This window comes from Camellia sinensis, chromosome 10 (assembly GCF_055761805.1).
Source record: "Camellia sinensis isolate YWXY chromosome 10, ASM5576180v1, whole genome shotgun sequence".
NCBI classification, from domain to species: domain Eukaryota; kingdom Viridiplantae; phylum Streptophyta; class Magnoliopsida; order Ericales; family Theaceae; genus Camellia; species Camellia sinensis.
Genome location: NC_138970.1, coordinates 71,531,215 through 71,603,303, shown reverse-complemented (window position 1 = coordinate 71,603,303; position 72,089 = coordinate 71,531,215). Strand labels below are relative to the sequence as shown.

The 72,089-nt window shown below is 39.3% G+C and overlaps 1 pseudogene across 1 annotated transcript; it reads left to right on the top strand.

Moving 5' to 3' along the window:
- Positions 1–36,386: 36,386 nt before the first annotated feature.
- LOC114269257 (putative white-brown complex homolog protein 30) lies at positions 36,387–54,724 on the top strand (annotated as a pseudogene). The gene is made up of 11 exons (XR_014341469.1): positions 36,387–36,422; positions 36,776–37,029; positions 37,110–37,186; positions 37,954–38,227; positions 40,316–40,379; positions 40,529–40,675; positions 40,902–40,939; positions 43,194–43,267; positions 45,522–46,065; positions 53,287–53,646; positions 54,433–54,724. The product of XR_014341469.1 is annotated as a putative white-brown complex homolog protein 30 (transcript).
- The last annotated feature ends 17,365 nt before the right edge of the window (positions 54,725–72,089 follow it).

Below are 72,089 nucleotides of genomic sequence, written 5' to 3'. Positions count from 1 at the left end.
TTATATTATTTAAGCAGATAGCCTCATGGCAAGCATGCTATCATGGCAACACTCACACTCATGCAAGATGCTAAAGCATAAAAAGCTTACCTAGTACTCCGAGCCAAAACAATAAACTAGTTAGGAATCATACATGATCCTAGTTCATGTTAAGATGACTAATGCAACACATGCAAAATGCAACTAAAATAGGCTTGGCTATTCTAAGAATGGTATGTGAAATGTGGCAACTCGATACACGTATTCAAGTTGGAACTGAAACACAATGCAGTTAGCATGATGCGCCGAGCCCGGTGCATGCAAGACAAATGAATGAATGCAAACATGCGAACATAAGTATGCTAATTAAAACATGCCCTAAACTAACCATCATAAGCTAGTAAATAAAAGGGAGAAAGGCGTGGGGTTAGAAGACATACATCACACGCACACACACTTATTACAACATTGCCCTCTCGCAGAGGGTCTGAATAAATAATACAAAACAAATAAATAATTAATTACTCTAGCTAATTAAATATTACAAAACCCTAAATTAATTAACAAATTAGTTACAAAGGGAGGCCGCTGCAGCCCGCCTCGGAATGCTTGGATGATGTATGCTCGATTCGCCTCGCTCGGAAACCCGTCGCCATGCCACTGTTGCCTCTATTAGCACTGTTCTGCACCTCTAAGAACTGTGAAAATACTTGTAATGCTTTTGGAACACTCCCATAGCACCGTGGGATATCACTGGCCATAATGCCAGTCCACCGGCCACTGGAATACAGTTATCGACCAAAAGTGGAACCACCGGCTAGACTTTGGTAGCCGGCCGGCACTGAAAGTGGCCGACCGGCCATTACTTCCTGCAGAACACTGGTTTTGTCGTAGCAGAGGACAGACAGTGCATGGCAAGGTATTTTCAAGGCAATGTGTGCATAACCACTTTCCCTATCATGCAATGAACTCAAGGGAGTATGGCTCTCGGTCCTTGGGCCACCAATCACGCATTTCGATGCATGATGGCCAAAGGTGTCAAAGGTGCATATTAATGTAAAATGAATGCAACAAAACATATAAAAGCCTAGAACTCTATCATGCTTGGATCAAGAGCGTCGGCGACTAAGGATTTGAGGGACGTTTCGTCACTTTAAGTACGAACGTCCCTCGCCCCTCGTGTTTGGTTTGACACCCCAAACCAAACATAATGCAATGTGTGTATGCCAAATACAATGCAAAACATATAACCAACACAATGAAACATGGGAATGTAAGACAATATAACATGAGTATGTCAACTACAATGTAATGCAACCTAACATGCAAACATCATGGCAATGCAATGAGTATGCAATATTATAATGTGACCTAAGTATGTGAGTATATCAAGGTATAAACATGTAATAACGACACTAGCCACAAGGATGCGACAACATACAATGCGGTACGCCTACAACGATACACTAATACATGATCCATGGACTTATACTAAGGATGGATAGGCCTCAGCCATGTCCGAAAATAGTGGCCAAAGTGCATGGAAATGATGGACAAAACACCTTCAAACATGCACATGCAAAGATCCAACGCTTAGGCATAAAAAAGAGTCGACTCTTAAACACATTAAGAAGAGGCAAACATGGACAAATCACAAGCATGACAAGCTCTGAAAATGTATGAAGGATGATGCCAGATCAACCTAACCATGCAAGTAAGGCACGCAACAAAGCCTAAATCCCAAAACTAACAAAGGGGTTCGAACCATGGCCGTACCAACCAAGCCTCAAAGGGTCAAAATGACTTAAAACTGTCCCCGGGCAGACCAAAACAAGGCTAGAGCATGCATGGATCATGGCCAAAACATGCTAAGAAAAGAGGCAAAACAAAGGGCATTCTAGGCTGTAAAGAGAGCACTTGAACTACAACTACCCCAACCACACATGGCATGAATTATTCAAAGAAAAAAAGAGCTATAATATGACAAAAGGACCCCCAAAACCCACTGATATGGCAGCCCAAGGACTTAAACAGAGAGGCATGCACTGTCAAACCCCAAACCCGCCCCTAGAAGTTTGGGCATGACCACTTCAAAAACGGACACTTAACCTGTTATATATAATATATGGGGCCTGAACGGAAGCATTAAATATCAAAATTTGACAATAGAGACAAACTCCATTGAGCTACTATTATCATGCCAGGATCACAAACCTTAAACAGACAAATAAAATCTAAAACATACACCTGAATATCGGATATATACGCACATATATACAAGCCCGGCTCTATAATTGGGCATACATCAAAAACGTTTCAGAAGAAAGTATTATACACATTTCAACCTTAGGCCAACAACTAGAGTGCAAAACCAAAGTTTGTCAAAACTTCATGAAAATAAGAGCAGCTTCTCTTAGGCTTGGACATGGAAAGGTTGGCCAAAGAGGACAAGCGTCATGGCTTAGGACTGACCACTTGGTTGGTTACCTACAGAAACAGACATAACATAGGGTGAGCCATGCTCAGTGAATAGTATGATACATAAATGCACAATGTAACATAATACATAACAATGCATAAATAAATGCGAAGATCATGTAGTCAATCTGTTCCTGTTTTCATTTTAAATGGCCTTAGGCCCCAATCGTGAGTCATAATGGTTTTAAGCCCTTAAACTCATTAACATTAAGCTTTTAAACATAATGGCATATAGCCCTTGAACATATGGCATGGAGCCCTTAAACATGGTGGCATATAGCCCTTGTACATATGGCATGAAGCCCTTGTCAGAATGGCATAAAGCCCTTATCAGAATGGCATTACAGCCCTTGAACATATAGATATATGAACTCAAGAGGTGTCTCACACGGATTCTAGAGGTGGCTCACAATGTAGCACTTAGTTCCAAGTAGCACTTTGTTCCATACCAATAATTAGCAGGTCTTACAGACCAAACCATACATAAATTCCATACCATAAACGGAAATAAATTCATACATATGCATTATGCTTGAATCATTAACAGAAATCAGAATTCATACTTACTTATACTTAGCCTTTTAATAGCGCTGGCAAATCAATAAAAAGCATTCTTGGTAGTTCCATAAGGAAATTCCTCAACATTGCGAACTTATAGTATACTTGAACTTGTACATATGTCAGCATGTAACGTAGCTTGTAACATACTTAAGCTTGTATCGTACTTTAACTTGTAACATACTTAAGCTTGTAACGTACTTAAACTTGTTACATACTTGAACTTATAACATGCGTATACTTGTATATACTTGTACTTGTAACCTTACTTAAACTTGTACATATTTGAACTTGTCACATAGATATAAACTTGTAACATTCTTGACTTAGAGCATACGTAAACTTATAACAGACTTAAACTTAGAACATACATAAACTTGTAACTTAATCATTGGAACCACGGTATTATTACCCCTGGGTAAGGGCCTTGTGCTAAAGATGATGTGAATACTTCCACATATATGAATAATCATTCATTAAGTTAATAGAAAACAGAGCATTTCTTGTTATATCATATCATTATCATGCGCTTAACAAAAGAGAATAATTCATATTCTTAGGTGGGTTGCATACTGATGGTAAACCTTTACATTCATATCATAAATTCTAAACGATCTTGGGTCCCTTCGTAACATAATCTTAGATTCACACAAATATCATTCTTCAAGGATGACTATAGGTTCCACTTGTTCTCTAAGAAATAACATAGTATGTTGATAAATAACAATGGCTAATATTCGTCATTAACAGAACATAAGGAAATCCAAAATCATACCGACGTACGCGAATCTCTCAGCGTTCATATAAGTTCACATTGCTTTCCAATTGTCATAAATGTTCGTATAACACTTACAAGGAACAGAGCATTAGTAACAATAATTGTCAACATTAGATAAAATGTACATTTTTGTACTACTCACAGTGCTACAACGGAGTGCTTGTCCCTCCTGGAATGTGCCCTGTATACATACATAACTTAGACATTAGTTCTTTTTCTTTCTTAATTCATTTCCTGCATCATTTCACTTCGAACGAATTAATAGGCATCTTAGGAACTTCAAACATGAATTTCAAAAATACCAGAGGGTTAAGCACGCAAAACAGAGCGAACGAATTTTTGCAGTTTGGGCCGTACGTGCGGCTGTGAGCCCCGCACGTGCGGCAGTGCTTCCCGCACGTGCGGCAAGAAGCCCCGCACGTGCGGCGATTCTGGCAGAAAGCAGTTCGAAAATTCAACAAAAATCCAATTTTTGGTACTCTTCTTCAAGGCTCAAAATAGATCCTTTAATGGTTAGAATATGGTTCAAAAACATGTAAATAGACATCATAACATATATCAATCTCAACATAACTTGGATCTTTGATCTTTAAAACTTATGAACATGACCCAATTCCACCATGTTTCCAATTCCTTACACATACACACATATAAGCAACCCTTATTCATGTAACTCAAGCTTTATAATTGAAGTAATAAAATGAAATTCCTCACTAGATCATTCAATACATCCTTCCAACTCATTTCAACATAAGAAACAACAATTTAATTAACCATTGAACATCATAATATAAGGGGATTCTTTCTCAATTCAAAGAGGAGGATTAATCAATAAGGATTAGACTTACCTTGGGTTAAATTCTCTACCAACCCTCTAAGTTTCTTCAATTCCATCCTTGGAGAACTTCCTTTTCCCCTCCACTCTTTTCTTTCCTCTCTCTCTCAGGAGATTGTTTTTGTATGGCTCTTAAGTCAAAGAAATGAAGCATATAAACATATATGTCTAAAAATGAGTAAAGACAAAATTTAATCAGTTTAATCATCCCTAATCGAATTTCTACAAAAATGCTTATTAATACTTAAAAATTATGCTGATCTCAGATGTAAAATCAATTTCAGGTAATTAAGCCTCTAAAGCTTCCAATTTCTGATCCGAACATCATAATTGTGACAGATATGCTTTCTTATTAAACAGATATGGATCTATAATTATAAGGTTCACTTAATTAAACTTAATTTCTCATGAACTTTCACAATAAACATTTAAAGACACAGAATAAAGGGACTGAAAATATATCAGAACACATGTACGAGGGTCGGGTTATTACATGCACAATGACCCATTTTAAGGCACCAAAGATTAACTCTTCAAAGCATTGCAAGAATGGTAAATGCAAGTATACAAGCATGGATTATGGACTGAAATATGATCTCAAGTGATGCCAAATCATGAGAAAGGTCAAAGTAATGCATGCTAATGACTCACACACCCGAGTCTAACAAACTAGAATGCATGGTGGCTATACAAAGCGATGTAAGCATGACCAAAAGGACACCAAACAGACCTTAAGCATGGAAAAAATAAGCTAAAATGTTCTTGGAACCAAACCAAAATCATGTTAAAACGTCACCTTACAACATGATGCATGTTAGGCCAAAACATGGGATTACAAGACAAGCATATGATGCATGCAAGAGGCCATTAAACCAACTTAAAACAGAGGTATAACATGACAAAATATCACTAAATACCCACTGAGATGGAGCCAAAATCGACTAAGCATGCATGCTACCTTTATGAGCCAAAAAACACAAGCAAAGGAGACACAAAGGGAGAGGGGTGTCCCTCCCCTATACATGACCTCAAAACCACTTCTCCACCATTGAAAATCCTCTAGATTTCAGTGGTGAGAAGGTCGAAATAAAGGGGTCCCAAAGCTCAAAGAGAAAGGCACAAAAAAAAAAAAAGCCAAACAAGGCCTAAGAGGGAGTGGACAACCCCAAATACAAAAGAGACCTTAATGAAACATCTTAAACATGAAAAATTAGAACTTTTACCAGTTATACATAAAGCTCAAAACAGCATGCAAGATAGGTTAAAAGCTTGTACAAAAATGAGGAATATAAAGCAATAGTGCTCACCCTTGAAGAACACTTCAAGAACACCAACCCCAGCCCCTTCCTCTGATCAAAACCAACTTAAAAAACTCTGAAACTAGTCCCTCAACACCTTAGTAACCGAAGTATAGTGTAACACTAGGTGTTTTAGTGCAAAACTAAGAACAAAGCACATTTTGAACATTATTCCACACACAAATGGAGAGAGAGAGGAAGATATAGAGAGGGAGTGATATATATCTCTGATATATATCTTTGATTTGCTCAACCCCTCTAAAGGAGAAGGGAGGCCCTCTTTTATAGAACAAAACAGTGGCCTAAGCTTCTTGGAGATGCTAAGACAAATGGGTCAAACTTCCTCAAGAAGCTAGAACAAAGGTTCAAGCTTCTTGGGGAAGCTAAGACAAAGGTTTAAGCTTCTTGAGGAAGCTTGAACTTGAGAAAGCTAGAGCAAAGGGTTCAAGCTTCCTCAAGAAGCTAGAGCAAAAGGGTGCAAAGGGTGCAAATCCTCCATACACGTGTTTGGAGGACAGGTATGTGTGCTCCAGCTGGCACAGCCGGCATGCACAATGCCTAAAAAAGGCAAAAAAGAAGTCCTGGCCAGAAAATATGGCCGATTGACCAAACAAACGGCAGGCTGACCAAAAACAATGCTGATCGGCCATCACCAATGGCCGGTAGCAACAAAACAGGGCCGGTGAGGTGTGGGGATGACCAACAAGCCATTCTCTGCCCTCAGAAGCAAAAACAAACAAGTTCTTGGTCCACAACCAAGCATAGAACAGGCAAGTTAAGAGATCCTGAGGCAAGGGGCGCGGCCAAGACCTTCGGGAACTCAAAACGAACACGAATATGAATGATCATCGAGTATTCAAACGATGGCGTCCAAGACTTGAGGACGGTCAAAAATGGGGTGTCTACAGTCCCCCACAGCGAACTCCCTCGGTCGGACTCTGCGGTTGTAGTGAGCTCTTATTTTCTATTGGTATGAGGCGCGTCTGACTGCGGTGGTTTTTTAGAGCTCTTCAATTAGGTCAAGGTTTGCCCGACGCAGCTCTTCAATTAGTGCTGGATTGGGATGTAGAACCCTTGGAGTAGGCAGACCGATTTTCATTGGGATGACTGCCTCAGCGCCGTATGTTAAGTAAAAGGGGGTCTCCCCAGTGGGAGTTCGGGCGGTAGTGCGGTAGGCCCAAAGTACATTTGGTAATTCCTCAGCCCAGAGTCCCTTAGCAGCTTCCAGCTTAGTTTTGATGATCTTCAGAAGAGAATGGTTGGTGACCTCAACATGGCCATTGGCTTGGGGATGGCCTGGGGAGGAGAAAAATGGCTGGATTTGAAGCTCGGCACAAAATTTCCTGAACTTGGCATTGTCAAATTGTTTACCGTTGTCGGAGGCAATGGCTTGAGGGATGCCAAATCTGCAGACGATCGACTGCCAGATGAATCTGGTTGTGTTCCGCTCGGTAATTGTGGCAAGGGGTTCTGCTTCCACCAATTTAGTGAAGTAATCGATGGCGACAATGGCGAATTTGGTTTGCCCCTGGCCAGTGGGCAACGAGCCAATCAAGTCGATCCCCCACTTGGCGAATGGGTAAGGGCTGCAGAGTGTGATCAATTTTGTGGGAGGAGCATGGGGGATGTTGGCAAAACATTGGCACTTATCACATTTGACCACGAAGTCTGTAGCATCTTGATTAAGAGTAGGCCAAAAATAACCAGTGTGAAGTATTTTGTGGGCTAGGGAACTGCCACCCAAATGATTGCCATATACACCCTCATGGACTTCTCTCATCATGTAGGTCGCCTGAGGAGGATTAAGGCATCTGAGGTATGGACATGAAAAGCCCCTTTTGTACAAAAGACCATCGATAAGAATGTAATTGGACGACCAGGCCCTGACTTTGGTGGCCTGCTATTTGTCATCTGGCAGTTCCCCCGTTGTCGAAAATAGAAAGATGTCGGACGCCCAAGGGATAGGTTTATTTTGGAGGAAGTAGACTTGCTGCTGGTTTGGGGAAATGGCAGGGTAGGCCAGGTACTCGAGGCGGACACCGTGGCTGAGGTATGACTGGTCTGCTGAAGCCAATTGAGCCATTTCATCTGCCTTGGAGTTTTCCGCTTGAGGGATGTGCTTGATGTGGAAATTATTAAAGAGGCGAGTGAGGGGGATTGCGATATCCCTATAAGCTCGCATGGAATCTTCCTTGGCATCGAATTCCCTCGTGATTTGTCCGACGATGAGCTGGGAATCGCTGAACACCTGGATATGACGGACACCAATGTCTCTGGCGGGGCGAAGACTTGCGATCAATGCCTCATATTCAGCCTCATTATTGCTTGCATCAAATAGGAACCGGAGAGCACACTTGAAATATCCACCGCCGGGGGCGGTGAGGATGAGGCCAGATGATCAGTGGAAAGCTTGCTCTTGACTAGCATGTCGTCGACATATACTTTCATGTTTCGGCCTACTTGGTGATGAAAGACAACATTAACTAACTGTTGGTAGACGGCCCTAGCATTTTTCAACCCGAATGGCATCACACGGTAATGGTAGGTACCTCGGTCGGTGATGAATGAGGTATGTTCCCGATCAGACGGGTGCATCAGAATTTGGTTGTACCTAGAGAAGGCATCCATGAAGCTGAGCATTTGATGACCGGCCGTGGCGTCAACCAGCAGATCTATGCGAGGGAGAGGATAGCTGTCTTTGGGGCAAGCTCGGTTGAGGTCGGAGTAGTCGACATAGAGCCGCCATTTACCATTATTTTCATGAACCAGAACCACATTCGACAGCCATCTGGGGTAGTCCGCATTTGTGATGAACTGTGCTTCAAGGATCTTATCTACTTCAGAAGCAATAAGGTTATTGTGCTCCGGGTGAACGATGCGTTGTTTTTGGCGGATAGGTCGGAAATAGGGCTCAATGCTAAGACGGTGTGTGGTGAAAGAGGGGTCAATACCCGGCATATCGGAGTGGGTCCATGCAAATACATCGTTGTGCTCAATCAGGAGGGCGGTAAGGTCAGCCTTGGCCTGGGGGGATAGTTGGTTGCCGTTCTTGACAGTTTTGGCCGAGTTGGTGGGATCGATGAGGACCTCGGCAAGCTCTTCCACTGGTTCCCCTCTGACCAGCTCCTCCTCGTCTCTGACGTCAAGCCCTTCAATGATCATAGCCTCCCTGAGCTTGACTTCTTTAAGTGAGACGACATAACATTCTCTGGCCATGGGCTGTTCTCCCCTCACTGTGCCGACCCCAAGATCGGTGGGGAACTTGATGGCAAGGTGGAAAGTGGATGTGATAGCTTGGAAAGCATTTAGGGCGGTGCGGCTAAGGATGATGTTGTAGGCAGAGGGGCAGTCGACCACAAGGAAGGTGAGCAACTTGGTGGTTTGTCGAGGGTTCTCGCCGATTATGATGGGAAGATCGATGGAGCCAATGGAGGTCACCCGGTCGCCCGTGAAACTGACCAAAGGGGTTTGGAGAGGGGACAGACTTTCTTCCCCGATCTTGAGCTGGCGGAAGCAATTGAGGAAGATGATGTCTGAAGAACTGCCGTTGTCGACGAGAACCTGTCTGACCTTGTAATTGGAGAGAAGGGCGGAAATGACAAGAGGGTCGTCATGGGGGTAACGGATGCCTATGTAGTCGGCGTCTGTAAAGGTGATAGGCTCGGTCCACTGCTTAGGTTGTTTGGAGGGTCGGTCTAGTGTGGTAACTTCTTTGTCTGAGCCCTGCCTTATTTTTCTGAGTTTTGCTCGCTGGGTCGAGCAGGATGGTCCTCCACAAGCAAGCCCGCTGGAAATAACTCTGATTTCTCCAACAAGTGGGACGGGGTTACCTTGTGCTTGAGGTTGCTGTGGGGGACGGTCATGACCTTGGTTAGGTTGTGCTGGTTGTCAGGGAGGGGTGTGCCGGCGGTTGTTTCTGATTGGTTCAGTCCGTTGTCTTTGCTGAGGGCGAGTTTCCATGAATCGATTGAGATGACCTTGACGAATCAAGCCCTCGACCTGATCTTTAAGGTTAACACACTTTTTGGTGTTATGGTCGTGGTCCTGGTGAAAACGACAGTATTTGGACTGGTCTCTCTGATTGGAAGGAGTCCGTGATGGTTGGGGCCATTTTAGGGGGTAGTCACGCTGGATCTGATTGAGGACTTGTTCCATGGGTGAATTGAGGGGTGTGTACCGCTCGAACCGGCCGGGCGGTCGGGCATGTACTGACCGGTCGGCTCGGGAGGGTTGGTCGGTATAATGAGGTGTTCGGTTATTGTATTGGGTGTTTCTGGTGTCTAAATCCTTTCTCTTCTCCCTGGTGGTGGGGTTTTTGGCTGCAGGGTCTTGGCGAGCAGCTAGGGAATCTTCGACGTTCATGTACTTTTGGGCTTTGGATAGTAGGGCTACCATGGAGGTTGGGGGGTTTTTTGAGAGGGAGAAGAGGAAGTCAGATGACCGCAGACTGGCCATGAAAGCTGTAAGGATGACTTTGTCATGTTTTTTTGTTACCTGCAAGGCTTCAGTGTTGAAGCGGGTAACGAAACTGCGCAGCGACTCCCCCTCGGTCTGACAGATGTTGAGGAGTTGGGTTGCCGGACGTCGCTGGCGCTGAGCTCCAATGAAATGGCTGAGGAAGGAGTCACTGAGGTGCTGGAAGGTGGAGACAGAGTCCGCCTGCAGCTGACTAAACCAAAGTCGAGCTAACCCCTTGAGTGTCATGGGGAAAGCTTGACACATAATCTCGTCAGGAAATGCATGGAGGATCATAAGGGTTCTGTAGGTCTCCAAGTGGTCGACTGGGTCTGTCGTACCATCAAAAGAGTCGATGGTGGGCATTTTGAACTTGGGGGGTAGAGGTTTGTCCCTGATGGAAGCAACGAATGGGGAGTTGGCTGTGGTAGATGGTTTATGCTGTATGTTCTGCATGACCCCTTGGAACTGGAACTTCATGGCTCGGAGTTCTGCGTCCCAGAGAGGGATGTTGTCGCCACCGGAGGGCAGCGGGGACTAGACGCTGCTGGCCTCTCCTTCAGTGGTCGGTGCCGGGATCGATGGCTGTGGGCCTCGAGGTGACAGGTTTATACCTGGGGGAGGGGGTTGTAAGCCTTCCAAGTTGGGTGGATTAGGCTACAGGATAGTGTGGCTCGGGGCTCGCTCTTGGTTTGGGGGAATATCTGGAGGTAGTGGAAGCATATGAAGGTTTCTTTGGAGAAGAGCATTAATCAGGACTTGGTTTTGCTCGGCCAAGCGATTAATGTTGTTGGTGAGCTCGGTGAAATACGGTGGTGGGTTATTTGGATTGAGGGGGTCGGCTTGATGATCAGGAACATTGGGGTGAGAAGCCATGGATCTAGTCATGACCATACACCTTGGCAGATGGTAGGAAAGGGGTTATTGGGGAAGGGCCTCCGGCGACAATGAGCACAACTGGCGCGTGAAGTAAGAGGTTCCCACAGACGGCGCCAACTGATGATACTACAAGAGACTTGGACGGGTCGGACTGATCCACGCTTCTCCAACCGGTATCCGAGTGATCAAGCCCACCAGAGAACCTGCACAAGAGTTCAACGGGGAACGGGGAGTCCCCCAGCGAACCCTCCGACGAGCAAGTTAGAAAGAGAAGTGGATTGTAGAGATAGATTAGAGAAAGAAAAGCTTAACCTTCTTCTTGTCTTCAACGTCTGCTTGTATCCTCTAGTAATCATTTCGTTGTCCCTTCCGGCCTGTCACTTTGGCCGAAAGTCTATGTTGTAGCTTCCCTTGTTCAGGGTGAGGGCGTGCCGTCCCGACGGAGAGGGGTTATCGCAATAAATCCTGTAAGGGGGCCTCATTGATGGCGATGTGCCGTGGCAAAAGCTTTGCAGATCTTTGTCTGCTGATGTGGCTTGCCCTTCTCTTGCCATGTGTCTTGATGTTATTGATTCTTATTGTTTTATGGGGCTTTAGCAGTGCTGGGCTCTAGTATTTGAGATGTGTATTGGGCCCTAAATGGTGGGCTATAATCTTTATGGGCTTACCCATGTCAATAATAATAATAATAATAAAACAAAAAGACAAGGCCTGCATTTGGTTCTCTTTTGCAATTATCATTTCAATCAAAAAAATTTAAAATATATAACCAAACACACAACTCAAAACTATTCAAAACTCAATTCAAAAATTATTTTCAAAAGTCATAACCAAATACACAACTCAAAACTCACTCTTTTCAAAACTCAAAGCTAAACTCTTTTCAAAACTCTATTTAAAAAAACATTCAAAAAAATATTTTTTCATTTTGTTTTTTAAAATTATTTATAGAATCATGATTTGAGTGTGGAGCCGTGTTTTGAGTTGGGTTTTGAAAATAAAAAATTTCTTTGATTATGAGTTTTGAAATGAGTTTTGAGTTATATTTTGAGTTTTGAGTTGTATTTTGAATTTTTTTGGATTTATTTTTTTAAAATATTTGAAAATTTTCTTAATTTTATTTTTTTAGGATAAATATTTATTTATTTATTTAAATGTGTACTATATTTCATACATTTATGTGCTGTATTTTAAAAAAATATTTTTTAAATGTTAAAATTTTAAAAAATTATATTTTTACTTTAAATATTTTATTTTATTTTATGTTATAAATATATTTTTAAATATTTTAATTTTTTTTTGTCATGTGTTTGGTTATAATTTGAGTGTAGAGTTTTAAAAGTAGCGTGGAGTTTCGAATTATATGTTTGATTATGAGTTTTGAAAATAATTTTTGAATTGAGTTTTGAGTTATATATTTGGTTACGATTTGAGTGTGGAGTTGTGTTTTGAGTTTAAAGTATCAAAATTAAAAAAAATTAAAAAATTTGTAATTAAAATAAAATATTAAAATAAAAATTAAATATTTAAAATAAAAAAATAAAATTTTCTTAAATATTTTTTAATATTTAAAAAAATAAATCAAAAAAAATTCAAAATACAACTCAAAATTTAAAAACGTAAAACTCAAAATATAAAACTTTTTTCAAAATTAAAAAATTCTTTTCAAATCTCATAACAAAACAAATTTTTTCTTGTCAAAACTCAACTCACAATTCCACACTTAAATCACAACTTCACACTCAAATCTTAATTTCAAAACTAAACCAAATTCAAAAACTCTTTTTAAAATTTATAACCAAACAATTTTTTTTTGTTTAAAATTAGCTCATAATTCCACAGTCAAATCACAATTCCACAGTCAAATCATAATTTCAAAACTAAACCAAACAGAGCCACGAGGATTGAATATAAATAACCATAAGGATCATGAAACATTTGTCTTAGAAAAAGATAAGGGCAAAATTCAGTTTACCCCTATAATTTAAGTTTGGAACACTTTACCCCTTGTAGTTTAAAAATAAGCAGAAAACCCTCATATGATTTTAGACTAAATTACAACTCTAACTCTGTTAATTATAGACATAAAATGACCGTAATATCCCTATCGTATGTTACCTCATTTTTTGCTTTTCTTATTTTCTTTTTTTTGCTTTTCCTATTTTCTTTCTCTCTATTTTATTCTACCTTAAACAACATAATTTCCATCAATTTTTTTTTTTAATTAAATCACAAATTATCATTAACTCCCTTATTATTTATTCAATTCCTAACTTTTCAATCTAATTTAAATTTAATTATATTTTCACACCCCAAAAAATATATTTTTTTACACACACACACATATATTCATATACATATACATCAATGGAAAAATGATGAAGTGTGTATCATATATATCTTATAACTAAACAAAAATGACATAATTTCATACTTTCTAAGTCATAATTAAAAATAAAAATAAAAGTTATAACCAAACGAAACATGAGATATAATCAAAAATCTCATGAGTCATAACTAAAATAAGGTTATAACTAAAGAAGAAAATTGATTATAACTAAATAAAGGTCCTGTTTGGTATAGCTGTTAAAACAGATTATAGATTATAACTTAACAGATTATAGATTATGATTTTAATCAAAAGTTGTTAATCTGTTTGATATAACTATTGGATTATAGATTTAAGTTGCTGAGTAGTATTTGTTAAATAAGCTGTGAAGTAGCTTTTTCAATTAACTTTAATTTTTTATTATTCACTATTTGTCTACATTTCTCATAAAAAATAATAATAATATTTTATAGTCCATTTGGGTCTTTTTCTATTTTTAAAAAAATAAAAAATAAAAAAATCTAAGAGTATAACCGTGAATTAACATGTCCACAGCAGAAGCTGATAATCAGAAGTAAGGGGTGGGCAACTTTTCAGAATCAGCTTTTTTGAATTAAAATAAGTTGTCAGAATCAGAAGCTGTTTGAAATAAATTTAACCAAACAGTCCAAAATAACTTTTTAAAAGCCAGAAGCCATAAGTTGACTGAAAAAAGCCCCACCAAATACCCCCAAAAGAATGACATGACTTAACAGTGTATATAGTAAATGGTGTGTATAGTAAAATTTCCCTACGTCAATATATATTTGTACATTGGGTTGTTTTGAGAAGTTGGTTAAAAGTTGATTTTTTGACTTTTTAAACTTTTTTTGAAAAAATATGTAAAAAAGTAGAGAGATAATTTGATCTAAAAAAACTAAAAAAACTAAAAAATTGACTTTCAACTAACTTACCAAAATAGGCCATTATATACAGTGGGGCTGTTTGGAAAGTGAGATTTTAACCTAATTTAGACTAAAATTCACAAAAAAAAAACAAAATATGCTAAAATAACTAACAGTTCTGTTTGGTAGCTCGAAAACGAGCTACCCCTAATGGCTCAAATGCCATAACGGCATCGTTTGGCACTTTTTTTTTTTTTTTTTGTTCCCCCTTTCTAAAATTGGTTTGAGAGAATGAAAGAGAAACAAAGAGGTGAGAGAAAGAGAGAAGAAGAAGGAAGAGAAGAGAATTCTTTCACGCATTCCATCAAACACCATACTGGCATCTTCCAAAGACCCACATTTAGCATACATACTAACCAATTTAGTCTCAGTAAATGGATCAATCTCGCTTAACAAACCAATATGCTTATGCAATTTATGGCCTAAATGGATTGAATTTGCATCTCTTTTTGAAACCAAACTTAGAATCTTCGTCTTCTTCCTCTGTTATTTTCTGTTTGGTATTTTTAGTGATTTCAAAATCAAAATCAAAACCCAAAACTCAAAATCAAAGCCAAACCCAAAATCAAATCCCAAAATCAAAACCAAATCTATAAAATCAAAATTGAAACAAAATCAAAATCAAAACCAAACCCAACCCAAAATCAAAATCAAAATCAAACCCAAAATCAAGATCTAGCTTCAGCTTACCTTGGACCCAAAATCAAGCGTCCGTTTTTGCAGAGAAAGTTCAAATGTGCTTCTATGACTCTTGAATCAATTTTTATGGAGATTACTGGGTTGAAAGCTTCGGCGTATGTGTTGGGTTCGAGTGGGTCGAGCATAGTGTACAAGGCGGTGATGGAAGATGGAAGTGCGGTGGCAGTGAGGAAGATAGGGGATGGAGGAAGTGAGAGAAAGAGGAGAAAGATAGAGGTTTAACAGAGATGAGAGGGATCTAGGATGAGAGGGATATGAGGGAATAGAGACGAAGATAAGAGGAGAGAGATAGAGAGGAGAGAGAAAAATTGTACCAATTCGGGCCATTCAAGCTCAGTAACTTCGAGCTAAGAATCATTTTTCAATAACCAATAAGACAAACTGTCACATCAAATCCATAATCATTTCTCACAAACGTCACATCCAACTACAAAAAAATCCAACCATCTTTCCAAACACAAAAATTTTAACCTACTAAAATAACCAAAAATTAAAATAACCTATTAAAATAATAACTTCCCAAACACCCAAACATAATGGAATCATTGAATTAGTATCGATATTCATCAAACATGAATCCAAATTTACAGTAAGGACGGAGGAGAGGTGGAGCCTAGAAGCCATGAATGAACAAATTAATCAAACATGGAGCCCAATGAAGTCATGTATGAACAAATTTACCATAATCAAACATGAATCCATCAAATTTACAGTAAGGATAGAGCCCAGAAAAAAGAAAAAAAAAAGGAACAAATTGAATAGGAACAAACAGAATCACTGAATCATATTTCTAGGTAATAAAATGGTCTACTAAAGTTGTATTTATGGGTAACGGACAGGGTCTGAAGCTTAGGGTTTGGTGAGTGGTTAGGGTTTGCATGACGGTTAGGGAAGAACCAAAGTTTCAGATTTTAGGAAGAACCAGTCATCAAACCCTAATTACATGGTTTTTTTTTTTTTTGAACTACAATGGAATAAAGTGCTCTGAGGGTAATTCTATTTCCACACACTAATTTCACTCAGTTTGCATACTTAATAAAAAAATTTATTAATATAATTTTGTCTTAGAATAAAAATACCATAATACCATCATCTTCTTCTACTCAAACTTTATTTCTAAAACGCCACAACTATCCTCTATCACAAGCACCACCTCTCTCATCCGTAATTTTCTTCCGTTTTCTCGTTTCTTATCCGCTTGCAATCACTTCCCGCCATGAACCATGCACTCCCACAAGTCTCTTACCATGAATCACTTAATGTTGACTATAAAGGTCTAGGATGGAGAGGGATGAGCTAGACGTAGCGATAGTGGTGGCGATGGAGGATTGAAAGTGATGCCAACGACAGTAAAGATGAATCGACGAATGGAAAAAATAAAATAAAAATTAAACTCTGTTTGGTATAGTTTTAGAATATATTTTCAAAAATAAATTAAAAAAACTTCTTATTTCAATGTGGTTTCATCTTTTTAGGGACAAAGAAATTTAAAAATTTAAAAATATTTTTTTGGTATTTTTTTTTTCAAATTAATTTACATTTTTCTCATAAAAATTTCAAAAAATTGATTCAAAAATTGAAACTAAACATAGCCTTAGGGTTTTAAAATTGAAAATGAGGGTAATATTGGAATATAGAAATGTGTACTGAGAATTTATATTTTTATAATGTGTGTATTGAGAAAGTGTTCGTTAAGTATGTGTACTAAGAGGAATTAGTGTGTGGAAATAAAATTACCGTGCTCCGAGTCTAAACCATAAGAGATATACTGAAATTTGCCCAAAAGATAAATTAAAAATATATGCTTTAAAATTTATAAATATATCTTTTAAAATTTATCTAAAATACAAATTGCCTTTTAGCTTCCGAGAAATCCATTCCACCCTTTTAGGTTTCAAATCACATAATAAAAATCCACCGTTAGGTCAACTGATTGATTTGATTTTGTTGATGCCAACAATTTTATTTCTTAAATATTTTACCATCAATACTAAGAAGAAAAAAAAAATTCCAATTACACCATAACCCACATCCTCATTCCTCTCCTCTCTCCCTTGACTATTTTTTGATCGACAAAAAAACTTTTATTGATGAACAATAAAACATTACATCAGAACGCCCCACTTTTTTTTATTTCTTGGAACCATTACTAGATTCATTAATTTAATTCAATTTCAGAGATAACATGCGGAAAACTCTTTGCATCAACGAGTAAGAATAAATAAAGATTCTCTCATCCGAATGCAAATTAAATACAACATGAGCATAACTAAATAAATTGCCCGTAGGCTTACATCTTTAAAAGTAAAGAAAAGGGTTTAACCCTTTTACATCTATGGCATTCCGCCCACAAATAAAAGGCCCCATGGCCAACAGGTAAAAAAGATCCATGACCTTGAAACACTTCTCGATGTTCACCTGAAAAAGGATTAGCAACGTGGGATGAACATAAAGTCCAGTAGGGATCTCAAGATGATCCTAAACAATAACAACTTACAGATAGCTATGATCATGAATGCTTAGTCTCATACTGTATAAATAATGTGATGGTTTATACATAAATATATGTATATAAGAACTTTTCTCAAAGTCGTTCATTTCATTCAATAACATAAACAATTCACTTTTCTTTCTTCTTCTTACCTTTTTCCAAAATTCATATGACTGACGAATTTCTGAAGAAAACAATTTCACCAAGCCCATTACGTTTTTTCACCATCACAACACAATACTTACGTTCGTTTCCAACACATACATAACTATTCAAGTATGCCTTTAATACAAAAGGAAAACAACAAGCAATTAATAACTATCTGCTTCAACAATTGAGGCAACACGGCCTTCTAGAACAATAACCATCATAACCCATGATATACCAGATACACTGAAACAATAATGATAAATGAATTCTGCTCTACCTGCCTTAAGCACGGTAAGTCAATGATACACCTTTCCATAACAAAATGCCAAGTCAAGGATACACTTTTCCATACTAAAATCCCAATTTACCAGACACCGGCTGGAAGGTAATGGTACCTCTGCCAAGTTCCCCAGGCGCTAGTTGGAAGGTACTGGTGTCTCTCATTCGAAGCGCAAGCACATTCCCAACCATCTTAACATACAAGAATGCATGATAACACAAGTGTAATACATACATAATGTATGTAAACACAGTCATATTCAATGACAATCAATGAAGGATTGGTTTTAATTCACCTAGTCCACATGCAATTTCTACAACAGTCATAACTATCCTCCACCGATAGCCCAAAACAAATATTTCTAAACATATATACAATCTCCAAAATAGATAAGTTATCCATATTTTCATAGGTGAGAAATTACAAATAACCAACTCCACCATTTACATTCATATCTATCCATTTTTGCATCTAATACGAAAGGAAAACAAAAATCCAATTCTCGCAAGACTTTCAGTCCAATAACAATGATAATGTGTAAAGGTTCCAAGATCCGACCTCAAGTTCATTATTCGTTTACAAAGGGTGATGATTTCATTTTCTTTCAAAAAGACCACTTTTCTTTATTTTTCCAATCCACACAACTCCAACCATTTTCTAAGAATTCATTGTCTTCATTTTACAAAATCAAAACCAAACCCATCCTCTTTATTTTACAAAACCAATTCCATTAGTATCAAAACCATAACTCAAGTCAACTTCACGTGATTAATCTAAAACAAAACTAACACCGTGGTTACTTCTCATTTTATTTTCTTTTTATATAAACACAATCATACAACCCATATTAGCAAAATATATAAGGATTATTCAACTTCCTTCCTTTTAAATCCATTATATCAATAATATTAAATTAGGGCTTTCCTCCCTCTCTTTACAAACATAATAAATCATTTCCCAAATAACCCAACAACAAACAACTCAACAACTCCAATCACAAATATCAAACCCTAGATCCCCTTTCATGACTTTCAAGAAAACCCATAGTGAATATGGTTTTTATGCAATAAAATCTATCACATGTTTATCTATAAACAAAGTATTGGAAAGGAGCAAAGAAATCCCTATCTCTTGAAGCGAAGAGAAAACAACCCAAAAACCACCAGCGATGAAACCACGAACCACTTGGATCAATAGAAAGCCCTTGACAAGATCTACAACCTTTCCCAAAGGACCAAGGTGAAAAGATGGCTCTACGTGAGTAGATCTGAAGATCTACGTGCGAAAAGTTAAGTTTTAGAGAGAGATGAGAGAAATCACGGGTTGAGAGGAAAATAGGAGAAAAAGTAATGAGAGAAAAGTGGTTTGGGTTTATTTATACTAGTAGCAAATAATCCCAAGGTCAAATAAAACAATAGGCCTAAAAACCCCCCAAGGGTAGGGCCCATTCGAACCCCAAAAATCTGAAAAAAACACGCAGGAGTCGACCCTTAGACAAGAGGGGGTCGACCCTGTCTTCCAGCAACCAACACACAGACATAAGAGGGTCGACCTTCTCCCAGTCTGGTGTCTATCCTATCTCCCAGTAACTAACACATAGACATAAGAGGGTCGACCCTCTTACAGTCTGGTGTCTACCCTATCTTCCAGCAACTAACACACAGACATAAGAGGGTCGACCCTCTCCCAGTCTGGTGTCTACCCTATTTTCTAGCAACATACTCAGAAACTTCACCAACAGGTCAGGGTCGACCCTTAGGAAGGCTGGTGTCGACCCTAGAATAAAATCTCTAAGTCTCCAAGGAACTTTTGACAAGAATAAGTGCGAACAACCAAACCCCAACAAGTTTAAATCGGATTGTACTCCTCCAAAACCAACCCATAACAACACCAAAGATCCCCAAAATAAAATAAAGGGTTCAAATACACTTCTCAAAAGTTTTAAAAGGGTACAAGTGCTACAGGAAACAGATGGGTGCAAACGCATCGTAGCGAACGTACCAATCCCAACTAGGTTAGCACCAATATAACTGCCTAATCCCTTGCAAGCACACCACCACAATTGGTGAGCAATCAACCAGAAGAAAAACAAAATAAAAAGCAATAGACAACACAAAAACCACCACAGTCACCAACAGCTAACATCCAGCAAAAGCCTTTGTTTGCAAAGCCTCCACTACTTGAGCAACACCTGATGGAGAACTCTATAGCACAAAACCAGTTCAGTAGTAGCACAAAATTGTGCAGCCAAAAACAACCACTATACCAGCAGCTGCCCCATTACCCTGAGTATTATAAAACCAACACTCCATTCACTAACTCAATCAACTTCCAGTATCAGACCAGCTAATAAAGCAAAAGCAAAATTACAGTTATTGCAGAGAGCAACCATTGGCAACCAGCTTCCACCATAATCATCAAGATTCATCTACAGTTTCATAAACCCCACTTCTTGAGCCCAAGCTTCCCACAAATACTATAGCAGCCATAAGCAAACCATTACAGCATCTCAGACTAAGACATCTCCACTTCTTCACCCACACAGCAAACCAGTGCAAAAAGTAGCTCCAAATCATTGAGGTTCCAACAACAGCAGCTCTAATCAAGCAAACATTTTGTTTTGCATTTTTGTGTTGACACAATACTAATAAAGCATTTAGACCATAATTCTACAACCTGAAAACTTCTACGACCTTCAGTTAGCTAGCATCGATGAAGCAGATAACAGAATCAGCAGAGCACAACCAGAACAGATCAACAAGATCAGAGCAGAGCAGATCAGCATTCAATATTCAGCTCTAATCAAAACCAGAAGCAGGTAACATATCAGATCAGAGAAGATTAGCATTCAGAGCAACATAACAGAGCCACCAACTTAACATAATAGAGCCACCATATCAGATCAAAGCAGATCAGCCAAGAAGCAAAAGCAAACTCACCAAAACAACATAGCTACCATATCAAACAAAACAGACTAAAATGGACCAACATAACAGAACACTACCTAAGCAGAACAAAATGAACAAAATAGACCAAAATGGACAGTCATAGAACAAAACAGACCAAAAATAGACTAACACAGAGCACACCATCATAACTAACACAGCAGCTACCATGCTCAGTCCACCCTCAGCCATCTACCCAGTTTCTAGTGAACACTGCTCCCTGTAGCTCGACTTTTCCGCGCCCCCTTTCGGAGAGCTCGAATTGGTCCTATAGTTCAGACTCCTGTCACGGTTCTGAATCTAATCTCACAAAGTGCAATGTGAAACTGATAAACACCAAAGAGTCCAATCTAACAAATCATTTTGGAAAATCAATTTGAATCAAATAATGCCAAAATTAGACTGCTTTGTCAGATTACAGAGTCGCCACCTAAATATTTTGGTTTTGAGAAATTTAGGAAACCCTGACTCGTGCCAAAGGCCATGTGTCCGTCATCACCAAAGTTGACTCGGCTCGAGAACTTGGGTACGAGAGAGGAAGGTCCTGAAATGAGCACCCCTGCTCGCCCGATCAAAGATCGGCCTCTACTAATCATGATATATTCTTTTATAAACCTCATATGTTCTTATTCCGGTTATTTAGCTAATTTTACTATGTGACGCACACAAGCAAGTATAGACTAAGTCGCAAGACTCGAAACGAATTCAACTCATGTTTATTTTCGAAAATGGTTTGAATTTGCCACCCTCAAGTGGGCTAAAACGCAGATTTTTCATCAAACATGATGGGCTTAAAACATGATTTTCCACTTCGCAAAGTGGGCTTAAAACTCATACTCGTTGAATTGTTCCAATTCAAATAATCAAGCCTTCATCCACAGGCATTCATGTAGTTAATTATTTAAGCAAATAGCCTCATGGCAAGCATGCTATCATGGCAACATGGCAATCACACTCATGGAAGTATGCTAAAGCATAAAACTTACCGAGTATTCCCAGTCAAAATAAAAACTAGTTAGAAAGATGTATGATCCTAATTATGTTAAGTGTCTAATGCAACACATACAATAATGCGATTAATAGGCTCGGCTACTAATATGGCATATGATACAATTTGATAACATGCTTTGAAACACGTATTCAAATTATTGAATTGACAATGCAGTTTGAATGATGCGCCAAGCCTCGGTGCATACGAAACAAATGAATGGATGCAAACATGCAAGCATAAGGTATGCTAATTGAAAATATCCCTAATCTAACCATCAAAAGTAATTAAATAAAAGGGAGAAAGACGCGGGGTTGGAAGACATACACATACGCACGCACACTTATTACAATATTGCGCCCTCACGAAGGAGGGTTTGAATGAATAATTAGCTAAGCTAATCTAAGCTAAGCTAATCAAACTAATCTAATTAAACTAATTAGATTAATTATTATAAATCAAATGAATAACTAGCAAACTACTAATTATTACAACACTTAACTAATTAGCAACTAATCAATTAAAACAAATTCATGTTAACTAATTATGCAAAGCATTAAATTATGTTGTTACTGCTCCGCCTCGAGAAGTGGAAGATGCATGCGCTCGGTTTTCGCCCCGAAAAGCCACCGTTTTGCTCTTGAGAGGCTCTGTTTGCAGGTTGACCACACTCTAGGATCTTTCTGGTCAAACTTACCGAAAACTTGCTGAGGATTGCACCAGTGGCTTGCCGGCCATGGTAAGTTGCTGTCGGCCCCCTGTCGGCCAAAAATGTGCCTTACCGGCCAAGAGTGAGCCACTGTCTGCCACCAATGAGCCATTGCCGGCCACTGATGCTCTGAGTTACCACACTGCAACAGAGCACAAACAGAGAAAAATGAAGAATTTTCCAAGGTTTATTTGTACTGTGCCCCTCCTTATCATCTCAAAACCTCAAAGGAATGGCACTCTTGGATCCAAAACCACCAATTAAGGAATCTCATTGCATGATAGCCAAAGATCCAAGTTGCACAATTTCAATAAATGCACAAACAAGACTCAAGACCATCACCTCATCATGTGTGATCAAAGGCAATGGAGACAAAGGAGATTGACTCATTTCATCACTTTGAGTATGAAATGCTCCAATCTTCCTTGTGTTTAATATAACGTTTGATTGAACACATGCAATGCAACATAACATGCTTATTTCGCCTATTTTATTTTGTCGTTTTTATTTACTCATTTTAGTTACCGATCCATTCTTTAACCGGTTAAGTCTAAGGTGAGTGTCCTCTAATGGAAAGAGGGCTTAAACAACAAGTACCTTGAGTATGAAAGAGGCCTCATGCTGTTGGTAATGAACTCCCGAAGGAATTAAACCATTAGGCATTAGGGTCTCAATTTCACACTCAAGGCAACAAGAGGCTCAAAGCCACTTTCAAAACAAATGGAAAAGTGAAGAGTAGAGGGAGATTGCAAAGATTTCAGTGCTGAAATGGCATGCAAAATGGTACTACAACATGCAAGCAACTCATGCAAATCATGTTTAAAAACCAAAAACACCAAACTAGTGAAGATCAATACACTATAGGTGTGCAATACAAAGCTCCAAAGGTATAAACACTTCAAAATAGTCCTAAAACAGCCCAAAAGGAGTCCTAAAACATGCTTGAAGTAAACTAAAAATAGCTAAAATAAAAGGCCAAAACATAATACAAGCTAAACTATTAAGCACAATTGCACTACAAGCATACAAAGCAAGCCTCAAGGGACCAAACCAGCTCAAAACAGAGCTTAAACGTGCCAAAATAATAGCAAAAACATGCTGAGATTAAGATACAAAATGCTAGAAAATCATGCTCACATGTTACGCTATCTAGGCTTGCAATCAAGACACAAAGAGGGGAGGCTAACCCCTCCCATTTTGGACCTCAAAACATGGTTTTTACCACTGAAAATCCTCTGAGATGCAGTGGTCAAAAAGGCCAAAAAAGTTGATTTGAAAGCTTTGAAAGATAGCACAACAACTTAATAATCAAGCAACAAGAATGGTGGACTACCCCTAACTCTAATCAAACCTCAAACCACTATTTTAAACCATGAAAACAAAGATTTTCAGAGGTTAAAACCAGCCTCAAAACAGTATGTAAAGATGGCAAAACAAGTATTTAAATTAAGCTTAAAACACAAGTATTTTACCTCTTGAATACAAAATGCAATTTAGGCAACAAAAGCAAGTCAAACCAAGCCAATATCCTCTCCTAAAGCTCAAAGAGGGCCTCAAGTAGCCTCAACTCAATGGTGATCAAGTTTGATCAAGGGTTCATATGCAGGAGCGTAGAGAATTTAGGCTTTAAGGCACAAAATATCAAGAGAGAGAATTCTAGAGAGAAAGAGAGATTTTTTTGTCTTCAAAATTTTCTAACCCCCACACATACAAGAGGGGGCTTCTATGTATAGAGAATGAAAAATCCCCTCAAAGAGATCAAATCATACACATGCAAGAAGATGGCTCAATCTGTGCAAACAGCTGGCACAAAATATCAGAAAATATCTACTGATACATTGGTGGCCGGCCGACCATCAGTGATGGCCGATAGAGGCTTATTGATGGCCGACATGGCACATCAATGGCCGGCAGTGCCCAAGGATGGCCGGCAGGCCATCAACAACATCATGTTGAAAGGACCTAAACATGGTCCAAAAATGAGACAAAGTTGATGTAGGGTTTGGGAAACTCAAACCTGTGGTGTTCCACCGCGGATTTTGAACGCTCGACGAGCAATCAAACTCATCACTAGATATACCTGCAAGAACATCCAAGTCTTGAGGACGGTAAAAAATGGAGTGTCTACACTCCCATATGAAGAATTCAGCTAATTAAACAAACTGACATATGCATATCTCAGCTCCCATTCCTAATGCAATATTGAACCTGTTGCAAATTAAATACTATATCAATAACAGAGAACTCTAAATTAGCTGGAGATGATTTGGCCCATAAAGCTATTCTTGCTTTGACAACCTCACATAGTTCCTCAAAGTTTGGCTGAGAACCATTAAAAACACAATCATTTCTATGTTTCCATGTGGACTAAAAGACAACCAAATGCACAACCTTCCACAGTAACTTCTCAATCTTTTTCATTCTACAAAACGACCACCATTGTAATAGCCCTTCCACTGTGTTTGGCATAGCCCACTAAAAACCCTACCATTTCAGAATATGAAACCACAACAGCCAGACAAATGGACAAACGAGCAATATATGATTGACAGATTCCACCTCATTTTGACAAAAGACACAACCCACAGTGGCAGATGCATCTAAAATCCCAATTCTCTACAGGAAACTAGAGGTTTTCACCTTGCCTTACCAAGCCAACCACCTAAAAAATTTGACTTTAGGTGGAGCACAATTATTCCAAACTACCACTGCCATTTTCAAGTAACCAAACCATTATGCTCTTGAAATTTGGCAAGGCTTGTCCAAGTAACCAAACCACCATTCTTGTTTCTTCAGCACATTCTTGTTTTTTAATAATTTTTTGACTTTTTGGTTAAAATATGATGTAAAAAAAACTTATATGTTTGGGATGACTTTTTAGTTTTTTTTACGAAAAGATGTACAAAAAGTAAAGAGAAAATGAAATCTTTGAATTTTTGGTATAGGTTGTTGACTTTTTAATTTTTTTAGTGACTTTTTAACTTTTTGACTAAAAAAATCACTTGTCAAACGAGACCTTCGGCCAAAGAAGAGCACTATAGACCTTGCGATGATGTATTTCTTAAACTTTGATGTTAACACTGTTGAATGTCAAACTTTGAAAATAGAGTATTTATAATTTCTCAAAAAGAAAATTATCATAAAAATAATATACAGTCTATTTTTAAAATTATAATTATCATTCACTCTTTAAAAAACAAATATAACATTATCATATAGTTACTAAAATCTTATAAATTTAAATTTTTTATGAATAATTTAATCAACAACCTCTACAAAATAAACTATATAAATCATTAAAATGAATTCCGAAACGAGTCAATTTAGACCTAACAACAACCCACTCCAGTAGGATTGCCAACTGATGAGAATCCATCTCCGTATAAAAAGGTTTCATCATTACATTTACATCCACTTCTTTTGATCTCTCAATCAAGGCTAAAAAAAAAAAAAAAAAAAAAATCTTATTTTCCAAAATTATTTTGATTGTGAAAATTAAGGATATTATACGATGAATTTTAAATAAAACTTATAGTAGCAAAAAAATTGTAGTGTAAAAAATTATAAATGACTCCAATTAAAATTTTCAAAGCTTGAGCCATTTTTGTTTGTTTTAGCACAACAAATTATTGACCATTTCTTTTTATCCAAATATTAAATATTGTTACATTAAAATACGAGTGAAATTTTGAGAATTTAATTATTACAAATAAAAGGTAATGAATTAATTGTTACAAATAAACCTTAGCCCCTTTCTCCGTAAGAAATCCTAGCCCCTCCCATTTTCTCTGCTCTTGGGAGAGAGATGGTGGTGCTTCTACCTGTCCGCTCCCATTCATTTATTTCTTCACGATTTATCCTATTTTCTTTTTCTTGTTCACCATCATGTTAGTTACTATAGCTCCTCTCGTCTTCATCATCCACTTGCCACTAAGAAAATTTTTATATTTTAACTCAAATATGATTTTTGACCGATATTTGATACTGTTAAATGTATTCTTATATGCTAGGCAACTACCTCATATCCACAATGTTTTATTTTGTAATGTAGATGCGGCGATTAAGGTACCACAACAATGAACATACTGTGAAGGTGATGGTAATGTTTATTTGATGGTGATTGTCTAGATTTTTATTTTATTTTGCTTTATTTTTGTTACAATAATGCCTCTCTATATAAAAGTTTCCTCTTTTAATAGAGATGTTCTTCTCCCTACGTGGATATTTATTTTTCTCCTAATGTGAAGACTCATAACCTCCTTTCATTGAGGTTCTCTTTATCCCTTTTGTAATTTATTTTGTACTCCAATATACTTTAATTGACCACTTGTTATCCGATGTGTAATATATAAAGTCTTATACTTTTTCATAAAAAAAAAGAAGTAAAAAAAAGATAAAAATTGAAGAATGAAAAGTATGATTGGCACACGCGATGTGTGTGTAATTCAAATAAATAAAAGTAAAACAAAACTTTCACTATATGTGTGTGATGCAAATGATAAAAGTCTTGTTTAGTGGACCTTAGATTCAAGATTCATGTCTCACTATTCCATCTCTGGCATAAAAAGAAACATCTCTCTTGGCTCGTATAGAAGGCATCCAAAAATCCCAAACCCACACCTATTCCCATAATCTTTTCCTGCTTGAACATGATCTTATTAAACAATATAGTTCAACCCTTTTTGAGGAAGAACTTATTTGGTTAAAAAAATCTAGAGTCAAATGGATCACCTTGGGCGATCAAAATACCAAATTTTTCCACATATCTACCCTTAACAAGCGCAGGAAATTGAAAATTAATTTGCTTAAGAATGATAATGGTAGCTGGTTTTCTAATTTAGATGACATCAAAAACCATATCATCCATCATTTTAGGGAGTTATTTAACCCAGGAGAGAGTCTTATTCTAGATAATTGGAGGAACATCAATAACACCTGGTTACTAGAGAGGACAATAAGAACCTGCAAGCTCCCATTACCAATCATGAGATTTGGCTAGCCATTAGAAACATAAAAGCCTTCAAAGCACTTGGGACTGATGGTTTACAAGCTATTTTCTATCACCAAAACTGGAACATAGTGGCACCCTCTATCTGTAATTTTGTCAAACATTGTTTTTCTACCAACACCATTCCCAAAGAGGTTAATGAAACTCTAATTGTTCTGATTCCAAAACTAGACAATCCTGAAAACATTAAGCAATTTAGGCCCATAAGCCTATGCAATGTGACTTACAAGACCATCACCAAACTCATTGTCAACAGAATTAGATATTTGCTTCCTGATCTCATTAGCCCTAACCAGAGTAGCTTCATCTCTGGTAGAACTACCACTGAAAATATTATTGTAACTTAGGAAATTATTCACACCCTCAGGAATAAGAAAGGCAAATCTGGTGGTATGGTTCTCAAGATTTTCCTTGAGAAAGCCTATTAATCGTATATCCTGGGATTTTATTCACTACACACTTAAGGAATTTAACTTGAACCCCGATTGGATTAATCTCATCATGAATTGTGTTACTTTTGTTAATTCCTCTATCCTTTGGAATGATGAGTGTCTTCCTAGCATTAATATTGGGAGAGGTCTCAGACAAGGAGACCCCTTATCCCCTTACTTGTTTGTGCTTTGCATGAAGAACCTTTCTAACATTATTAGACTCCAAACCCAGAGTGGAGCTTGGAAACGTCTTAAGGCTGCCAACCATAGTACCCTTATGTCACGACCCAAACCCGGCCCTATGGGTTTAGCACCGTAACCGGCCAGTAATCCGAGATTACCGAAGGCCTGCTGAACAGTAATACAGTGAAACAGAGTACAGGGCCTGGCGGAAGCCAATACAGTAAATAAATAGTGTCCATTGAGCTGTGACAGTCTGTATGCAAAAAGGCTTTTCATACATTATACAAAAACAGTACAGAACAGTATACACAATATTCACATCCACTTAACTAGGGACTCAACCCCACATAACAGTACAGAAAACATTCCGTCTGTACAACACAGTATACAAAATTAACAGTCACACAGTACAGGGACCTAATCCCTGTATAACAGTACAGTAAACAGTCAGTCTATACAAAACAGTGAAACAGTACAAAAAGGGGGAAATTCTAAAACACCCCTAAGCCTTAACAGTAGGCTCGGAACCTCGCAGTGAGGCACAAAGGCTGGCTTGACAAAACTGGAGTAACCCTGACGCCTCTAGCTGCGGTCTGGTGCCTGTACACCTACATATATATATGAGCAGTGAGCTAAAGCCCAGTGAATAACATAAAGCGTAAAGGGGTTTAGAATGAATGTCCTTACAGTAATGAAAACAGTTCATTTCAATCAGTAATTCAGTTGCTCAGTACAGTAAACAGTCATATGTGGTACATCCATTAGCATAACAGTAACAGTAGGTCTTAAAAGACCGAACAGTAATGATGGCCATCAGTCAGTAAACAGTAGTGGTTCCACAAGGAAACCGACAGAGATCTCTGTGACAGTAACAGTAACAGTAAACCGTAGATACTAAGGATGCCACAGTACAGTTCAGAAATAAAGGACATACATTCATTCAGTAAATAATACCAGTTCAGTAAACAGTTCAGTTCAGTATTCAGAAGATAATCAGTTGAACATATCTTTACACAATTGTTACTCACAGAGTTCTGGGCTACAGTATGCTAGAGCGTGTCTCCCCAGTTGCCAACCCTACACAGTTCACAGGTTGAACACACTAAGCTACACAGTTGGGAAATCTCATAACTTAATCCCTAATTTGCCTTGGTGTGTTCTACAATGATATCCTCATCAAGGTGCCTTAAACTAGGCCTAAGAATGCCTAGGATGGGATGAGGATGCAAAAATACACTTAGAAAACATTTCGCAAAGTTTGCTGAAAATAGGAGCCTCGCTCGAGCGAGACTTTCTACGCTCGAGCGTAAGTCCAAAATCAAAGGCTTCGCTCGAGCGAGGAATCCTTCGCTCGAGCGGTCTGCAAAACAGTAAAAGTACTGGATGCTGAAATTTTACGCGCGATGGTCGCTCGATGGTCACTCGAGCGGAGCCCTGGACAAAGGTGCTCGGTCGAGCGGGGAATCCTTCGCTCGAGCGAGGAAGCCAAATCTGGAATTTCCAGATTTGCCTCTCAAGCTCAAACCAAGCATTCAACCACTCCAAACTCGACCTCTTGGGCCCAAATTCTGGAAAACATCATTAAATTCAATGTATAACAAGTTTCAAAGCTCAATTTATGAATTCAAGCCCCAAAGGTGAGTCAATTAGAACCATATTCAAACCCATTTTCAAGAATATGAAGAACATGCAAACATGCAAGGATTTAAACCAAATCAAAGCTTCAAAGCTTGTTCAAATGAGCTCATTCTTTTCAAAACAAGATGAAAACATGGTCTACTCTTACAACATGGACATGCATGTAACCATTTACCATGAATTCAACTCAAAACTCATTAATTCAACCATGCATGCAAGAAATGAGCTTCAATTCACCATTAATGACCCAAAACATGACTTAGTTCTACAATGAAGCATGAACCATGCAAGAACTAGTTCAATAGCATCAATAAGAAGATAAGATCCTTACCTAGAGCTTGAATTAGAAGACTAGGAGCTCAAATATGCAATCTATACTTCAATTCCTTCAATTCTCCAAGCAAAACCCAAGGTAGAATTCAATTCCTCTCACTCTCTCTCCTCTCTTCCCTCTTGGTCGGCAATGAGAAGGAAAATGGCTGAGGAAATGTTGTTCTTGGCTCAAGTATGTGTGTGAGATAGTGGCCCACTCAATGGCAAAACGGTAATTAAGTCCAACTCTTCAATTGGCTTATTTTAATCTAATTTAATCATACCTAATCAATTTTCAGTTACTTATACCATAAAATCATATTAAATATGAGGGTCACGTAACATCAATCGGTTTCTAGTTCGGCCGCCGATAAGGCCTTCAATTAGCAGTTTAAACATATAAACATGAACAGATAATCAGACAATCAAACAGATAGAATGCAATTAGCTAACATACACTCAGTCAATTCAGTTTCAACTTCAGTCAGTCGGTTCAGTATTTCATTCAGTTCGATTATCAGTTAGTTATCAGTCATTATCAGCTTCGTTTAACAGTAATCGGTGATTAACGGTAATCAATCGGTCATAAATCAGTAAACAGTACGAGGGTTGTTACAGTCTCCCCTCCTTATAAAGAGTTTAGTCCTCTAAACTCGAGTTACCTTCATTCTGGAAGAAAACAGGATTCAGTGGAAACAGTTCAGGATATCGTTTAGCCATGTCATCTTCCCTTTCCCAAGTGGCATACACGCCACCATGGTTCTGCCAGTCAACTTTCACTAACGGGATCTCTTTGTTCCTCAGTTTCTTGATCCGTCGGTTTACAATCTGTATAGGCCGTTCCTCGTAAGTGTAGTCATCACTCAACACTACGTGGGTAGGCTCTATTACATGGAAGGGATCCCGGAGATAGTCTCTCAACATAGAAATGTGGAAGACGTTATGCATGTGTTCCATTTCAGGAGGGAGCGCAACTTGATACGCCACCGGATTAATTTTCTCAATAATCTCATAAGGTCCGACGTATCTCGGTGCTAACTTGCCTTTGACTCCAAAACGAGTCTGGCCTTTCATCGGTGTCACTTTCACAAAAACGTGATCACCCACTTCATACTCTCTGTCCCGTCTTCTGACATCTGCATAACTTTTCTGTCTACTCTGTGCAGTTTTCAATCTTTGCTGTATCAGTTTCACTTTTTCAGTTGTTTCATATACAATCTCGGGCCCAAGCAAAGGCCCATCTCCAACTTCTGCCCAGCAAATTGGAGATCTACATTTTCTGCCATACAATGCCTCAAAAGGCGCCATACCAATACTCGAATGGTAACTGTTGTTGTAGGCGAATTCAGCTAAGGGCAAATGGCTTTCCCAGTCTCCCTGAAAATCAAGGACACACATTCTCAGTAGATCCTCCAGAGTTTGGATGGTCCTTTCAGATTGGCCATCTGTCTGAGGATGATAGGCACTACTCAGCCTCAATTCAGTACCCAATGCAGTCTGTAGGCTTTTCCAAAACCTCGATGTAAACTTCGAATCCCTGTCAGAAACAATAGACACAGGCACTCCATGCAGTCTAACGATTTCATCAATATAGATAACAGCCAATTTGTCCGCATTATAAATCGTCTTGACAGGTAAGAAGTGAGCAGATTTGGTTAGTCTATCAACAATAACCCAAATTGAATCCATACCTTTTCTGGAGCGAGGTAATCCAACGATAAAATCCATCGTGATATGCTCCCATTTCCACTCTGGTATGGGTAAGGGTTGCAATAATCCGACAGGTCGTTGATGTTCAGCTTTGACCTGTTGGCAATGAAGACATTTGGATACAAAATCAGCAATTTCTTTCTTCATTCCCGGCCACCAGAAATTCTGTTTCAGATCTTGGTATATTTTCGTATTCCCCGGATGGATAGACAATTTCGAATTGTGGCCTTCTTGCAGAACTCTTCTTTTCAGTTCAGTATCATTTGGTACACACAGTCTTTCTTGAAATTTCAGTACGTTGTTCTCAAATTTGAATCCCGGTCTCGGTTTGGATTCTCTTTGCTCGATGATCTTCTTCAAGAAATCATCCAGTTGCTGTTTCTCTTTAATTTCCTCAATCAGTGCCGGTTGAGCAGAAATAGCAGCTAAGGTTCCACCTTGTTCTCTCAAAACAATTTCGATTTCAGATTTTTCAAGGTCACAAAGCAACTCTTTCTGTCCTGTAAGCAAATAGGCTAAGTTTCCAATCGATTTCCGGCTCAATGCATCGGCAACGGTATTGGCTTTTCCCGGATGGTACAATATCTGTAGGTCGTAATCCTTTATCAGTTCTAGCCATCTCCGCTGTCTCATATTCAGTTCTTTCTGTGTGAAGAAATACTTCAAGCTCTTGTGGTCGGTATATACTTCACATGTTACCCCGTACAGGTAGTGACGCCAAATTTTCAGTGCAAATACTACTGCAGCAAGTTCCAGATCATGGGTCGGGTAATTCTTTTCATGTGGTCTCAGTTGTCGGGAAGCATAAGCTATAACCTTCCCATTCTGCATTAAAACACATCCCAAACCCTTATGAGAAGCATCACTAAATACAGTATAACCATCCGTACCTGAGGGTAAAGTCAAAACTGGTGCAGTCACAAGTCGAGTTTTCAACTCCTGGAAAGCAGATTCTCTTTGGTCGGTCCAGTCAAATGATGTCCCCTTTTGAGTTAACTGAGTCAATGGTAGGGCAATTTTGGAGAAATCTTTGACAAATCTTCTGTAATATCCAGCCAATCCCAAAAAGCTTCGGACTTCAGTCACATTTGTTGGTCTAGGCCAGTTCACCACAGCTTCAATTTTCTGCGGATCAACAGAAATTCCATCTTTGCCAACAACATGCCCCAAAAACATAACATGGTCAAGCCAAAATTCACATTTAGACAGTTTAGCATACAGTTTCTGTTCCCTTAAGGTTTGTAGGGCAAGTCTCAGATGATGTTCATGCTGTTCTATACTTTTGGAGTAAATCAATATGTCATCGATAAATACAACAATAAAGTCATCAAGGTACGGTTTAAAAACTCTGTTCATGAGGTCCATAAAAGCAGCTGGTGCGTTCGTGACTCCAAAAGGCATAACTAGAAATTCATAATGTCCATACCTTGTTCTAAAAGCAGTTTTATCAATGTCTTCCGGTTTAACCTTCAACTGATGGTATCCGGATCTGAGATCAATCTTGGAAAATACTTTAGCACCCTGTAACTGATCAAACAGGTCATCAATACGCGGTAATGGGTATTTGTTCTTTACAGTTACCTTATTCAGTTCACGGTAGTCAATGCACAGTCTCAGTGAGCCATCTTTCTTCTTTACAAACAAAACTGGTGCACCCCATGGTGAGGTACTGGGTCTGATGAACTTTTTATCTAACAGTTCTTGCAATTGCACTTTCAGTTCCTTCAGTTCAGTTGGAGCCATTCTGTAAGGAGCTTTCGAAACTGGCTGTGTTCCGGGAATCACATCCACGGTGAATTCAATCTCCCTGTCAATCAAATCTCCTGGAAGATTATCTGGAAAAACATCTGGAAATTCCCTGACTATAGGAATACAATTCACATCAGTTTTAATACTATCATCAGTAGACACAGTCAGTACAGAACACAGATATCCTTTACATCCCTTTCTAATTAGTTTAACAGCCTTCACAGATGAAATCAAATACGGAGGAGGTACTACTCCACTCCCATTAAACACAAATTCAGGCAAACCAGGTGGACGGAAAACAACTTGCTTGGTCACACAGTCAATAGTGGCATGATATTTTTGTAACCAATCCATCCCCAATATTACGTCAAAATGATCAATGTTCAATGGCAGTAAATCAATAAACAGGTGCATATCCCCAACAATAATTTCACATGCGGGGTACATATAAGCACATGTCATGGATCCCCCTACGGGTGATGATACGGCTAGCAGATAGTTCATGGGTTCTAAGGGTCTATCCAATTTCCGTGAAAAAGCATATGATACATAAGAATGCGTAGACCCCGAATCAATCAGTACATATGCATTTTGAGTACAGATAGAGAGAATACCTGACACAACGGTCTCGGTATTCTGCACATCTCCCGGTACTAGTGCGAACACTCGGCCTTGCCTCATAGGCTCTTTCCCGGTAACTTTAGGGTTAGGCTTTGGTGGAGCATTTGATACTGCTGCGCTTGGTGCAGCTTTACCACTGGCTTGTGGAGCAGAGGGGCAGTCTTTAACCATGTGGCCCACCTTGCCACACCTGTAATAGGCTCCAGATATTCTGTAGCAAACCCCTTTGTGCTTCTTGCCACATTCAGAACAGGGTGGTATGAAACCACTCCCTTGGCTGGGGCTAGTTGTCAACCCCGTATTCTGTTTCTTGTTGGCTGGGTTGTGCTTGCCTTTCTTAAATTTGAAACTCTGCCTTTTTCCATGCCATTCAGTCGTTGGTGTTTCAGATTGTTTCACTGCTGCAATGTTCGACTCGGCCATCAATGCCCGGTCGAGAACACCCACAAAAGTCGGTAATTTCAAAACATTTATCCGGTCAAGTATTGCCACATTAAGGCCACCTTCAAATTTTCTGGCCTTCTTATATTCAGTATCCACCATGTGCGGTGCATAACGGGAAAGTTCAGTAAATTTCGTCTCGTATTCTGCAACGGACATTGTGCCCTGCTTCAGTTGTTCAAACTCAGTTACTTTCCTATCCCTAACACACTGAGGGAAGTACTTTTCAAAGAAGGACTCCTTGAACTGAGCCCAAGTCATAACAATGTTTGTTTCACGGATTAACATCCACCACCTTCTAGCTTCTTCTTGTAAGGTGAAGGTAGCTAACAGTACTTTGTTCGCTTCTGAGCACGGAAACACTTCAAATAATTTCTCTGTTTCCAGAACCCAAGCTTCAGCTTTTAGCGGTTCAAGGCCTCCCTGAAAGGATGGCGGTTTCATCTTACTAAATTTATAGGTGAGAGCAATAATATCCCCATCATCCGCATTCGTATTAGGTTCCGGCTGTACCGGAGGAGGAGGAGGTGGGGGCTGTTGGTTCTGTTGTTGTTCCAGTCTAGCAGTTATCAGTTCTATCATTCTTTCCATTCTTTCCATTCTTGCCTCAGTAGATGAGGACTCAGGTTCATTTGCATTGTCCATTTCACTATAAGCAGTTATAACAGTTTTAAACATAAGCAGTCATTTGCTTACCAGTTTAACACATTAACAGATATTCAGTCATAACGTAATCACACACTTAACATGCTCATGAGATGCCCTAATCACTTTTCTAGGACACCCTATAGCTCATTTGGACACGTGTGTGCGGTATAACTCGTGGTAAGTATCGCTCTGATACCACTCTGTCACGACCCAAACCCGGCCCTATGGGTTTAGCACCGTAACCGGCCAGTAATCCGAGATTACCGAAGGCCTGCTGAACAGTAATACAGTGAAACAGAGTACAGGGCCTGGCGGAAGCCAATACAGTAAATAAATAGTGTCCATTGAGCTGTGACAGTCTGTATGCAAAAAGGCTTTTCATACATTATACAAAAACAGTACAGAACAGTATACACAATATTCACATCCACTTAACTAGGGACTCAACCCCACATAACAGTACAGAAAACATTCCGTCTGTACAACACAGTATACAAAATTAACAGTCACACAGTACAGGGACCTAATCCCTGTATAACAGTACAGTAAACAGTCAGTCTATACAAAACAGTGAAACATTACAAAAAGGGGGAAATTCTAAAACACCCCTAAGCCTTAACAGTAGGCTCGGAACCTCGCAGTGAGGCACAAAGGCTGGCTTGACAAAACTGGAGTAACCCTGGCGCCTCTAGCTGCGGTCTGGTGCCTGTACACCTACATATATATATGAGCAGTGAGCTAAAGCCCAGTGAATAACATAAAGCGTAAAGGGGTTTAGAATAAAGGGAGTTCAAGATTAGCAATAAACTTAGCCTACACAATCCTAGTCCCAAATAGAAGCCTAGCTCTAATGGGCTTAGGATTTATTGCTAATCTTGAACTCCCAGTAGAATTAAGATAAATTCTCTAAAAGTTTCATCTTTACCCAAACTGAAGTCTTCTCTCATTCTAAGACTCTTGTCCCTTATCCGCTTATCTCGGATTCCGACATCTTCGCAGATAACCTCGGCTTAGCCGAGATCATCTCGGCATCATGACCATGACACGTGGCACCTCGGTTGACACTCCGGTGACACCTCGGCCACGTGTTGTCATTCAAAAATTATGTCCCCACACGAGCTATGCCATGTTTAATCACCATTGGACGAGCACTCAGTTTTTCATTCCTTGCTTGAGTGTTTTTGTGCTGTCTTCTTCTTGGGTGATTTTCCTTTTACACATAAATAGATAGAGAACTAGCTCCGATCGATTGTGATTAGTAGAGTTAGGATTAGTGCCTACTGGGTTCCAAATTTGCTGTTTTTTCTGTTTTTTGTTTTGGGTTTTTTGCCTTGCATTTGGTGTGTTGACGGAAATGATGACTACGACAGCCCATCCAATAAATCTTTGATTTCACCATTTGTTACGTCGCTTATTTACAGCCAAATATCAAATTTCACCTCAGTATTTAACCAGAATATCTCCACATATTTGGGTTTCTGCATAAAAGATGTGTGAGTGGTGTGCATTGCTTCATTACTTATTGCTTTTATTCCTATGTTTCTTGTGTTTCTTAAATTCTTTGGCTTTTCAGGGATGCTGATTGGAATGGAGCGTTTAATTTTTCGAACAATTTGGAATTTGTGACCAATTGCATTAAGCAGATAAAAGGTATTTGCATTTTATGCTGTCAATATTTAGGGTTAATCTAAAAGCAACAATAGCTGGTTTAGAATGTCAATAAAAAGAGGTATTTATCTCTCTTCCAATTCACCAGTTGAAAGGTGATGGCTGGGGCAACTACTCTGTTCTTCCTATTGCACAACCAACTTCAAGCATCGATTCCAGGATAGTTTAGTTGACTAAATTCCAATATATAGTTTAGTCTTATATTTTTTTTTTTGAAATCCCTATACATAGTAAGCGGGAACTAAGGTAGTGTTTGGTTCACTGGAATGGAATGATTATTTCATCAAAATTTAGTTAACCTAAAATAATGAAAAAAAACATTATAAATAGAGTCATTATTCATTATTGCAAGGGAATGATCATTGTGTAAGGAATCCTAAGGAATGCCCATTCCATCTCATTTTAGTGAACTAAATAAAGCATAAGGGAAAAGTGAACCAAATAAAGCATAAGGGAAAGGGTTGTCAAGTTTGCAACACAAATAAGAACTTAATGGCGCCCATGAACATCCCAAATTTGCCTTAATCTAAATTTTCTCCTTGTATTGCAACTCTGCTTCATTCGTGTTCTGATCTAGCTGTTTATGATGAATGTGACTAAGGGGTTGTTTGAGATGACCTAAAAAGTGTACTTTTTGTCTTTTTACGAAAAGATGTGTATAAAAGTAGAGAGGTGATGTGATGGAAAAAAGATAAAAAGATAAAAAGATGGATTATTTTTGAGTTGCCAAACTTGACCTAAATTAACAGGAGATGTCACACAGTGACTATGTACTGCAGCAGAAATAAAGTTCTACTTCAATAGCTTTTTCGAAAGGAGGTCATCAAATGCCCAATTTTTACGGCCCAACAAGAACTGTAACTTGACCTCTTGGGTTCCGGGTTGTGAGTCTGGATGGGCTTCAAGTGTTGCTCTAAATGTGAAGGTTCACCTCAAAAACTCAAAGGATATACCAGAGCAGACTCGTGCTACTCAACCATGTTGTGAGGGCTTTTTGCCCTCAGGGTATTACTTGCATGATCCATAAGTGTACTTTTAGTTCCTCTATTGCTTCTAGTTGATATTAATCAATATTTATGCATGATACAACTAGGCAACCCTGCATGTTGGTGCTTTAGTTTGTCTGTAGAAGTTGTTTAGGTTGTCATGGATATAAAAATTTGTTTTGGTGCTATCTGTTTGCTATTGATTGATAATTCACCATGACAATATTAATGTGGTTAGAATAGGTTCTAAGAGTTGTAGGATGAAATACAAACTTGTGCTTAATTAGTTCACAAAATTGATCTTACAAAATTCATGTTACAAAACATAATTTTTCAACCATTATTGATTGATCATATTTTTATGCTTGCCAGTATGAATTACTTCCAAGAAGCATGTATTGAGAGTTATATCACCTGAATGAAGATGATCCCATAGATAAGTGAAAGTGGCCACCGGCTAGTATTGTTTGATCAAGTGCAATGAGAGTCATTGTTCAAGCTGTAAATGCAGCCAGGACAAGGAAATGGCAAGAAATCATACATGCTGGGATGACTTACTTGGTTTTTCCTTGTAGAATCTCCAAATTCCTGTGTTAATTTGGAACAAAGGTCCAACGATATGATCTAGCATTGTTGAGCAGAAAAATATAAGAAAGGATGATGCATGCTTTTTCTTATGATACTTTGAGTATGATGACAAGCCAATATGAGGAGACTTGTAACATGTGATCTTCACCAACACCAAATCTTTTTTTTCATTACAAAGAGTGCTTTCCTTCCATGTTCATTAAAAAGCTAAGAAGCTTGGATACATACAGGGACACAAATATGGCATGATACAGACATGACATGACTGACACATCAGTTTTAAAAAAATCAACACATGATAGGATAGGTACATGACAATTTTCAAAAAAACCAAGACATGATATGATAGGGACATGACAATAAATATTTATATGTTTTATGTATACATGAAAAATAATGAGTTATTAATTTTTTATGTTACAAATACTTTTATATTTTATTATATCAAGTTACTAAGAAATAATTTTTTTAAATTCTTGTTATTGGAAAAGAAGTGTGAACAAAAAGTCATAATATTTTTTTTAGAAAGCTCTGATCCCAAACAAATTGGAAGTTTTGGATTTCAAATTCTTTAAAATTAAAATGTTTAAAGCCAGAGGGATTAATAGGAGTAAGCTCACATAATTTTTATTTTACTTTGGATTCCAAGATATTTTTTCTTTGAACTTACAATTTGTTTCATGTGTGTTTAAGTGATAGAGGCGTGTTTCCCTCAAGTGTCCGAAGCATGTCCAGTTCTAAAGAAATTAAAAAACAATGAGACATGTTTGTACCCATGTTCAACACATGTTGGGGAGTGCCCAACAAGTGTTTGTTTTCGACACAAACATGACACCTTCTTAGAAGTATTCATGCTGTTTAGTTTAAATGCATTATTCCCAGTAGTGCAATTTACAGATGAAGCTTGATGAATTCCAATCTCTATTAAAATTTGGGCCTAGAGATTTCATTCCCCTTTAGAAATGGGAAGGTCCATTTCTTTTCATAATTTGTCATTTTATATGTTATTAATCATATTTTAGTTAAAAACTCAGGGAAATTTAGTATTGAATAGCAACTAAGCAACAATTAGCATTATATTTTTTTCGCTTCCATTTCACAAATCGAACGCTTCATGTTTTCCGAAAATATGTCATTTTACATGCCTTTTTGCATATTTTTACCTGAAAACCAATACTTAAATGCACTTAATATTAAAAGGAAAACTAGTTGATACTTAAAGTTTCAGTGTATGTGCATGAGTTCATTATTAATGTATATGGTAAAAAATAAGACTAGTCATCTTGACATATGCTTTTGTTGCTATACAAAAATTCTGTTGCTCTCTAGTTAAAGTACAAAGATCACCCTCAATAAAGCAGACTTCTAAATCATCCTCTAGGCTTTGATGGTCACAACCTAAAGTTCTTTTAACATGTTTGTAATCTTAGGTAAAGTGTAATTTATCATCATATCTGAAAGTTGATAGTGTAAACTTATTGATATCTCAACTTGTTCGCCTAAGACACTGTTGCTCTTTGTTACTTTGTCATTGAAGCTTGTCCCTTAGGTTCCTATTGCCCACGTGCAAAGCTCAATCAAACTACTGGCATATGTGATCCGTGAGTTCATATCCTAACTTGAACTTATCTTTTCCTCATTATCAAATCTTTTTCCTTATTGTCTCACTCCCCCCCTCCCCATTACTATCACATGCTTATTATGGCTTATATGATCCACTGATTCATGTACTGGTAGAGAAAATTTTCAGATACAATTACCAACTACCTCCTGGAAAAAAAAATCCTACTTGTGGCGGAGCTGATACTTGGGCTGATGTTGCAAGTAGCAGCGAGATATTTTGTTCAGCAGGATCATACTGTCCAACTACTACTAATAAGGTTTCTTGCAGTAGCGGGTATTAAATTTGTTTCCTAAACTCACAGACTTGTATATTTGCTTACAACTCAAATACTTGAAGAATGTTTCAGAAAGTGTCTTCTGAATGATCAAAGTTATATATGTATATATATATATATATATATTTTAATCTATATTTTGATCATTACTTTGATGATAATGTATCACCTGTTGGTGATTGTAATCTGCATCTACTAATGTAATATTTTTGTGTAATTTTTCAGACATTATTGTCGGATGGGTTCTACAGGAGAAAATGTAAGTTTATGAAATAGCATTGTATTGTGATAGAACTCATTTATTCACATTGCTGCCATTGATTATAAAATGTAGCCATGTAGAGTAGTTTTCTTCAATATATTGCATGTTTAAGCTATAAGTAATCACACTTACTTGGAGTTTTGTTTTCTAATATTTATGCACTGATAGGATTTGCAAATAGGAGTTTAGAAGATGTCAAAAAATACTACCTACAAGCGGTTGTAGATTGGTTTAATCTCCAAAAATTCTAAAAATCTGGTCCAGTTTTCCCTGAATAGTTATGAGCTTTAATTTTTAACCACCACGCATGAAAGGTGGGAGAACTAATTAATTGAAAATGTTCAAGCATGTGTCTTCGATGGAGGCAGTAGGCTAAAAAACAAGTAAAGCTTGAGCAAAGCATTATATATAGACTAGTCTACTTTGAGACAGAATTTGAAAATTTCTTCTCCTTACCAAATAACAACTATTTTATCAAAAATATGGTTACACATTGCTAGATACAGGACTAAGATACATAAGATGATGCTCTTTTAACAATTTTTATATCCAGTAATGCATTATTAATACGTGGTGCTCTTTGCTCACTTTTTTTTTTTTTTTTTTGATCAGCGCTCTTTGCTCACTTACTTCTCTCTTTTTTTTGGTAACTGAAATTTAATGGATGTTCATTGGCCTACTTAGGTCACGATGATAGGATTATCCTCACATATTTATCATTATGGTGGATGTTAAAGAATCCAACTCAAAACCAACTGACAATGAGTGGAGGGGCCTCTCAAGTATATTAATCAAGCTGGAGTGGCTTAGAGAGATGATGTGGGATACTTCTAAAACTCCCCCACACATGTAGCCCAGATAACATGTGGAGGTGACAAAGGGTTAAGAGGTGAGGGATTAGACTCCGGACGAAGACTTGCCCCACTAGAGCCAAACAAGACCCAACTCTAACAGAGATGAGTGGAGGGGCCTCTCAAGTATTTTAACCAAACTTGGGGGTGGCTTAAGAGAGACGAAGTGGGACAAGTCTAACAGTAGAAAAACTCCACAAGGTAGAATCTTGGCTCTCCCTTTTGGTCCTAGGAAGATAGAAGTTAAACTCATGCATTGTAGAATACCTAAGCAATATTTATATAGGTACAGGGCTACAAAATAAACGCTGAGGCTAAGAAGTTGTTGCCTAATTTGCTAGCTAGGGCTATAACATTCTTATGGAATCTGCAAATTGGGGGATGAAGTCTTAGCAATTCTGCAGTAACTTCACTTGCTCCAAAGTGACATATAAAACAGTAATAGAATGGATCCCAAATAGCTTTTGATAGCGGATGATTTGTACCATTGAGATAATACCAAACCATAAGGGCACCTCTATAGATACAAAAATCGAGTTACAGACCCCGGTGTGATGAATGTGAGAAGCATCAGCTTATGAAATCAAATTAGTTAAATCACAAATTTATTGCAGATTTTATTTTCCAATAGTTCTTATTTATTTTTATTTTTTAATTTTATTTATTGAGATTTAGATCCTCTCCATTTCATCACAACCATGAAATGGAGAGGATCTCAATCCATTTAGCTGTATGGCATCTTTGGGCTATGAGGCACCAAATTGGTTTTCATGCCTTGCTTGGGTGCCACTTATATCACATGTTATCCAGGAGGCTTGAACATGTACGACAAGGATTTTGTACAAAAGTTTTCATCCACCAAACCAGAGAAAGTTATTTATGTGTTTTCTACATTATAATTTATTTAGTCATTTAAATTGCACTTAACACAATAATTTTTGGTACATAAATACATATTGGCATTTTGGAAATGCGTGAACTAGAGGATATTTATTTATTTATTGTATTCTTAGATTTGGGTCCCTAATTATTGAAAGGAATTAGGGGCATGTTGAGCTTATAAAGGACATTGATGGTTTGAAAATGACAAGTTTGAAAAGTGTGTCATCTGATTGCATGCTTTTAATAGATTACAGTGCTAGATTGATTTGTTTTAATGTCCTTGAATTGTGTACATGAAAGTATGGATAATAACTCCATTTTTCATAGTTGATGTATACTTGCAAATCTTGTGCAATGTATCACTACTGCATCTTTTGTTCTGCCAGTCACTGTTTTTGGTCTTCTTGGCCTCATTTTCACATTCTCTACTGCCTACTATAGCGATGCTGCAGTTTGTCAGTTTGCATGATAATAAATAGAGATGTTGCATTGGGATTTAACTTTTTGCTAATGATTTTGCAGCATGTTTCAGATTGAGTAAATGCAATTCAAATACAGAAAATCAAAACATCCATGCATATGGGATCATTCTTATTGTGAGTGGTTGCTTATAGTACAAGATCAAAAAACATTAAAATATATTTGATCTCAGGCTTGGTTCTACAGATGAAGGAACATTTTACGGTTAATTACCTTTTAGCTCCAAAGTATGCATGCTGTCATTTTGGTCCCCCAGTGTTTAAATTGTGTCAATTTTGTTCTATGTATAAAATATGTTCAATTTGGTCCACTATGTCCATAGATGGCATTAAATCTAGAGGTAAATTGTAAATGTGATTAAAATAATTACATTTTTAGTCCATAAACTATACTATTTGTGTCATTTTGGTCCATAATCTTTAAATTATGTCAATTCATCCCCAATGTACAGAAGTGTTTCGATTTGGTCCCTAACCTATTTCTGTCTCTCTTGGTCTAAACAATGGGTAAAGCGTGAAAACCATAAATACATATCCTAAAAATGAAAAGAAGAGCCAACATCTTTGGAGAAAAATATTCTTCCCATCCAACATGTATATGTATGTTAATTGCATATCAAAACATATTGGATGCGGAGATAAGAAAAAAAAATTCACGACGAAAAGTGTTTGGTTTTTTTCCCCCTCCATTGATGTTGGTATTTTAATTTTAATTTCATAATGATATGTATTTATGGTTTTCACACTTTATCCCTAGTTTAAACAGAAATGGGCAAAATTAGGTCGTGGGACTAAATCGAAACATTTTTTATATATTGTCATTGGGGAATAAATTGACATGATTTAAACATTAGGCAAAATGACATAAATTGCATACTTTAGAGGAGAAAAGTGCAATTTAGCGGCATTTAACGAATAGCTTTAACGGCATTTACGGATGGAATTAGGTTGGGAGACCAAATCGAAACATTTTTTATGCATTGGGGACTAGATTGACACAATTTCAACGTTAGGTACTAAAATGACACAAATCCCATATTTTGTGGACTTAAAAGGTAACTAACCCAAGATTTTGTATCTCACTTTTCAGTTAGTATTCATTTTGTGTGTTCTCTGAAAAATCTCTTTATACAGTGTGCATTTAGAGTCAAGTTAGAAATCATAAATTAATAGGCATTAATGTTATTATTCTCTTTGATTTTTGTGGATGAAAAAATATGCTAAAAATAAATGTTCTGGTGTACAAATATAAGGCACATACACACATTTTCAAGGGTGATATACTGTTTCCATAACACCATATATTATATTATATCTAGGGTGAATTAATTCTGTTGTTCTTTAATAAAATATCAATGTTCTTAATTTTCTCATGATGTATACACACCATGGACACTCACATATATGATTATATTTTCAATTCCAGTAATTACTTCTAGGAAAGAACTTTTCCAAAAATTAGTAATTGTTAAGCGATGGATTAATTAGCTAATTATTGTTGGAACATTGGTTTCTCAGAAATTAATAATTAAGGTTACTAAGTTATAGTATTTAATCATTATGGGGTTAATTGTATGTGTATTAAAAAATAAGTCATTTATTGAGGCGATCTTCTAATTTGTAGATGATTGCCTTTTGTACATTCCTTTGCTGAGAAAGTGAACAATTTCTACATATTGCAATGCAATTTACTGGGTCCTTGGGTCCTGAGTCATCAGGTAACCTTATTTTGTTTCCTATCTGTGCTTAATATGCAAAAACAGATTGACTTTAATTTAGGTCATTCAGGTGTCATTTGGTAACATTTATTGTTCATTGTTGGTAAAAATGAAACAAAAAATGTATTTGGTACATGTGTTTTAAATTTTTGTTCAAGTGAAAAGGGGTGGCCGGCGGGAGGTGTTGGCCGAATGTAGTTGTCGATGGTCATAGATGGTAGCTGGATATGGTTGTTAGTCGTGTGAGGTTGTTGCCGGTCGTCAGAGGTGGCAGTCAAAGGTGGTGTTTGGCCACTAGAGATGGTAACTAGAGGTGGTTGTCAGAAGACGTTGCCGGCCATGGTGGCTAGAGGTGGTGATGATGAGCGGTGGGTGGTGGTTAGAGGGGGTGGGAGAAGGAGGAATGAATGAAAACTTTTTTTTTTTTTTTTTTTGAACAAGGGAAACCAACGTTATGGTAACAAAAAATTTAGTCACTGTTTATAAGTTTTTGAAAACGAAATAGATACCAAATGAGTTTTTGGTACAACTTTGAAATTTTTTGTAAATATAAACAATAAAATTGTAAATATAAATGATACCATACATAACCTAAAAGTTTTCTCTTGCAGATACTTCGAATATAATCTAATGTTATGCGCTTGTCCATGTAGGCTGGACTGAGTATGGTACTCCTCGTTATTTATAATTGCTCAGACCAAGTCATCAATACTCGGTATAAAATACTGGCCAGTCCCGGGAAGCAGCAGCAAGAAGTGCACGAGAAACTGCACAAGCGAGACAAAGGTGGACGTCTGCAAAAGATGTTGCCAAGAAACGTGCAGTGGGTTTACAACAACAGTTATCTCGGACATTTTCGCGGAAGACAACTACTATGGGTCATGCTAAACCTAGAAAGGATGATGCCATGTTACCACCTATGGTTCCAACTAATTCAAGTGCAGCTCAGCAATCATCTTCTGCTCCAAAAGTGAAGAAAAAGGAACCAAGCAACCTAACAAAAATATTGCATTCCCTCGATGATAACCCAGATAGTAATGAGGGTTTCAATGTGGAGATTGGAGATAAAAATTTCAAAAAGAAAATGCCCAAGGCTAAACAATTGCATAGTAAAAGTCAAATATTTAAGTATGCATATAGTCAACTTGAGAAGGAGAAAGCTAAGGAGCAGAAGAATAAGAACTTGACATTTTCAGGAATAATTACTATGGCAACTTTTTTTTTTTTTTTGATCAGCAAAAAGAAGATTTATTGATGAAGAAAACATACAATGTATGATAATGTACATCAATAAAGAGGAGGGTGCAAAGAGCATCAAAGTGAAACATTAAGATCCCAACTAGGTTGGCACCTAGATGCACACTAAATCATTTGCTAGAACCAACTCCAAGCTCTAAGTTGGTGAGTAACCAACGTACAAAGTAGAAACAAAACAAGTAAAACACTCGCAGCAACAAAACAAAACAATATTGGAGCATCCAAAATCAGACCAGCAAACATCACCCAAAATCAGACCAGCTCCACAGCAACATTAGCATTAGCAACAGCACACTTTCATCACAAATAAGTCAATCTATTGAGTTATAGCATGAGCCCCAGAGCACCAGGGGAGAATGAACCACACAGCCAACAAACACCAGGGTAGAATGAACACAACAACATAGAGAGCATGAACACCACAACAACCAGCAATAGGCATAGAGAGCATCATACAGACCAACAACATTCACCAACAATGTAATAGAATCCAAACCACAGACCAAACAACAACCAGAATTAGCACAGCCAGAGCAGACATCTGCTTCAGACATCAGCAGAAATGGGACCAGAGCAGACACCAGAGTAAAAAATGCCACCAAACACAGGCATTCAGCCATTCATCTAAAGCAGACCATTCATCTAGCACCTTGCATTCATCTAGAGCAGACATACAGACCAACAACCAATTCAAACCTGAGCAGACCTCAAAGGATAACAAAGCAATCAGCCAAACAGCCAACTAGGCCTGCAGACCATTCAGCCATTCCTCTAGAGTAAACCATTCATGTAGCACCTAATCACAACGCAACCAACACAACAACAAAAGTACAGATCAGCAGCAAGCTCCACACTATAGACCATCACAGCAGACAGTAGTAACTCCCCATGCTTGTAGCCAGAGCAAAGAAAGAAAGGCAAACAACTACATCTTATCTCAGCCACCATTTCTAGGCATAATAAGACCTGGCCTGAAGTATGCTATGCAAAATCAGTGGTTAATATCATACTCCAGCCACAGAAGGATCCAACTTGAGGCTAAGACCAATCTTGTCACAGAAGCAAAATATATCAGACCAACATTTCCCATCCTCAGAAGCAGAGTTAGCCCAGAATTATCAGAATCAGCACAGTTAGATAGGAAAGCAAAGAACCACCAATCTGAGGTAAGACAAAGACCCAGACCTCCTCATAAACCTTAGCAACCTGATGCTAATGAGCGCACTACCACCAAACCTGACATTAGACTCAGCCACCTCCATTTCTAATGCAATGCCTTACTTGTTGCAGGTTAAATACCAAATCATTTATAGAGAACTCCACCTGAATTGGCGATGCTTTGAGCCACATAGCTAATCTGACCTTCACTAGATCACACAAATCTGCCAAATTTGGTTGAGAACCAGAAAATACACAAGCATTTCTATGCTGCCAAGTGGACCAGAGAGTAGCTAGAGGGAGAACAATCCAGATTTTCTTCTCCAGCTTCTTCATTCTACAACCAGACCAGTCATAGAGCCTGGTAGGACCCATTGCAAGCCCCACCATCTAACTATATTACACCACATCAACCAAACAAAAGGACAGAAAAGAAATAGATGATCCACTGATTCAACCTCATCATGGCAGAAAACACAAGCAAGATTAGCACTCTCAGTTAAGATTCCAATTCTATAGAGAAAGCTGGAAGTTTTAACCTTACCAAGCCAAGGCAGCCACCCAAAAAATTTCACCCTGGGAGGCGCAAAATTGTTCCAAATTAAATCAGCCACTGGCACTGCAGACCCCATAAGTGAATCACACCATTTATATGTTAATGCAACAGTAAACAGTCCAGATGGGTCAGCTCTCCATTTTAGTTCATCAGATCTGTTAGGACATATTGGTGGTGCATTATTAAGCAAATTGAATAATCTTCTAGCTTCCTCCTCCTCTCATACCAGCAAAGATCTTCTAAAGCTAAGATTCCATCCATCATCATCTGTCCTTCTCATGAAGAACTCACTAACCACACCATTTTTGTCATTTGATAAAGAAAAAAGCCTTGGGAATTCATGCATTAAATGAACATTACCAACCCACTTGTCCCTCCAAAATTGAATTCTACTGCCATCCCCCAAAACAATCTGTGAGTTATTAATATAAAAATTATGCAGCTCTGGAACGAATGTTATAGCATTGATTATACCAGACCAGATCTTAGAACCTCTGCCTATTAATTCTGGTAACCATCTTCCATTCCTTGTTGCATACTTTGTGCATATCACTACCTTCCAAAAAGAGTGATTCTCAACTCCAAACCTCCACCACCATTTTAGCAAAAGACATTAATTCATCGTTATAATCCTCCGCAAACCTAAACCACCTAATTTCTTACTCCTAGCAAGCACCTCCCACCGGACCATATGGACTCTTTGTTTGAGGTCTGATCCACCCCAAAGGAAAGCTGATTGCATTCACTCAATCTCTTTAGCCACTCCAGTAGGTATCCGAAACAATGATAAATAGTAGATAGGCAGATTAGTCAACACAGATTTGATTAAAGTTAGTCTCCCAGCGAAAGAAAGTAACCTTCTCTTCCATGAAGCCAGTTTCTGCTTGAACTTGTCAAGAACAGGTAGCCAAGTACTTCTCCTGCTTGGATTAGCCCCCAATGGAAGTCCTAAATAACTTAAAGGCAGCTTTTGGTGCTTAAAATTTAAAGAAGAGACAAACTCATGCAACAGACCATCATCCACCCCAATACCACAAATGACGCTCTTGTGATAATTAATTTTCAGACCTGATAAGATCTCAAAACATCTTAGAATTCTTTTGATATTACTCACCTCCATTCTATCCGCTTCACAGAATTCAATCGTATCATCCACAAATTGTAAATGTGTTATTCTCAATCCATTAGCACCCACCTCTGCTCCTTTAACTAAGCCCAACTCCTTAGCTCTACTCAGCAGAATGTTGAGTCCCTCTGCCACAATGTTGAATAGAAATGGTGACAACGGGTCACCTTGACGAAGACCCCTTTGAGGACAAAACTCAGATGTTGGTGACCCATTTACCAAAACAGAGATCTTAGCAGTTGATACACATGCTTTCATCCAGCTTACCCATCTAATTCCAAAGCCAAACTTTAATAACATGTCAAATAAAAACTCCTAATTAATGGAATCATAGGCCTTTTCAAAATCCAATTTAGGCACCAAGCCTTTTCTATTAGATCTCCTCCACCCATCAACTATCTCATTCGCTATCAAAATACCATCTAATATATTCCTTCCCCCCAAAAAGGCTGACTGAACCTCACTAATAATCATAGGCATCACCTTCTTCATTCTATTAGCTAGCACCTTTGCTAAAATCTTATACAAGGAGCCAATCAAACTAATGGGCCTATATTCAGTTAAGCAAGCAGGGCTGTGATTTTTTGGGATTAAAGCTATAAAAGAGCTATTAATCCCACCAACAAGACGAGCATTCTGATGGAATTCCCTCATAAACTGTAGCACATACACTCTTACAATTTTCTAACATTTCTTAAAGAATGACATGTTGAAACCATCAGGACCAGGGGCCTTATTACCATCACAGCACCTAATAACAGTCCTAACTTCCTCCTCTGTAAACTCTGCCTCCAACTGATCCACCACTTGAGCTCCACAAATACTCTTGAAAGGGCCAGACAATTTGGGTCTAACTTTCCAAGATTCAGAGAATTGCCTCATGAAATGGGCCTTAACTGCTGCCTTAAGTTCCAAAGGCTTCTCAATCATAGAGGCATTCACAACAATTGAACTTAGAGAGTTTCTACTATTTCTGCTGCAAGCCATAATGTGAAAGTATCTAGTGTTTTTATCCCCTTTAGATGCCCAGTTCAGTCGAGATTTTTGTAGCCAAATCCACTCCAACATTTTTCTTAACTTCCAAGCTTCTCCCCGCACTTCCTTTCTTCTAGTCAATTCTGCCCCAAGCAATGGTCTCTCCTCAGCTAGCAAGTCAAGGGCATGGACCTCTTCTTCAACCCTCTTCAGCTTCGATTCAACCTTACCAAACACCACTCCATTCCATTGTTTTAGTGCTTGTTTCAGTGCTTTAAACTTCATAAGACACTTATACCCCTGCCCACCCTTCCACTGCAAATTCTGACCAACTTTGCTGGACAAAGGCTAGGAATGTGGGGTGTAATAGCCAAGCATTGAGAAACCTAAAAGGTTTAGGACCCTAGTCTCTATCATCCTCCATTAAAATGATGGGGCAATGATCAGACAACATTCTAGGAAGACCCCATAATTTGAAGGTAAAGTTTTGCACCCACTCATAAGAAAATAAGAATCTATCAATTCTGCTCCATCTCTCTCTTTCTTGCGAATTGCACCAAGTAAACTTTCTCCCTAGCATAGGCATGTCTATCAACTGAAGTTGTTCAATCATATTATTAAAATCCTTTATCCCTTCTCGAACACCCAATTCTTTCAGAAATATTCCTAATTTCATTAAAGTCACCCCCCATACACCATGGCCCCTTGAAACTGGATTTTAACCTGACTAATGAATCCCAAAGTTCTTTTCTTTTAACCACATCATTAGGGCCATAAATATTAATTATAACACAATCAAAACTGAAAAAAAAGTGTACCTGATAGCAGGATAAAGTTTTGATTACTACAACAAGCCTTTAATTGGAATACCTCTGGATTCCAAATGCATAACAGCCCACCAGATCTACCAATCGCATCTACTGCCATAAAATCAAATTTATCTCCAGGCCACATAGTCCTAACCACTTCAGAACCAATTGCTGCCTTCTTGGTTTCTTGGAGTAGAGCAATATCTACTTTTCTTTCTACAAGATTTTTCTTTATTTTTCTCCTTTTTCAGGTCTTCCAATTCCCCTCACATTCCATGACTGTATCTTTATTAGCACGATAATTAACTTTTGAGCAGCTGAGATTAATAAACTAATCAACATCCCTTTCCCTTTGCTGAACTCTTTGCTTATCTTAGGCTTCAAGATCTTCTAATTTGCTAAGCACCTCCTCTTCTTTCCCTTCATAGTCCAGACCAAGAGCCTTACCAATTTGAAGTGAAGATTCCGCCTCCGACATCACTAGCCGTCCTCGACTGGTTTCATTTGCCATTGATAGTGAAATTGCAGCTACAGCCGACCTGAAGACTGCTCCTTTTCTCAAGTTCAATGAAGATTCCCCCAATTTCTTGATAGCATCGATCTTCCCCTTCATCTGTTTCTTCTGCGCTTGTTGTCTTTTAACTGTTTTGCCTTTCTCCTTCAATAACTCCTTTCTTGTTGGACGAAGGCTTGGTGATTGAATATGGCCTGTAAATTCAATATGAGGTTGAGAAGTGCTACACCCAATCTGAGATAGCCCAACATCTCTTTGTGCTGGCCCACCATGCCCACCAGTTGGTTGGGCCCTATTAAGGTCCACTTGTATTTGAATTCCGTCCCTATTGCCTTCTGAGCCCTTCAAACTTCTAATAAAACCAGGAGTGTAGACTATACCAGCTACCCTGCGCCTGACAGCATCATCACCATACTCGGAACTCGTCCCCAACCCTGCAGAGTCACTCACGCATGCGCCACTTTCCTCTGACCACAATAGATACATCATTTCTATCTCGACCACAATAGATACATCTCTCAATTGATCATTCCCATCGAACTCCTCTGCAATAGGTTGTGATAAATTTTTACCCACTCCAGCCATGTCACTCTTTAGGTCTGATTTCTTGCCCACTTGGACTTCCACCTCATCATCTTCTTTCTCAAGCTTGCTGTTTTTATCAGTAATTTGATCCTCTGCAATCGGCACTGCGGATTTTTTCTCACCGGTCCTCCATTCAGTGGATTGAGATACACACTGATCAGTCGTAAGTTTAGATACTATGATCTGTTCCTCATAGACCCTCAGTGGGTAAAGTATCCCCTTACACTCTAGATTGATGGTTTGGTTGATGGATTCCATAATTTTCGTGGCTATCTGCACTTTTCCACAGTGTAGCAACTGTAGACGTAGAGTATCATCATCCATGCCAATCACAACACCCCAGTTCTTGCCAATGCTACTAAAAGTGTTATAGCTCCATAAGTTCAATGGAAATCCATAGCAACTGAGCCATACTCTTCTTTCTTGCTCCATAATCAGCCCTTGTCTCCATTTAAGGATTAATTCGCACCACTCATTTAACCAATCTTTCATTAACGGAAGTTTTTCCTTCATGACTTCGACTGATTCAAATGAAAGAACCATATCCCGTCCTCCTCCTAGTCTCACTGTTACATCCTTGAAGCCTCTCCTAACCAGTTCCTTCCTAAAGTTGTCAGCTGAGGAGGATGAATGTAACCTTGCTATTACACTTTCGTACAGCCAACCATTACCTTCCTCATATGCGTTAGTGGTTATGATTTCAGCTGGTGCAACACCACTGCCTCTCACTACCTCCGCAAATGACCTTGCCCTTTGGTAACCAACATTAGACATGTGGTTTTTCTCCTTATGCATCCGAAGCTGTGGTATTTGTACCGACCTGTGCTTTGGCTCATACTCTTTCTCAAACTCTGCCATTTTGACTTTCAGTGCTCTATCATCACACCAAAGTCTGTTTGCTTTTTGTACTGCCATATCCGCTGCTATAGAGTAGTTGTATCGAACAAAGCCAAAGCGAGATCGTGTCAACTTTCTTCTTTTAGTAGGAATGAACACATCCATGACTACTCCATAGTTGGAAAAGATTGTATACAGCCCTTTTGTCCCCATTGTTTCTGGTAGATTATCCATAAATACAGAGTGAACTATTGCTTCTTCATTTCTGCTCCACACTCCCCTGCCTCCATGTCTACGTACCACTGGCTGTCATTCTCCTTCTTAGCCATATTGTTTACTTGCTCTTCTGTTCTCCATTTTTAGGTGTCTTGTCCAGTTGCTAGCAGACTTGGTAATGCAATGCTAAGAAAAGCTTGAGTAATGTTACTGATAAGATAAACGTTACCCAATCTGGTACTGTGGGTGCAGATTTAACGGTGAGGATTTGTTGAGGAGAATAAGGGGAAAGAAAATAATGTTTGTGGGGGACTCTCTAAGCCTGAATCAATAGTAGTCACTAACATGCATGATCCATGCTGCTGCGCCCAATCGACACTACTCCAATAATTACTATGGCAACTAATGACGAAATCAAGACCATGCCTCCAATTGAGGTTGCTTTCAAGGATCTAACACTAACTCTGAAAGGGAAAAAAAAACATATAATGAGGTGTGTTACTGGGAAGATTATGCCTGGTCGAGTTTCAACTGTCATGGGTCCATCAGGGGCTGGAAAAACAACATTTTTTTCTGCTTTGGCAGGAAAGGTTACTGGATGCACCATGACAGGTTTAATTCTTATAAATGGAATAGTTGAATCCATTCACTCATACAAGAAAATTATTGGTTTTGTCCCACAAGATGATGTTGTGCATGGAAACTTGACAGTAGAGGAAAACCTCCGGTTCAGTGCCCGGTGCAGGTATGCCGCATTTAGTTCTTCATTGCTTAACGTTTGTTCTTCTTCTATGAAGCATGTCTACGGGTACTAGTATGTCGATACATTAAAATCTAATTAAAGTAAGGTATGGGTACAATTGGTTACATATGTAAAAAATATTTATTTTTAATTGGAGTAATGCAAAAATTTGTTAAATAGTTTAGTTGGTTAAGATCTAACCTACAATTCTCATTTTATGCCAAAGTAAGATATAAACCAAAATTAAAAGTCAATATATTAAATAACTTATAAACTAAAGCTTAATAGTAAAATCATGCTAGGCATAAAATAAAAAAATATAAAATATAAAAAATCTAATGAAACTAACTTCATCTTTATATAGAAGAAAACACTATTCCTGTTGAGTTATACGGCTTGGGTATATATTAGGTAACTCTGTGCTATGGAAAAAATTAAGAAGAAAAAATTTGGATAAATGTTTCATGTACGCAGAAGTACCATACAAAGTATCAATGCTTGGTGGGTATCCGGTACGAGTGAGACATGTTTGTCGAAATATTCATACTTTATGGTTCCCCTTGGCTTTCTGTAGTACTAATGATTCTTGATGGTTAATGTTGAAATTATCTTCCAGTCACATAATGTTTTGATTTGACATATTAAAACCCTACTCAGCGCTTTTTTATTTTTTGAGTTTTAACGTTGGTTTCTTTCCATTTCTTCTGTTAGGCCTACATAATTTAACATCCAATATTTGTTTTAAAATGCTAATTGTTATCATTTTTGTTGCATTTCTAAATAATATAGACTGGCTGCTGACTTGCCAAAAGCTGATAGGGTTTTGGTTGTTGAAAGAGTTATCGAGTCCTTAGGGCTGTAGCATGTGAGAGATTCCTTGGTTGGTACTGTAGAGAAGCGAGGAATCTCAGGAGGCCAGAGGAAGCGAGTAAATGTTGGGCTGGAAATGGTCATGGAACCTTCACTTTTAATCTTGGATGAGCCCACATCTGGTTTGGACAGTTCTTCTTCTAATTTACTTCTTAGAGCTCTTCGACGTGAAGCTCTTGAAGGGGTAAACATCAGCATGGTTGTTCACTAACCTGTAGACACCCCATTTTTGACCAACCTTGAGACTCAGACGTCACTAATTGAGCACTTGGTGATATTGCATATTGTGCTCGTTCAGAAGTTTCAGAGTCTCGGCTGCGAGCCTTGCCTCCAGACTTCCGGACTCTTTCATGCTTTGCCTCGGTTTGCGAACCAGGCTCGGTTTTCTCTGTTTTCTCTTCGCGAAGGGAGGGAGAGGTCTTGTAGACCATCTCTCAGTGGCCGTAGGCTACATTTTGTGGTCGAGGCCATTTTGCCCGTTTGGAGTCCGGTTTCCGATTTTTCGGAGCCGTTGGCCGTGTGCCTCGGTTTGGGACCGCTTAACCACCTCCATTTGCTCCGGTTTTTGGCATGCATCTTATTTACTCCCTTTTGAGGGACACTGAGGTCTGAGAGACCCACTTCGTGGTCGAATGCCACTTTCGGTGCTTAACAGGCAGTTTTCGGGGCCCCGAACTGCGCGTTCTGGCCCCCGAACATTCGTTTTGCATCGATTTTCGCTCATTTTTGGCAGGTACCTTTGTTTCATCACCAGGAAGGCCGTAGAAGGGTGGGAGGCCAGCAATTGTTTCAGCAACCAGTTATATTCCTCCGGCGCCCTCCGACGCCCGTTTTTCTCACTTCCAAGCCAATGTTGACCACCCTAGGGTCACTTTCTTCAACCCTAACCCCCATATTTGTGTTGTACACACATGGGAGGACACCAAAAGTTGGTGGCCGGCCAGTAATTCCACCTGACCCTTTTGAACCCTTCCTAAAAATGGCCTATTCTCTCTCCTGTTTTACAGTTGACAATTTTGAACCACAGGGTTGTGTTGAGGGCACCTGGGAGGACACCAATTTGTGGTGGCCGGCCATTAATTCACCTTGGCCCTTTTGACCCCTGGCCGGCCGGCCACCTGCAGCTCCAAAACCTGGCCGGCCATGATCCTTGCAGTTTGTATATTCCAGCTGTATACTTTTTTCCCTCCAAAAATCTGCATCCGGGGGGGACAACTTTTGGGGGAAAAACTTGGCTTGCTTTCCCCCCACTTTTTCCCTCCTTTTCTCTCCCTCTTTGGTCCATATAACTGGCCTCCAGCATTGGTCCAAGGGTTGGAGAAAGTTTTGCCTTAAGCCTTGTATACACTTCTCCCTCCATCTCTCTCTTTCAAGCTCAAACAACCAAGTTCTGCCCCTTTTTCTTCATCACCACCTAGCACTACACTACCACTTCCATTTCCAGCAGCTTGGGGAGCTTTCCAGTAGCTAGGAGGCATCACTTCTCAAGCCAAGAAGCAACCAAGGGTTGGTCTTCAAGGGTAAACATCAATTCCCTCTTTTTGAGCTTAATTTTGCAACATATTTCTAGCTATTTTGCTTGCTGTTTTGAGCTCCGACCAAAACTGAAAGTACCCTTTATTTGAGCTCTATTTCATGATTCATTAAGGGAATTTTGTCATTTGAGATCCCCATCTTGCACTTCCTTCTTTTTCTTTATATCTCCTTTAAGCCCTAATCTTGCATGTTATTTTTGGCCTATGTGTGACCTGTTTTGGAGCATGATGTAAAATGTAGATAGGCTTATTTTGAGCCCTTCTTCAATATTGAAGAAGGGCTCATCACTGTTTGGGACCTCCATGTGCCACTTGTCATTATACCCCTCTTTGGTCCCCATTTTTGCATGATTTATTAGCCTATTGTGTCTCTGTTTTTGGACCTTGGTCCAAACTGAAAATGGCCATATTTTGGCCCCCTTGTCATGTTTCATTAAGGGTCTTTGGCTGTTTGATGAATGTTTTGTATACTTTGTGTTTTGACCTCTTTTGGGCCCTACCTTGCATGGCATTTTGAGCATACTTGTATATTGTTTTGGGGGTTTCCATAAACTGTAAAAGGTCATATTTTGGGCCCCTCTTCAACATTGTTGAAGGGCCCTAATCTGTTTGGGGTCAGCAGCTGTGAGTTGCTTCTTTATCTCACATTTAGGGCCATTTTTGCATGCTAGTTTTTCCCTATTTGTGTTTTCTGTTTGGCCATGCTTTGAACTGTAAAAATTCTTATTTTGGGGCTGCCTTGCTTCTTTATTTTCATTCCATGTACCAATTATGCATGCTTTGTATAGCTGTAAGCCATTTCATGTACCTAGTTTTGCATTTTGGGAGAAATTCCATGCATCGGGTGTCATTTCGCCTTGTTTCGGGGCTGTTTTGCCCCTCATTTTGCTACTGATTTTTGCATATTTGCATATCATATTTCACGTCTTTGCCAATGTCTCATTAGAGTGGCATTTCGGTGCCTGAGGGTCGGTCCTCGGTTTGCTTGCACGCGTGCACGCATTTCGAGTTGTCTTGTTTTCATCTGATGGCCTCCTATGTGAGTGTGGCTGGGGCTCACTCATGTTGGTGTAAGTCCATTATGCATTGTGTATGCCATTTCATTCCATAGCATTGTGTATGCTAGGTTGTTAGCGCATTGTGTATACCATGATTACCTCGTGCATCGTGTATGCCATTTCATAACATTGTGTATGTTAGGATTGTATCTTAGTTGCATTTCATGCATGTCATGCATATTGCATCGTGTTCGGGATAGGAGTTAGCCCGGGCATGGGAAACGAGGTGCGTTTCGTACTTCGAGTGACGGAACGTGTCTCAATTCCCCAATCACCGACACTCCGGATTATCCATGATGGAGTTAGGTTTTGTTGTGTTTCCATGTGCATTTCATGTCATATTGAGTTGTGCAATTCGACTCCTCGGCCATCATGCATCGATATGCGTGATTGCTGGCACGAGGATCGAGACATGCATACATTTGTGAAATACATTGCCATGCTCCTTTTCTGCTCTCTGTTGCAGCAAAATGAAGAATCAACAGCTTTTCGGAGCTTGGCACGCATTTCAAGAACAGGTGCAAACAGAGGCTAATTGGGGCATCCCAGTGGATTTTCGCGCAAGGCAGCCTAAACATACATCATTCATCAGAATCAAGGCAGTCCCTGGCTTGCACGCCAGTTTTACAACTTTCCAGTTAATTTGTAAATTAATTAGGAATTTGTACATTATTTGGACTGTATTATTTGGACTGTAATATTCTTTTATTCGGGACTGTATATTTATTCGGACCTTCTGTGTGAGGGCATAATTGTAATAAGTGTGGGTGAGTGTGATGTATGTCTTCCAACCCCACGTCTTTCTTCCCTTTCATTTACCTGCTTATGATGGTTAGATTAGGCCATATTTCAATTAGCATATAGTATGATAGCATGTTTGCATTCATTCATTTGTCTTGCATGCACCGGGCTCGACGCATCATACTAACTGCATTGTATTTTCAATTCCAAGTTGAATACGTGTTAGCTGTAGCATTTCATATGCCATGTTTAGAATAGCCGAGCCCGCTATAGTTGCACTTTTGCATGTGTTGCATTAGGCATTTCTGTATATTTAGGATCATGCATGATTTCTAACCTAGCTTCTGTTTTGGCTTGGAGTACTCGGTGAGTTTTTATGCTTTAGCATCCTTGCATGCGTGTGAGTGCTGCCATGAATAGCATGCTTACCATGAGGCTATCTGCTTATGTGATATAACTGCCTGAATGCCTGTGGGTGAAGGTTGGGTTATTTGGATTGGAATAATTCATCAAATGTGTGTTTTAAGCCCACTAGATAGTGGCAAAATCATGTTTTCTAAGCCCACCTGAGGGTGGCAAATCCACGTCATAGCCTACTTGCGAGTAGCACCATCAAACCATTTTCAAACAAAAAAAACATGAAATGTTTTGTTCCAATTGTGCGCATCACGTAGTAATCTAGGCTAATAACCGGAATAAGAACACATAATGTTTTCAAAAATAGATATCATGGTTAGTAGAGGCTGATCTTCGATCGGGCGAGCGGAGGTGCTCACGAAGTGACCTTCCCCAATCGTACCCAAGTTCCCGAGCCGAGGCAACTTTGGTGATGACGGACACGTGGCCTTAGGCAACGAGTCAGGGTTTCCTAAATTTCCCAAAATAAAATATTTAGGTGGCGACTCTGTATCTGGCAAAGCAGTCCATGTTTGGCACATCTTTTCTAAAAATCTGTTTTCTCAAAACGATTTGCCGGATTTGGACTCTTTGATTCAGATTAAGAACCGTGACAATTTGAGAGTACTGAGCTGTAGTGACCCCAATATCCAACAGAGCGGGAGCTCAACCCTCCCGGGGCGTTCGGGGGACGTCTACACAACCAAGGTATGTTCTATGAATGACTACTGCATTCTTTTCAATGGAGAGCAAAATATCTAAAGTATGAGATGGAAACATATGAAGATTTCCTTTCCTTTTGGTTTTTATTACAACTTTTCATTAACTTGTGGAATTGTTCGCTCGACATAACCAAATCAAACCAAACTAAGCCTTGTGTTTCACTCAAGTGGGGTCGGTTGCATGAATCCTTTTTCGCCATCTATATGCTCAATTAAATTAAATAAACTCGTATATTTTTTTACTATTGCATCCGATGTCAATGTAAGTCTTCCCCTCCCCCTAACATTTTCATTTATGGTGATCATATCACTCTTTTGTTGCTGTATCTAGAGGTCTTCATTTTACATGACCAAATCACTTTAGCCTATTTTCTGTCAATCTATCTTCAATTGGTATTACTCCTACATTTCACTAGTATATGTAATTTTAATACTACCTTCCTAGTTTTTATTACACATCTATATTAGCATTCTCATCATATCTACACTCATTTTATGAACTTGTTATTTCTTTGATGTTTAATATTTTGTCTCGTGGAGCATTGTTGATCTTGTGGATGTTCTGTAGTATAAAATGTTTTTTTCAATTATGTTGGTATTCATCAATCACATAATGTGCTAGACACACTGTAGACACAAATTTTAAAACATGAAGTGTTTCAACACATTTCAAAATTTTATGTTACAAATGTCCACTGTTTAGTCACTGTTTAGTTTTTTGGACTAAACAGTGTTGATTATTTGAATAGCAGGTTCCTATTTCTGATCTGTATTCCAGATCCTTAATTATACATTTTATATAAATGAAACCTCCGATTAATGAAGAACAAAATAAATAACAAAAGACAATTTAAGAAAAATAAATATTTTATTGAAATTGTTATGGTTTTGAACCCTCGAATACAAAGTACAATTCTTGGGTTTGGAACCCTTTACCTATTCATCGTCATTCTGCGCTTGTAGCGTAGTTTCTTGAGTTTTCTAGGCTTTTTTTCTTCTAGCTCTTGATTTCTTTCTCTCTCTCTCTCTGATATTCTCACTTTTTGATTTTTTGATCCCCGATCTTGTGTGATGGTCCTCGTATTTATAGAGGGTCATCCAGGTGATAGAAATGCCTCATCCTCAATTTGAATTTCAAATTGAACGATAGCGCCATTTGAATTTTGAATAATAGCGCTATATGATTAATCGTATATCTGATTAACCGGATTGATCTTTGGGGTTTCATCCTGTGTGGTGTCCTTACTGTAGGCTCTACAGGTGTCAACTTTCGTAGGCTCCACGTGTCATTTGAGGATCTTGAATAACGTCGTTAAGATACGACGTTGTTTTATTTATACACTTCAACGGAGCAAGTTGATCATTTTGGGAAGTGATTGCCTACAACAATCTTATCATAGGCTTTATGTGTGTCATTGACTGTATTTGAAATTTAAATATAAATTTGGTTGAAATTTATGTGCCAACAAATGCCCCCTCGTGACTTGCACAAGTGAATTTTCTTAACTGTGCGAGTCACGACAAATTGGCACTTATATCTAGATCCTCTTTAGGTCTTGGATGGAATTATTTCTTGGCCTTGGTCCCTTTTTGCCACTTTTTAGGCTTTGCATTTTTTTTAATGGGTTGATTGTTCCCTATAGTCCATGGGCCTTGTATTATTTTTTTTGTCGCATGAGCCCCTTTTTATGAACTTCGACCTTTTCATGAGCCCTTTTTTTTTGTTGCATGGTCCTTTTTTCTTTCTTTTTTTTTCGTAAGGGTCATGGGTAAGGTCCAAAGATTTAATTGGACATTTCCTTTTGTGGGCCTCCAACTTGCCACCATTTTTTTTTACAGTAGATTTTTTTTTTTTTTTAGGTCATCATGGATATTGGTGGGTAAGGGCTGAAGATTTAATTAGACATTTCTTTTTGTGGGCCTCCAACTTGCCACCATTTTTTTTACAGTAGATTTTTTTTCTAGGCTATCATGGATTTTTCTAGACCATCATGTACCTTTCCTTTTCTAGGCCACTAATTTTTTAATTGGGCCTTTTCTTTTGTGGGCCTCCAATTTGACACCATTTTTTTACAACAAATTTTTTTTTCTAGGCCATCATGGACCTTTCCTTTTCTAGGCCACCATTTTTTAATTGGGCCTTTTCTTTTGTGGGCTTCCAACTTGCCACTTTTTTATTTTTTTTATTTATTATTTTTTTAGGATCAGGATTTTTTTTTTTTAACTACAACTATATATATATATATATATATATTTTAGGAGTTTGTCTAAAAGGAATAGGATGGATTGGCATTGGTAGGATTTCTAATCCTACACAAACTCTTGTTTCTTTGGAGTGTTTCAAATCCTACCTATACTCTTGCTTCTTTGAAGTATTTTAGGAGACCACTACCTCCTTTCTTAAGCAAGAATTTTTTGCTTTATATGACACCTATCCATGCATACAGCCCATATATTTTCCCTGTAGCTTTCTTCCTCCCAGCAGATTGTTTCCAGCAGCCTCTCTTTTTTTCTCTGCAGATTTTGTGGTGCATATTAGGTCTTCATTATTTTAGTATCTTTCCAGCAGCAATTGCTCTTTGAGGATACAAAAGATTACCCTCTACTCCCATCATATCAGGTTTGCTTTGCTTCTTTTCTTGTTCATCTTTCTTATACTTCGCTTCTTTCAACAGAATGAACTTTTTTTTTTTTTTTTTGGGTACAGCAGAAACCTATTTGTTGCTGTGATGTTTAGCAGCATATATATATGTGTATACTATATTTTTTTTTTGCTGCCAGCTTTTAAAACCATGAGACCAAACAAAGACATTTTTTTTTTATATGATGGCAAACTGCCACGAAGATATATGGCCCAAACAGAAACAGCCCATTTTGCTAGCCCATAAATCCACATAGTTCTTGAAATCAAGACAACCATGTAAGCAATTTTTTTAAAGACCAAACCGCTTCTTTTTCCTGTGCTTCAACTTCCACAAGATCTTCTTCTTCTTTTTTTTATTTTATAGCATCAATCTGTTTGTTGCTATGCTATTTGGCAAACTCTATTTTATATATATATATATATATTTAAATGGCCTACTTGTCAAACCACAAGGACTTTGCATGCTGTACACAATCTGATGCTATGTTATATCACAAGACTTTATATCTTCGTGGCAGCATCCTCTTATTTAGCTTGGTCATCCAGGACTTTGCATGATGTACCTCTATCATTCTTCTTCTTCTTCTTATTTATTTATTTATTTTTATTTATTTATTTTTTTTTGTAGAGAACAATCTGATGCTATTTTATAGCATCAATCTGTTTGTTTAGCAGATTTATTTTATGAACTCATCATTGAATGATGTGCTTTTTATATGATGGCAAAAATTGCCACGAAGATATATGGCCTAAAAAAAAAACAGCCCATTTTGCTAGCTCATAAATCTACATATTTCTTGAAATCAAGACAACCATGCAAGCAATTTATTATTATTATTATTATTATTATTATTATTATTATTATTTAGGCCAAACAACTTCTTTTTCTTGTGCTTTAACTTCCACAAGATCTTCTTCTTTCTTTTTTTTATTTATTTTGATGAAGTTGAGACCTCTTTTTTTACCTAGCCCTATAGCAGAATTTCTTTCTACATGAGCCCCTCTTTTTTTATTACACATAAATAACCTGAATGAACCCCCTTTTCTTTTTACCTTCCAGCAGAAAATTTTTCTCCATGAGCCTCTTTATAACCCATATGAACTGTTCTTCTTCTTCTTCTTTTTTTTTTTTTTCAAGCAAAATTTTTTTTTATTATGTGTATAACCTGCCGTCATGTTTGTTAAGCATATATGGCCTAGATATGAATAAAGACAGCCCATTTTGCTAGACCACAAACCCAAATAATCAAACAAAGACCCTTTTTGAAGTCAAGAGAAGCATGTAAAGATTGAAACTGCACCTTTTTTTTTTTTTTTGTGCAGCAGCAACCTGTTTGTTGCTGTGTTATTTACCAGACTTGTTTTAATAGCCTATATACAAAGTCCTTACTCGTGGATATGACCAAAGAACCTGCTGCTTGTATCCTTGAACAAATGAGGAACAATGGACATTAATTATCAACCAGCAAGATCCCAAGTTACAAAACATGCTTTCCCTTTGACTTCTTTGGTTAAACCCTCACAAATTTTCAACCCCTTTTGTAGAATTTTTTTTTTAATCTAATTAATCTATTCTAATCAAGGCCTGCCCCCTCATGATTCGTGCAAGTGAATTGTAATTGTATGAATTACGATTTTATTTTATTTTTTAATTTAATTTCATGTCTTTTTCCCTCTTTTATAGGCAACCCACAAGGTGTCAGAGTTTGTTTGCAGGTATCATTACCCTTTCCAACCTAATGGCAATGAGTAGCTTGAATCCTTGGCAGTGATTATGTCCTTTCACCCCAATGGCTTGATTCCTTGGCAGTGAATGTGTCATTCACCCCAACGGCTTGATTCCTTGGCAATGATTGTGTCCTTCACCCCAACAGCTTGATTTCTTGGCAGTGATTGTGTCCGTCACCCCAACGGCTTGATTCCTTGGCAGTGAATGTGTCTGTCACCCCAACGGCTTGATTCCTTGGCAGTGATTGTGTCTTTCACCCCAACAGTTTGATTCCTTAGCAGTGATTCCAATAGTTTGATTCCTTGGCAGTGATTGTATCCTTCACCCCAATGGCTTGATTCCTTGGCAACGAATGTTTCCGTCACCCCAACTGCTTGATTCCTTGAGTGATTGTGTCCATCACCCTAACGGCTTGATTCCTTGGCAGTGATTGTGTCCTTCACCCCAACGGCTTGATTTCTTGGTAGTGAATGTGCCTGTCACCCCAACGGCTTGATTCCTTGGCAATGAATGTGTCTGTCACCCTAACAGCTTGATTCCTTGGCAAAGGGCTTTAGTCAATTTCTTTATATTATGACATTTTGCCTTCACTGGCCTCTTTTTTTTTTTTTTAGGCAACATGGAAAAGACACTTGAATATCTTCAACGTGACATGAGAGATGTATTGGATAAATCTGGTCCGAAAATAATTCGGCACAAACCTATCACTGCTTTGTTGTCACCCACAGAGTTGGACCCCTACATCCCTTTACATACGGCTGGTCTATATAGGAATTCAAAACTGCTGTGAGATTCTCGAGAAAGGACACTCCAAATCAATCGGTTCATTCCCTGTCTCAATCCTCCGTCCATTTTCTGAAGACCTTGACTACCCTAAATTTAATACTCTTCTTAAGAGAATGAAACATGAAAAATTGAATTGGGATAATTCTTTTAATGTCCGCGGCATCTCTACCCATTTGCAATGCCCTATATGGATTTTTTGGTCGAATGACGTTCTTTCCATATTTGTCCCTATTTTGAAGAAGTGTGGGATTTATACCGCAATAGATGTATCCCAATTTGTTTATGCTAAGAATGTCGCCCTGCTCGAAGGATTCTTAGAGCGATGGTCACTAGACACCAACACTTTCCACACTATTTACGGCGAACTTAGGATCTCTTTATGGGACCTTCATCGCATTAGCAGGCTCCCCATCCGTGGCGAGTTTTATGAAGAGTTCACCCCCTTCAATGACATTTTATATTCATCCCAGACATCCAAGGCATGCCGTGGGCTTTTCAACATTTATGCCAGCTCTTTTCAATCCAAGAAGTTTAACCATTGGACTTTCAAATTCATTGATGAATCCCCAACTTCGATTAGTGGTTTTCAACAAAAAAATAGAATCTCTGATGATGTGTATGTTTCTGGTTTTTTGGCGAGTTGGCTTAGCAGATTTGTCTTCCCTCACTCTTCTGGGAAAATTCGTCCGACTACGTTTCATGTAGCCACCAAAATAGCCGGTGGAACCTTATTTAGCCTGGCCATCCCCGTCCTTGCATACCTCTATCATTCTCTTGGTAAAATGGCATCCTCACCTTCACCTGGGAAGAAAAATATTCAGGGTCCTTTGCATTACCTTTTTGGATGAATTTCACTATATTTTGTTAAGACTTACTCTCATGGGGATCCTCAATCTATTTGTCTGATTCCTGATATTCATTTCATGCCATATCTTGGGTTTATTAGAAACTGTGGAGGCCGAATATTGGGAATCGTAAAGAGGCCGAATAGTTGAACTTGGAGAGTCGAAATATATATAGCACTCGGCCTTGTCTCGCACGTTCAAATCCCACCCTATTCGGCCAAATAGCCGGTTGAGCAAGGGGCTGAGTGAAAAGCGGTTTGCTACAAAAGAAGCCGAATGGCGAATTGAAAGTGGGCCCAATCCCGAGGCCCAAGAAAGAAAAGATATAAATAGAAGAACATCAGCCAGAAAGAGGTACGTGAGAATCAATATGCTTAACTTAAAATACAAGTATTCCAGAGAGAGTATAGACTAACTTGTCCGTCGGAGTGCTAATTCCGACACCCCCGACCGGAGTGCTCATTTCTTTTCAGGTGACAATCTGAGGATTGCGAGCGTCCCCCAAGATCTGAAGAGTATTTCCAAACCACTTCCTCACAACTGGCGCCGTCTGTGGGAATACTCAAATACATCCATAGCGGGCGTAACGGAAGACCCTCTGATAGTCACTAACGAAACCACACACAGAGACGACCTCACTCCAACAAACATGCTTGGACCAGAGACTATCGCCGCAAGACGCGCCTTGAACTTCACCCCACACTCGACTTCAGCGTATGAGACAATGCAATCAATCATGGAACAAGCAAAGCAAAACGAACAAAGGTTGGAGAACATGATCGTTGAGAACGAACGTCTCCGTCAAGATCTGGCCTTGGAAGTGGCGAAGTCCAAACAAGTTGTATGCCAAGATCCGGAACGACCTCTGAGGGCAGGTGGTCGACGACCTCGAGCCCGACAACAAGACACTGATAGCGACTCTGACTCATTATCCCCGAAGCCCAAGAAGAAGGGGCGACCCAAAACTACCAGTTCCTCTGAAGAAAGTCCACGTATAAGGCATAAGCGAAGAAGAAACAGTTCAGACGAAGAAAACCATCACGATCCCTTTATAGGACGGATTGCAAGGGCAGTGCTACCTAAGAAATTCAAAGCACCGTCATTCACCTTGTACGCCGGTAAATCAGACCCCACCGATCGCATCCTCCATTACAAGCAAGCCATGACGCTGCATGCAGACGACGAGGCTCTCATGTGCAGAATATTTCTGAGCAGTCTGGGACCACTGGTTGTCAGATGATATTATAAACTGGAGTCGACTTCGATCAAGAGCTTTCACCAACTCCAAAAATCTTTCAGGGCAAGGTTTATCACTAATGAGGTCCAACCAAAGTAAGCCGATTCCCTTTGGGCAATGCAGATTCAACTAGGGGAAACCCTTCATGCGTATTCGGCACGGTATTGAGAGTGCTTTAATCTGGTAGATAATGCTTAAAATGACTCCATGGCCATTACCGCCTTCAAGATTGGGTTGCATCCCGACAGTGTCCTCCGCAGCTCTTTGACCAGACGGCCTCCCAAAACAGTCTGGTCGTTGATGAAGAAAGTTGAGGAATACTGTAAAGTGGAAGATGACGCCTTGCGGGTTAAAGCTGGAAATGTGATCAACAAGACGGCTCCTTCTGAAATTACTCCGCCATTAAATTTTGTACCACCTCAGAGCCCTGAACCACGGCATCGGGCTAAACGAGATAAGAGACAGGATTCTCGTTGATCAAGCGACCAATGTTCCCACTGAGCAAATGAACAATTGCAAGTTGATAGCAGGCGTACAAGGCGCGACGACAAGAAGTATACGGAGTTATCAGAGCCGATTAGCGCGGCCATGTCCAAAATCCAACATCTTCCATTCTTCAAATAGCCGTCGAAAATGGTGGGACCTCCCGACACGCAAAGACGGGATAGGCGGTGCGAGTATCACAAGGATCATGGCCATGATACTGAGAGTTGTTATGCATTGAAGGATCACCTGGAGGAATTAGTACAAGATGGTCGGCTACAACAGTACGTCCGAAAAGGCAACTCAACCAAAGCAATAACTTTAAGACAAGATTCACCTCCACTCGGCGTGATCCACATGATATACAGCCTGCCAATGTCATCCGCGGTATATACGATTCAGTCGAATCTCAACCCTCAAAATTAACTCACTCCGGCTAAACGGCCCCATGAAGCTGCGAGCATTACTTTTGATGATTCAGATTTGGCTGGAGTGACACTTCCCCACATTGATCCCTTGGTAATTGAGTTACACGTAAACCGATTCACCGTTGAGCGCGTACTCATTGACCCAGGAAGCACATCGGAAGTTATGTATTACAAGACATTCAACAAACTCGGCTTCTCCGAATCGGATCTCTCTCCAGCTCTTTATCCACTATTCGGCTTCAACGCCAATCCAGAATACCCGTTGGGGAAAATCACACTACCCGTTCGAGCGGGCTCCCGAACAGTGGATGTGGTGTTCTTAGTCGTCAAACTGCCATCGCCGTATAATCTCATCATGGGGCGAACTTGGCTTTATACTATGCAGGTCGTGCCAAGCACCTATCATCAGCTGCTACGCTTCCTGACAGAACGCGGCATTAAGCAAATTCGTGGCTCCTAGAAGTCGGCACAAGCATGCTATCTCCTTACCGGAAAGACGCCAAAGGAGTTGCAAGTGAATTCTATCGAGGTGCCGGATCGGGAGAGCCTCAACGATGTTGGGCAACTCCCAAGTGAAAAGGCCATGGAAGCCCTAGATCAAGTTGAAATCGACGGAAACCCAGACAGGTTCTTCACGGTCGGCACCTCCCTAAATTAAGCCGACAGACAGTAGCTAATTTCCTTCTTACTCAGCAACCTTGATGTCTTTGCGTGGACTCCATACGAGATGTCGGGTATAGATCCGTCTATTTCGCAGCACCATTTGAATGTTGACCATAAATGTAAGCCGATCATTCAGAAAAGCCAGCGGTCAGCCGCAGAGCATACAACCGCCGTTGTTGAAGAGGTCAACAGGTTACTTGACGCCGGGGCAATCAGGGAAGTGACCTACCCTACATGGCTCTCTAATACTGTGGTTGTGAAGAAGAAAAATGGGACTTGGCGAGTGTGTGTTGATTTCACAAACCTAAACAAAGCCTGTCCTAAGGATTGTTTTCCCCTACCCAGAATTGACCAGCTTGTAGATGCGACGGCACGCCATCAGCGTATGAGCTTTCTCAATGCTTACAGAGGCTACCATCAAATCGTCATGCATCCGGAGGACCAAGACAAAATTGCATTCCTCACTCCAAGAGGAACCTACTGCTATAAGGTTATGCCTTTTGGGCTGAAGAATACAGGGGAAACTTACCAAACACTGGTCACTACCATGTTCAAGGAGCAACTCGGCCACACTATGGAAGTGTACATTGATGACATAGTGGTCAAGTCCAAAGAAGAGCAAACTCATCTAGCCAATTTGGAAGAGACATTCGACATTTTACGCAAATACAAAATCAAGCTAAACGCTTCTAAATGTGCATTTGGGATCAGCTCTGGAAAATTCTTGGGTTATATTGTCAACCACCGTGGAATCGAAGCCAACCCGAGGCAAATCACAGCAATCTTCGAGCTCGGCTCCCCTCATTCAGTAAAAGAGGTTCAAAAGTTGATGGGAATGGCCGCCGCACTCAACAGGTTCATCAGTCGGTCTACAGATCGCTACCGACAATTCTTCCATAAACTACGGCAAGGCAAGGCTTTTGAATGGTCCGCCAAGTGCGAAGCCGCTTTTAACGACCTCAAAACCTACCTCCAATCAGTTCCACTCTTGACAACACCATTGGCTAGCGACCCACTCATTTTGTATCTGGCAGTTTCCGACCAGACCGTCAACGCCGTACTGATAAAGGAAAAGCTAGGGGAGCAGCGGCCAGTGTATTATGTGAGCAGGGCAATGGTTGACACCGAAATACGCTACCTTCCGCTCGAAAAACTCATCCTAGCCCTAGTCATGGCGGCAAGAAAACTGATATATTACTTCTAGGGGCATAGCATCGGGGTGCTAACAGATTATCCCCTCCGATCAGTACTACGTAGTGCAGAAGCATTAGGACGTGTTTCAAAGTGGGCTCTTGAACTCGGCCAGTACGATATTCAGTTTCTACCTAGTACCTCAATCAAGGGACAGGTGCTTGTCGACTTTGTTGCCGAATTCACTAGGGGTCTTGCCGACTTCAAGTCTGATGAAGTTCGACCGAAGCCAAACTGAAGTATTTATGTTGGAGACATTTGGCAGTTGTACTGTGATAGATCATCCAATTAGCGGGGCAGTGGAGCCGGAGTAATAATCATGGCTCCCGACGGCGCAATAATTGAAAAGGCCATCAAGCTCGGCTTCGAAGCTTCAAATAACGAAGCCGAATACGAAGCCCTTCTAACCAGTTTGCGGAATGCACATCTTCTGGGTGCTCAGCGTTTGCCTGTATTTTGCGATTCAAAACTGGTGATCAACCCGCTAAAGGGGGAGTACGCGGCAAGAAACGACCATACGGCGGCTTACATGAAAACGGTTAACTCCTTGCTGGCAAAATTTGACCATCATGAATTGAATCAAATAACACGTGATCAGAACACACATGAAGATGCCCTGGCTTGCGTAGCCTCCGCCATTAACTCAGAGATTAAACGGACCATCGAAGTAGGTTTCATCCCGGAGTCGAGCATTGGCCATTCGGAGGAAATCCAGGTCAATGTCATAGAATCTGGACTGAGTTGGATAGATCCCATTGCTGCATTCCTGTCTTCCAAACAGCTCCCAAAGAAGCACACAAGGTGCGAAACAAAACCTTGCGATACTACTTGGATCCGCAAGGAAAACTTTATAAAAAATCCCTTTCTGGTCTATATTTGGAATGCGTGCATCCGGACAAAGTCGAAGAGCTTCTGACTGAAATATATGAAGGCAGTTGTGGCGCCCATTCTGGCGAGCGCTCTTTGGCTCATCGAGCCGTGACACAAGGGTATTACTGGCCGACAATGAGAGCCGATGCCGAATGTTACATAAAAAAGTGTGAACAGTGCCAGAAGTTCTCTCCTTTGACCCACCTGCCTGCTGAAGAGTTAAGCTCCATAACCAGTCCTTGGCCGTTTTCCCAATGGGGACTTGACATAGTCGGACCATTGCTGAGGACCCCAGAGAACAAACGATACCTGATTGTCGCGACAGATTACTTCACAAAAAGGGTTAAAGCGGAGGCATTAGCGCACATTCGAGATGCTGATGTTAAGCGCTTTGTATGGAGAAATATCATAACATGATTCGACATTCCAAGAGAACTTATCTCAGACAACGGCACCCAATTTGATTGCGGCGTCTATCGAGATCTGTGCAGCAAGTATGGTATCCGGCCTTACTTTTCCACGCCGGCATACCCACAAAGCAATGGTCAAGCTGAATCCTTTAACAAATCCATCTTGGACGATATCAAGAAGAGGCTGGAGAAAGCTAAAGGCAAATGGGTAGAAGAATTGCTGAGTGTGTTGTGGGCTCATCGAACTATGCCGAGGCGATCCATTAGGGAAACGCCGTTTGCTTTATACTTTGGAACCCAGGCGATTATACCCTTGGTGATCGGCCTTCCAACCTTGAAGTCGAAAGTTTTTGACATGGGCCAAAACGACATGATGCTGGCCTTGAATTTGACTTTGATTGAAGAACGAAGAGACCGTGCCCTTGCGTCCATGGCACAGTACCAACAACAGCTTGCTAAGTCGTATAATCAACGTGTTCAGCTACGCTGTTACACACCAGGAGAGTTGGTCCGGAAGAAAGTACGCCCAGCTGCTAGAAAATCGACTAATGGAAAATTGGGTCCAAACTGGGACGGCCCATATCAAGTCGATTCGATCGCTGGAGTAGGGGCATATCGGCTCAAAGACATGTCTGGAAAAAGCTTGCCACGGCCTTGGAATTCAATGCACTTGCGTAAATTTTATCATTAAACCTGACTTATGGGGAATGATACTAGTTTTGAATGGTTCACCATGTACATATTTCACTCTTGCAATGCAAAGACTCCCATTTCCTCATCGCGCAATTCAGTTCAAAAGTCTCCGGATTCGGAGCCCCATCGGCGCATGACACCCTTGGGCCAATTAAGCCTCTGGATTCGAAGTGCCCTTCGTGGATATCACGATTGGCCAAATTGTCTCCAGATTTGGAGCCCCATCGGTGAATGACACCCTTGGGCCGATTAAGCCTCTGGATTCGGAGTGCCCTTCGTGGATATCACGATTGGCCAAATTAAGTCTTCGGATTCGGAGCCCCATCGGTGAATGACATCCTTGGGCCGATTAAGCCTCCGGATTCGGAGTGCCCTTCGTGGATATCACGATTGGCCAAATGAAGTCTCCAGATTCAGAGCCCCATCAGTGAATGACACCCTTGGGCCGATTAAGCCTCCGGATTCGGAGCGCCCTTCATGAATATCACGATTGGCCAAATTAAGTCTTTGGATTCGGAGCCCCATCGGTGAATGACACCCTTGGGCAGATTAAGTCTCCAGATTCGGAGCCCCATCAGTGAATGACACCCTTGGGCCGATTAAGCCTTCGGATTCGGAGCGTCCTTCGTGGATATCACGATTGGCCAAAATTGTCTCCGGATTCGAAGCCCCATCGGTGAATGACACCCTTGGGCCGATTAAGCCTCCGGATTCGGAGCGCCCTTCGTGGATATCATGATTGGCCAAATTAAGTCTCCAGATTCGGAGCCCCATTGGTGAATGACACCCTTGGGCCGATTAAGCCTCCGGATTCGGAGCGCCCTTTGTGGATATCATGATTGGCCAAATTAAGTCTTCGGATTCAGAGCCCCATCGATGAATGACACCCTTGGGCCGATTAAGCCTCTGGATTCGAAGCGCCCTTCATGGATATCACGATTGGCCAAAATTGTCTCCGAATTCGGAGCCCCATCGGTGAATGACACCCTTGGACCGATTAAGCCTCTGGATTCGGAGCGCCCTTCGTGGATATCACGATTGGCCAAATTAAGTCTCCAAATTCAGAGCCCCATCGGTGAATGACACCCTTGGGCCGATTAAGCCTCCGGATTCGGAGCGCCCTTTGTGGATATCATGATTGGCCA